The 72,089-nt window shown below is 40.8% G+C and overlaps 1 protein-coding gene across 5 annotated transcripts; it reads right to left on the reverse strand.

Moving 5' to 3' along the window:
* Positions 1–8,346: 8,346 nt before the first annotated feature.
* Positions 8,347–57,260, reverse strand: si:dkey-246g23.2 (solute carrier family 66 member 2). Of its 5 annotated transcripts, none has more exons than XM_052028140.1 (5): positions 57,141–57,260; positions 56,203–56,586; positions 51,003–51,136; positions 26,415–26,652; positions 8,347–13,984 (listed from the first exon to the last, which is right to left on the reverse strand). In XM_052028140.1, the coding sequence occupies exons 2-5, from the start codon at positions 56,397–56,399 to the stop codon at positions 13,810–13,812; spliced, it is 744 nt and encodes a 247-aa protein (XP_051884100.1). In that variant the 5' UTR covers positions 56,400–56,586; positions 57,141–57,260; the 3' UTR covers positions 8,347–13,809. The 5 variants fall into 5 exon arrangements, with proteins under 5 accessions (XP_051884100.1, XP_051884103.1, XP_051884099.1 ...); XM_052028143.1 differs by having other exon boundaries at positions 26,436–26,652; positions 57,022–57,162; XM_052028139.1 differs by having other exon boundaries at positions 57,022–57,162.
* Positions 57,261–72,089: the final 14,829 nt, after the last annotated feature.

A 72,089-nucleotide genomic window follows, 5' to 3' on the forward strand; every position in this document is an offset into this window, starting at 1 on the left:
TTATATTTCTCCTTTACCAAAAATCCTACTGAACAATAGTGCCAATTAATGTTGAATTATGGACAGTTCCTCAAATGAGATTAAAATAACTTGAAGGTAATTCACCTAGGCCAATTAATATTGGTGTAAATACATGTCTTTCATTATTTTGGGCAAAATAATGGTGAAATTGACAATCCATAGCAATGCAAAGTTGCTTGACTTTTCTAAATCAGAAGACACCGACTTAACAGATGCTCCAGACCACGATGTAACAATATGAGGTTTCATTAGCTTCTTTTGAATGTTTTGCTCCAATTGGGTTCTTTTGAAAGCAATATTTAATGCTGATTGCATCTGCTGAGAAAAGAACTCGAATGTAGCAAAATAAACTCCTGAACAAAACTGTATTTCTTAATTTATGATAGCAAACGAACTTTTGGAGCAAACTTTTTGTGGCTCCAGAATTTATGAAAACTCTTAATTCAAAGATAAGTACTTGCTGTTGACAATATGAACCAAATGATAAACCAAAGGGGTTGAAAATAAATTGTACCATTTTATTGTACCTCATGTGTGGCTTTTAATTGAAACAAAATGCTTCAATGATCTGAAACTAAAAATAAAATTAGATCAATTTGCTACTAATTAATTTGACATGCAAAATAGTATCTGTTTTTTTCTCTTTCTTCTTTCTCTGAGGCAATCATGTACGGTCAAGGATGGCTTGCTTCCAATCTGGTTTAGTGGGTTCTGAGCTGGCTGATGTGACCAATGTGTGACCTGCAGTTTCTGTCACAAGTGGGGCAGGAAGTACTTGGTTGGAGAGTTTGGTGCTTTCCTTCTGCTGCTTCTGTGTACTCTTGACAAATGTCTCAAGGGTTCTCAGTGTCATCCTGAATGGTCCTTCTCCCTAAGCCAGGGATTGCCACAAGTTGGGGGTTTTGAGAACATCAGTGAATTGTATCTTCTGTCCACTCTCTTCTGAGACAGAGCTCAGAATATGGTGCCTATTTCAGGGGTCTGGTGTTGGGCATACAAGCCGACAGGGTGGAATTAGGGCCTGGGAGTGGATGCTGACACTGAGTTGCTTATCTTGCCAGTTTTGAGGATTGTGCAGAGACAGCATTAGTGATATCTTTCCAGTGCTTTGAGTGCCTACTCTAGGTAGTACAAGTCTCAGAAGAGTATGGTACGGCAGGAATTACTGCTGCCCAGTAGAGCTTTGTGCTGGGTTTAGGATCTTGATTTCCAAATATCAAGATGGCTAAAGCATGTTCTGATCCACTGAGGCAAGGATGAATTTGATCATCAATATCTTCCTTTATTCAAAGATGTCTCCTAAGGTATAAAGTCAAGAGTAATACAGCATGGATACAGGCCCTTTGGCCCAATGAGTCCATGCCGACCACGGTGCCCACCCAGCTAGTCCCAATTTCCTGCATTCGGCCCATATCCCTCTAAGCCCTGCCGCTCCATGTACCTATCCAAATGCTTCTTAAATGATACTGTTGTACCTGCATCCACCACTCCAGTTGTCTCATATGCAATTTTAAAGCCTGAAATCATCATTCCATATATTACAGTACCATATTTTTACAAAGATAATCTTCAGCCCTAGAATTCCTTAAGGACTCTCCATGCCTCTAACACTGATCTTACTTCATACATCATATTCCTGTCAGCTGTGCATTCCACAAACTCTAAAATTCTTCCCTGATCCTCTCTGCTTCTCCAGCCTTCAATAAGACCTTCCCTGAAATGTCCCTCTCTGACCAGGTTTTAGGTCACATTTTTGTTTCAGGTTTGCAGTTCCTGCAGTTTTTTGATTTTAGTTTACTTCACATAAATTCACAGAAAAGTTTGAGCATGATAAAAGCTAGTGACAAACTATAAAATGATAAATTATTCTGTAATCAGGATTAAAGAAAGTTTGATTTTAAGGTTACCGGAGATTCAGAAATCCATAAACTCTTTAGACCCTCTGTGAGATACAAGGATGGAAAGTGAAAAGAGGATTGTGAAGAAAATGGTTTGGAAGGGGAATTAAGAACTTAGTGTAGATCGTTGTCATGGATCAACTTTCTTTCATTGCTTTATTTGTAATAAGGTGAAAGAGGCCGTCACAAGCCATATATATTCAAGATTAGAGCTTTTGAAGGTAACTCCAACATAAGAAAAAATGGTGACTATCAAAGACAGCCAAATATCAGAAAGGATCAAGTCTCAAAGTTGGAACTGTGTATTCAGTGAATGATCCATAACAACAAAAACTTCCTTTTATATAGTATCTTAAATGCAATAAAATGTTCTGAGGGACTTCACAGGAGTTATCTCAAATGCAATTTGACACAAAGCAATATAAAGACATAGTAAGACCAATGGTAGTTCTGAGGAGAGTTTTAGTTTAAAAGAGTGACATAGAGATGGGAGAGGCTGAAGAGGCAACTCCAGAGCTCAGAATCTCAGCAGCTGAAGGTATAGCCATCAATTATAAACAGGAATGTTCAGAGGCTGGAATTTGAGGTGCACAGAGTTCTTGGCAGATTGCAGGCCTGGAGGGAACAACAAGGGGAACAAGCCATGAGAAGATTTCAAATTAGTGTGAATGTTTTCGAAATTTAGATGAATGTGGAACAGGAGCCATTGTGGATCACTGAGGACAGGTGGGTGATCAGTAACAGGAGTTGTCACAACTTACCATGCAAGGAAGATTCTCTTTGGGAAACAATTTTAGGTAAAGCAGATTTACAATATTCTATCCATCCCCTTCACCTGAAAGGGGAATATAGAGGTCCTGGAAAGGATTTGGATGAAGATGTCAGACTTAAGGATCTGTAGAGCTTTACCTTAATGAAGGGATTGGATTTAACTCAGGTGAATTGGTTGCTCAAGTCAGGGAAGTTAGCAAAGTCCAAGGAATGTAAGTATAAATGACAAAGACCAAGATGAGTCTCCCAGAACCACTTCTTGTGACAGAACCCGCAACACTTGGCTATATGTTAGTGTAAACATTCAAATCCAGCAAAATCCAGAGGGTGTCTAACTTAGCTAAATTTGGAAGGTAAGTGGACCACTGGAAGTTAATTCACATTGAGTTGGAGCTTTGTTGTGCATCTTTCAGGACTGGAAGATGCAGTCCCTAGAGCTCAGTGTGTGCCTAGGTGAAAATGTGCTGAAATTGCACCATGTCAGAATGGAACATGCTGAATGGACCGGCTGATCCACACTTGTCCTTCTTGTATGATCACATACAATCAAACAAAAAACATCCATTTTATGGCCAGCAGCAGACAGTAATTAAAAAAAAACAATCAACACAATCTAAATCGAATCAGTAAAGACTCCAGAGAAAATTGGAAGATATTTCACAGGAGGAAGAGATGGCTTTTACACCATTAAACTCCCAATAGATAGAGCAAATTTATAACTCACATTATCAATGTTTTTACAGTTTTTTTCAAGTTGAAACTTGTACAAATTAGATCAGTGTTTCTTTTAATTTCCTTGTAGGTTTTGTGGTTCACATTCTTCTTTAAACAATGCAAGTCAAATATTTACGTTCCTTGTAAATTTCTGGGATTCCTATAGCTGCTCCAGCAGACATTTTCTTTTGCATTGTAGATCATGTGCCATTATTTAGCTTTACATGGACAAACTGTGTCTCAGCAACAGCACCAGCTATTCTCAAGGTCAGAGGGCCATGTCATTTCAGCCTGTGCATCTGAGGAATGCTTTTCTATTTCCCCATGAGAAAGAAGGAAGTCATTCAATCCATCAAGTTTATGTCACCTCTTAGGACAATCCCATTCCCCCATTTCCTTCCCTGTAAATTATTGTCTCACATATGTCACCAAACCTCCTTTCCCAGAAATTTTCCATGAGCCACCTACACAAGGGATGATTAAGAGCTGGTAATTAACCTAAGAATGAGCATGTCTTTAGGATGTGGGGAGAAATCTGGAACTCTCTGGGAATCCCACGTGGTTATGTGTGTTCAAACTCCACAGAAAAGCTGCATCATTCATCAAAGATGGAATGGGGAGGAGTTGTGTAAGTGTTGACTTTGGTGCACTTCTGAGCAGCATAAAAGCAGAAAATATTAGAAATATTTGACAAGTCTGGCATCATCTATGGAGAAAGTAATAGAGTTAACATTTCAATCCAATGACCTTTCTTGAGAACTGGAGTAAGTTGGTGATAAAACGAGTTTCTAATTGCTGAGAAAGGCACTGGGGACAGTGGGGGAGGAGGGATGGGGTGTAGATGTGGAGAAAACAGAGCGGAAAGAGTGTTATGGGAAGGGGACTGGGAGCAATTGAATGACAGAACATGTGATGGTGGTGTTTACAAGCAGGTAGTAATTGATGACACAATCAATTGGGAATCTGTTTGCCACCTCATGTGAATACAAACTATCCCATGTTCCCAGGCAGGGAATTCTCACGATGTTCAGGTTCATATTCCTCCATCAACCAACACAACTAAAACAGGTATCTGGCCATTCAATCATACTGTAAATTAAGCAGTGTATTTGGCTACATAAAGTGCTTGAACTCAAGGGCAGTAGAAGTACATTACATGTCACGATGCATATAGGAGTGGATTCTCCACTATGAGGAATGCATTTAGAAGAACATGTACTGTATCTGATTTGTTTAAAATCCCTTTTCATGAATTAGCATGCCACATAATTAAAGTTGGACATTGTATTATGCTAAATACAAGGGTTCTGTGTATGGAGCAGTGAGACTCAATGCCTTGCATGTCAAAGGTTTACCAGGAAAAAGGCCCAAAAGCCTACTGATGATGTCAAGAGAGTAGAATCCAGTTGGGTTTATAATGAGCAGCTAATCCAAAATAAAGATTGGTGGGGGGGAGGGGGGGGTGAGGGGGCTGGGGAAATGTGTTTTTCATAAACTAGGATCACCTGTAGTGCTTTGCAGCTAATGCAATGTTTTTGTAGTGTAATCAGTTTAAGTGGAAAGAGCAGTTGTCAATAGTACCTATAAACAGCAATGTAACAATGACAACTAAATCTTCATGTGACTTTGTTTGAGAGCCCACAATCGGCCAGGACAATAAAATAATGTCATGGGTTCCTCTACAACCAGCAATAAGTGACTGGGGACTAGATTTAAAATCCCACCTGACAAAGTGACCCTTCTTACAGTGTAGCATTCTCACTTCACTGGAGTGTCAACTTTGATTTTCTTGTGCCGAAGTCCACTGAACCCGCAGTCTTCTGTCAGAAGTGAGAATGCAACCAACCTTGTGCCATGGTTAGCAACTAAGCAGGTAGTTTAGTTTTATTGAGGCCAGCAGATGATAATTGTGTAAATTTCAATTTTAAACTGATATCACATTTGATGTTATTGGAACCAGATGTGTGAAAGCAAATACAACTAGTGGCTTGCACCGAAAGTTTGAGACTAAAGGCAAATATCACCCCCATTCTTTATTACTGAAGAACAAAATAATTTTGAAATCTTGCTTCTAGCAAACTTTGAAATTTGTACAAAGATCTTTCATCATGAACAGCTGTCTATGTAACATTGTTTACTTCAATTATTTTGAAATAGAAATGCATTATTCATCATCTAATGTGAAATTAGGTTTGCAATCTCAAAGGAAGTCTATAAATGATTTAGAGAGTTTTTATGCATTAGTCCCAAATATTCAAAGATCAATTTGGAAAGTATGAACCATGAATAACAATATTCTACTTGACAGATTGCAATATTATGTATATAACTGTCAATAGATCTTGAAAGTTTCCTATTTAAAAAGTGTTTCATCATCGTCAGTACTTGAATAGCTTGTAAAAATAAACTTGATTCATTAGACATTGACAATTCCAACAATTTGCATTTAAATATCACTTTTAATATACAAAAATAGTTCACAGGAATACAATATTGCAAAATTTGACCTCCAAGGAAATAGTAGAACAGATAACCAAATACCAAGTGAAAAAGATAGGTTGCAAAGATGAGATGTGCAGGGACCTGAAGATACTTTTGTGAATAATCAAGCAAAGGGAAAGTTCCACAAGGAACACCGGGTTCTTGAGGGAATCCAGAAGCGTTGATGTGGGGTGAGAAGTGAAGCCATTGCAGGAAATCCTCTGCCTATGACTGGGTTTGTCAGAGTAGAAATAGATGAATGCACTCTTCCTCTGGTGAAAATGGAGTGGAGGTGCTGGAAGAGGATGTTATGTAACCGTGCCAGAGACAGAGAAGTATACAGAGTTACCTTGCACCATTGTCACAGTCACATAGGGTGTTATTTGTGGTTTTGGTTGAGGCCGGTGATAAGTGGAAGTCTGATGGTTGCAGGCATCAGAATAAGCAGTTGCAAGTTGCAAGAGTTGTGACGACTGAATATGTCACCTCTTACCTCTAGGGGCACTGAAACTATGCAAGAAGGTTAATGATCTTCGTCAAGCATTTTCACTGCATAATGGAAAATTGTCTTTATTACAGTTCTGTGACTCTGTAACTATTCCATCTGGAATTCATCTCACAAGTCCTTCCCCCACCACCCAAGCAGCACATCTCAATTCCGACCACTCATGTTCTAGGGTCCATTGGCCAACTGTCTCTCTTCTAACATTAGCTGTGTGGTGCCGGATGGGAGATTTCTTACAGATATTTCCTACGGCTACTGCTGTCAACAACACTGCAGGAGAAATGGTCCCACAGTACTGGAGCAGCAGACCATTGACAGGTAGGATCTCAGACATGAAAAAAGCAATACTTTTTGAGGACCAGGCTCACGGCTTGAGAGTGCCTTGCATTTTATATGTCCAATGTGAAAGTCAAAGGTAGGAATGTCAGAACACTGGTGACAGCTTTCAGTTACACCCTTTATTATTGCTCATTTCTTTGATATCTCCCATCCCCTGTCAACACCACATGATCTATATATTTAGTCAGTATTTAGCATTTTACTTAAAGCAAATACTGCCTTTATCCAGCTGGTTGGTAACAGAATGGGGTATTTTTGTACAGTTGCTCAAGGAGAGTTTAATTGCAGAAATTCATGCTGGAATCTTTTTGAGCTAGAGCTTCATGTTATTTATTTATTTACTTACTTTTTATTTATTCATTGACAGAATGTGAACGTTGCTGACAAGTCCAGCTTGGTCTGCCTAATTGCCCTTGAACTGAGTGGCTTGCGAAAACATTTCAGAAGGTGGTTAAACATCAACCAATTATACATCCTCCCCAAGTTAAACTGTCAGACTAATAGAATTAGTTAAAAAGATTACATTGTACTGAATAAATCACTCCCCTGGGTACAATCAGGCAATTGTGGTTACACAACCACATACATTAAATGGGAAGGGTGCAGGAATATTTCAGCTTTGCCCTCTTATGAAGCATGGACAATGGAAATCCTGGTGAGTAATACATCAAAGTAATCCAGGAGTGTAGGGCTACAAACATTTTGGATGAGCCGAAGTACTTGCTATAATCTTCCAAAATTCACAAGAGGCAAAAAAAAATTAAAATGAGTGGGTCAGGGTATTATATTTGTTTGTATGTTACTGCACATTAAAGGCTGTAATTCCAAACCTACTTTCCTGTGTTTGTTAACTATGTTGTTCATCTGTCAAGACCTTCATTATTTGCAGTTTGTCTTATGAAAAATGAATCACAGGATTTAATTTACTTGAGTTTTTAAATCAGGTGGTCTGTGTTTCATGTAGCAAGGTCATATTCAGAGTTCTGCAGTGTGTACCAACCACAAAATGCACTGCAGTCATTCGCTCAGGGTACCTCCAACAGCACCTCCCAAATCCACAACTTCTACCATCAGAAAGGACAAGGACTGCGGGTGCAAGGGAACACCATCACCAGCAGGTTCCCCGGCAAGTTGGTTGTCATCTTGATTTGGAAATATATCTGCTGTCCTTCATTATTACTTGGTTTAAATCAAGGGACTCTCTATCCAACAGCACTGTGGGAGTGATTTCGCTAGAAGTATTGCATTGGTTCATGGAGGCAGCTCATCACCACCTTCTCAAGGATACTTAGGGATTAAACACTGATCTTGCAGAAACATCCAGATTCTGGAAAATGAATGAAAGAAAACCATCTTTGCAGGGAATTGCCAGTGGGAATTATGCAGGTTGCATTTTTTGGCACATCAGAATTGGGGAAGAATCTGAGAAAATTTCTCCAATTATAGCCTTTTTGAGCATGAGGAAGGAGTCCTCCAATTTTGTGTCAGGATTACACAGCAGCAAATAGCTTGGCATTTAAAATTATATCACTACATCGTTTGAAATGTAGAGAAAAATAATAAATTCTATTTGGTAATGAAATAAACAAGAAAATATATTTTTATTAAGTGCTTTAATACTGTACTCCTGTACTTTATCATATCAGCAATGAAATACTAAAAGACACATCAAAATGCAACATCTTTAAGCAAATGAACAGAATAACAAGTTTTTTAAAGATACAATACTTAAAAGTAAACAGGATAATTCTTTTAAGTTTTATCTGACCTCTTTTTTATAAAAAGGAAAACATGACTGAAAAATAGTTGACAGCGCAATCCAACATAAAGTTTTGAATACACATTAGGGGTAATTGTGGAATCCCCTCAGTGTGAGTCGATTGTCATGTGGATCAGGAGAGGGATGATACACCAATCGCGCAGCCTATTCATCTAGCAATGTACTGGGAGTGTAGATTCATAAATAACCTTCTGTTTCCTAATGGATACCATTCAATCAACGATAAGATGTAGCCCTGGGACAATATATTGCTTTTTTTTGGTGAGTGTGAGATGCCAGAACAGAATCCAACTGGAGGCAATTGGAAACGTAATGAATTTCTCAGATTTGACACCAGTGATGCTGGTAGCACACAAAACATCAAGCAAGTCCCAGATTTCTCAATGATGAGTACATGTTCTGACAATCCTGGTTCAGCAAGTGATAATTAACTCTGCATCTTAAAATCTCCACATAAGTTCTAAGTAACAAGGGAATTTGGGGGAGAATTTTACAGACAAGAGTTGTACTTCATGCTCTGTACCAGCACAAAGCACGAAGGTTTAGCTGTGCAGCATTTTATGTTATGCGATAAACAGGGACTTGCCTTAAAGTCTTATGCTGTTGCTTGTCAGCATGAATTACAGTTACCATCTTAAATTCATTGAAAGATATCCAGTAATATATGTACGTACCATTAACAATTTTTGAACATTCTCGGGTGAAATATGTTCTTGTTAGCCACTGTAGAATGTATATTGTATTACAAGTGACTTCAAAGAAAATTTGGCCTGGTTTACAGAATCACATTTATCATCAAGCTCCTGAAAATAAAACTCAGCCATGCATAAGTGAAAATATAATTGAATTAAACTTAAGTGCTGTTGCATCACATATAATAAGCAAAGCTGGCCATTCTGTCTGGTGAATTCTGTTTGAAGTAACACACCAAAGCATCAGAAAGTGTTATGTAATGCAGTTACTGTTGGGGTTTAGCTATGCCTAAATATCTTTAAAAAATCACAATAAATTAAGCTATTCCGAGCAGAACAACAGAATACCTCTGCACGTAAAAAGTTCTAAAGTTATTTTGTTCAGAGGATTAATGTCTTTTTTTATCAAAAGGCTTTGGCAATGAAGATTATAGATTAATGTCACGTTGTGGACTGTACATTAATGTTCGGCAAGTCTTCAGCAGCTAGCCCCATATTGCTGTATTGAAGCATGCTGTAGGCTTCAGTGCAGAAACAACGTATAAGACAATTATTGGCACTGACAGGTAAAATCACTGCCAGAATATGACCCACTAAAAAAGCCATGATTAATAATGTAGTAGCAAAGTCACCCAGCTCTGCTGGAGTGCAATACAACTGAACCTGAGAATCACAGTGGCAGTACATTCTGTAACGGTGCAGACTAATGAATCAAACCCTTGAGAAAGCGAGGAAAAACTTCACTACCTATAATTGCACATGCACAAATCATCTGACATTTATTTTCAAAATGCACTAGAAGAATCTGCTTATGTAACAGGCATAATTTTGGAAGACTGTGCTGAATCCTCTTTTCAAAAATGCACCAAAAAGGAAATACTACCTAAAAGCTACAGGAATGTCCAGACTGCAACCCCAACAGTTGCACTGGTACTTCTCCGGTGGTACATTGCAGCAATGACTCAGCCAGAGTTTGTGGGAGGTCAATGTAAGATGCATCATTTACAGTAAGACCCATAACACTGTTGTCTCTTGTCTGAAAACTGCCTGTCCTATATTACCGAAAAGTGATCCCCATTGTTGGGAGAAGATTAGGAAGAAGGTGGGGTGAGTGAGGCAAGAGGTAACAGAAGGAAACCTTCATTAGAAAATGGTGGTAAGTGATCTCCTTTGCCCTTCCCTGGGAATCCTGTGCAGTTTCATCATCTGCAGTAGGGACAATCCTACTTTTTTGTTGCAGCTTCCCCATTTTCAATGGATTAGGACACTTCCAGGGAATTAGCTATCATCAGCACTGACCCTGTAAAATGGCTAGTCCTTTAAGGGGCAGATTGATATCCTACCTCTTAGAAGAGCACATGTAATTTTGTAACAAATGCTGTGCGCAAAGATTTACAAGAATGTTGCCAGGACTCAACGGGCTGAGTTATAGAGAGAGGTGGAGCAGGCTAGGACCTTATTCCTTGGAACGTAGGAGACTAAAGGGTGACCTTATAGTGGTGTATAAAATCATGAGGGGCATTGATAGGGTGAATGCATAACGTCTTTTTCCCAGGGGAAGGGAACCAAAAACTAGGGGGCATAGGTTTAAGGTGAGAGGGAAAAGATTTAAAAGGGGCCTGAGGGGCAACTTCTTCATGCAGAGGGTGGTGTATATATGCAATGGGGTCCTAGAGAAAGTAGTTGAGGCAGGTAAAAGACATCTGGATAAGTATATGGATAGGAATGGTTGAGAGGGATATGGGCCAAACACGGGCACCACAGGTGGGCACCTCGGCCGGCATGGACGAGTTGGGCCAAAGGGCCTGTTTCCATTCTGACTCAATAACTGCTGGCTATTTTCCAAGGTTGTTCACTGGATTTTTGCAATTACTACTGCAGGAGTCTGGCAGTACTGCTGAGAAAGTCCAGCACAGTACATCCTGAGATAAAGGAATCAGTCATTCGTGAAAAGCAGATGAAAACTGTTATATACTTAGACCGATGTTACCAAATGTAATTGTACAGTGAATGGGTAATGTGAAGGTAGAGGTAGATTCCATAATTTTAAAACTACAGTAACATTTTTTATGTGATATTCTGGATAACAAAAAATTGTAACCGCATAGGTCAGATGATAGAACTCCACGGAATGGACTTTGCTCTATTAAATGTGACTAAATTGATAGCAGTCTTTCATTTCATTGTTATTGCTAATAAAAGTTTTGTTCAGATCACAATGGTCCAAGGAGAAAGGGAAAATAATTCTAATTAATGATTCAAAGGTCATCAGGGAGTTTTGAGGCTGGCTCCCTTTTCTTGCCCAACTCACAGATGGTGGGTGGTGGGGGAGATGGGGAGGGGGTAAATTCTATCATACATCTAATTGGGTTTCCTTCATGGAACCTCCTGGTGTTGAGCAACTCACCCACCAGAAGCGGAAAGGAGGATGGTTAAATATAAAAACTGCCATTGAGGGACACAATGTAAACTTTAGGTCAAAACTGCACCCATTTATAAAAGGCACGATGCAAGTTAATCAGTGGCCCTCTGGAGACTACCTGAGGTTGCTCACAAAACAGCCCAGGAAAAGGTTTCATTCTCATGGGGCAGCAGTACTCTTCCTGTATCCAAACATTATGAGAAGTTGTGACCAAATGTAATCAAACAGTCTTGCTTGAGCCCCTTCTCAGAATCAGAAGCCTACCCTGGTCCACTGCTCAGCCTGGGGACTAGTCTGTTCCTTCTCATTCAATAACCAGAAAGATGCAACTTCCTAAGGGGTCTGAAAATGTGGGAGAGCAGCAGGGTCAATCTCTTGTCCCTGGAGGCTGTAGGGTCAGAATTTATAGTGTGCACTATCCCTTTCTCCACTCCCAACTCTACAACCAGCCAAACTACAGAAAGAAAAGTCTATCAACTCAATAATGCTAAAATGTAACAATGAGGAGAACATTCAGCCTTGGAGTGCACTTCCCAGCAAACTGGGATTAATTATGGTACAATGGAGTGTATTTCCATCTCAGTAATGCCTTTTCAACAGAAAAAGTGCATTGTTTTATTTTTAAGGTTAAACTTCTTGTTTGTTCGAATAGTTTTAGTAAAGGAAAACTTCACTTTCCAGTTGCCAAAAACCATCATACAGAAAAAAACTTTTAAAACAATTTTCCACTAATAATATCTGCATCAACTCCCAAATATGTGACCTGTATCACCAAGAACGATAGATACAAAAGGTGCATTGAGAATCCCAGCACAGTTCCTCCCGAACTCATTATCCTATCGTGGAAAACCTGTTCTTTCGTTGTCACGAAGTCAAAATCCAGGAATACTATATCTTACAGCACTATGGAAGTGCCTGCACCATAAAAACTGCAGGGTTTAAGGAGGCAGCTCACCACCACCTTTGAAGACCATTAAGGATTGGTATTAAATGCTATCCTTACCCCTGATGCCTATAAATAAATTTTAAAAAAAGTATCTGTAATAAGCCCGGAAATAACAACACACCTTTAATCTAGAGTCCAAGGTTAACCTTTTCTCTCTTGAGAGAAGCTGAAATTTTAGCCCTGCCTCTTTCTCAATGTGCTTCCTGACATTCTGAGGATACCAGCATTTCCTGTTGTTTTTCAATATCCTCTCACAGGGTTATTTCAATGCACCATCCATGTGGATTACAGTAAATTAGCTTGCACAAAGCTTGGTATATTTGATTTGGAAATTCCCCAGTGTCCAACAGCAAATGATAGAATGGCTGGGGAACACAATCCACACAATTGATATAAAAACAAATGTAATAATGTGGAAAACAAGCAAAGGTGAAAAAAGGAGGCTCATCAACAGGGACGACTTTCAGTGTCCCAATCAACAACATAATATAATGAAATTCAGAATTTGATCCTTTACTAGATCACATTGGAATACATTTCCAATGACCTGGTGTCCAAAACTGCAGCTTTTTCAGATTATGCAATCAGTTTACCCAAAATAGTTTGAAGTATGCCCGTTAAATATTATCTGCATAACATTATAAAGAATATAAAGCCATATCAGCTGTAATTAGATTTTAAACACTTGCCCAGGAAGTATTAAAGGGATGAAACAAGAAGTAATTTTCTGAATGTGTGCTGACACAGTGAAATTTCACACCACAGCACACAGTAAGAAGTGACAGGCGACACTCTGATGGTAACTAAAGACCCTGTCCCAGCCTGGAAACAGCTTTGATGAACTGAGGGTTACATTAAGGCGTAAGGAGACTTGATAACCATTCTCACAATTTAGCAATAATCTGGTCAGCCCTTATTAAATGCATATTGACAAGGATCAGTGCGTTTTCTCATTGCGACTGCCATTTTATGCCTTTCTGAAAACTAAATGATGAGTTATTTAAAGCTAACTCTTCCCTCTTGCCTTCTGGAATATGGTTTGGAGATCTTCAACGCTGTCAGTGTATATTATATCAGGAGGAAATTTTAAAAGGAAATGTGATCTTTGGCTAAGGCACTTTAGCTTACTGGTCATAGCATAGAACATTCTTCCCTAAATAAGGAAGGAAAAAAATCTTCTTCGCATACCCTACACAGTATCACATGTCTCAGGCAGTCATTCATACACTAAGCAGTTTTGTTAGCTGTGTTTTTCATGTTCTCCTTTCCTATAGGTGAACACCTGAAAGAAAATTGCGATGTCAATGCAAATCTGAAGAGTCCCACAAACCCAGAATTGCACTGGGGTCGCATTAATAATGAAGTATGCAGTCTTAAAGACATCGCCCAGGGTCCACATGAGCACCATCTTAACACTGGAAAAAGAAAACAAAAGAAAATTATTATGCTGTACCAACTCAATGAGATTTATCAATAGCAATACTAAAATATCAAAGAGTAACACTTACATTTTATACACTACTTTTAACAGCGAAAGCATCCCAAGACGCACAATAGAAGAGTAAAAGGACAAAAATTGTATACCATTAAAGGAGAAAATATTGCAAGGGGTGACCAAAGGTTTGGGCCAAATTGTGAGTATTAAGGAGCATCTTATTTAAGATGAGGAATGGGAGAAAGTAGACACAGATGGACTTAGGGAGGAAATTTAGAGCGTAGGACCTTGATAGCAAAGTCATGGTCACAGAATCAGCGACCCCAATAATGACTGGGGCATGTTCTGCGAGTTGATGGGCAAGAGGTTTGTTTGAGATAAGTCTGGATTTTTTTTTCCCTACCAGCAGTGTCTCCACCCTGAAGGCGGTCTAATTAATAGATTTGGCTCTAATTTGGTGGGTAGAAGACTGGAGGAGGTTAAATCTGAAGTTATAATCTTGGCTTGGATCCTGCTGATAAACACTACTATTTGCCTGGTTAAATGGAAATAGGTCCAGGCTTTCTGTATCCAAAATGAGCAGGTCTATGTCAGCAAAATCTGGCTGATTTAAGTAGACAACATGTCTCCCAAGTCCAAGTTAGTTAGCTACCTGACTCCTGTCCTTTCTCCATTAAAACCAGAAGTGAGCAGTTTGGAGAAGGATTGTGCCTGGGCTTTGAAATTTTTGGTTGAGCCTGACCAAAACCAACTCCTTTTTTTAAGGTTAGAATGACCTCACAGTAAATTGTATCACAGGAGGCAGAGATTCAACGAGTTATGCCAGAAACAGCTCTTTGAAAGGACTAATTGGTTTCATTCCTGACACTCTCCACATGCTCTTTCATTTTCCTGCACATTCTCTTTATATTTGTTGTTAAAATTGACTACTTAATCTGTTTCCACAACTGTTTCAGGCTGAAGATTCCTTGCTGTGTAAAACAATTTCTCTTCAACTCCCCTTTGGTTCTTTTGCCAATTATCTTAAGCTCCCACTGACTGTACATTCTCACTTCTGATACCAGCATTTCTGTATCTCACCCAAGTACTGACCTGCTTATCTCTATTTTCTCAATCTTTTCAGATCACATAAATATTAGCTCTTATATTCCTCTCCTTATCATCAATGCATGTGCTAAAGCCTCAACGGCGTTTTGCACGGCAGAAGGGGTTGAAACCGACCATGTAATAAAAAAAGCAATAGCAAGATACAGGAAAAGACCGGGCTGGCCAATATGTTATCATCCATTTGCATTTCACCATCCACAACTTTTAGTACAAAGCATTATGATCCAAAATGTGTGATGTAAATCAAACAGCACAACAGCAATAGGCTAAAGCTGGGCTGATACTGCATTTTCACAACCACTGAACATTAAGCTCACACATTAACTCTCCAACATTATTTTTAATGCATCATTTGTTACCATATGTTAGAACATCAACATCTTTTAAAATATTTATTTTGCATTTCTCCAGCTCATTTGCCACGACTCAATTTTCCTGGAATTTCCATGATTCTTCCTCCATTGCTACGGTCTTTACGTGAGAACCCCCACCCCAGTGGACATTCAGTCTTGACCTGCTGAGCATTTCCAGAATTTTCAGTTTTTGCATCAGATTTCCATCATTCGCAGTTTTTTTGCCTCTTGGTTTCTGCATGGTAAATGCAGCTTGAATTTGAAACTCCCAGGCTCCATTTAAACCCAACCAGAAATCAGTGGGAAGAGTAGGAAATCAAATGTGCTGGTTATTGGTGACTAATATCAAATGTAAGGTTGGGAGCTGGGAGCACTTAAGGACTGGAGATGAAACCAGTCTGCAATACTCTGCTTTCCTTGTCAAGCCCACAGTTTTAAAAAATCTTTCAAACCTTGTTTTGATTGTAATCTACATCCCTGCTTAACACATGGGGCCAGATTCTCACTGTGCTCCTTTGCCTGAGAAGATGAGTTAAAATTGGAATTGGATCCTGATGGCATTACAGGCACATGTGGAAAAAAATAGGAACATGTTGATTTTGGGCCAGTTGAGTACATTAAGATGAGCAAAATCTGTCATCTCCAGGGCAGTTTAAAGCTATGAACTAACAGCATAACCAGTTGCAATTTTAACTGCCCACTTGCGTAATGGTGGGAATTGTGTGGGTGAGGCAGGCAATGGAGAGAGATGAGGCTGCCTCGCACCATTAGCAGAGTGCAGTAATAAGATTAACCATGGTTATTTTCAAATGAAATTAGTCATGCAAGTACATGAGTGATGTTAACTATTGGCAACTATGGCATTGGATTCTACTGGTGCAAAAAATGGACCAAAGAATGAATAAACCATTTTAAAATAAAATCAAAACACACGGGAACAACTATAAGGCCACAACCTGTGCTTCTGTCTTTCAAATGTTACATAGAACAGTACAGCGCAGGAACAAGTCTTTCGGTCCACAATGTCCGCATTGAATACGATGCTGAATTAAACTACATCTCTTCTGACTGTACATGATCCATATCCCTCCATTCCCTGCATGTTCACGTGTCTATCTAATAGCCTCTTAAACGCCACCATCATATCTGCTTCCACCACTACCTCTGGCAGCCCGTTCCAGGCACCTGTCACTCTCTGTGTAAGAAAACTTGCACTGCACATCTCCTTTCATCTTTCCCTCTCTCACCTTAAATGCATGAGCTCCAGTACTTGATATTTCTAACCTGGGGAAAAGATTCTGACTGTCTACCCTATCTATGCCTCTCATAACCTTTTAGTACCCTATGTCTCCCCTCAGCCTCCTACACTCCAAAGAAAACAACCCAAGTTTGTCAACCTCTCCCTACGGCTCATACCCTCTAATCCAGGCAGCATCCTGCATCCTTTCCAAGCCTCCTCATCCTTGCTGTAATGGGGCAACCAGAATTGCACACAACACTCCAAGAGTGGCCTAACCAAAGTTTTATATAGCTGCAACATGTCTTCCTTACTCTTATACACAATGCCCCGACCAATGAAGGCAAGCGTACTATATGCCTTGTTTACCACCCTATCTACTTGTGTGGCTACTTTAAGAGAACTATGGATTGGGACCCCAAGATCCCTCTGTACATCAATGCTGTTAAGGGTCCTGCGATAACTGTATAGTTTCGCCTTATATTTGGCTTCCCAAGGTTCAACACCTCACACTTATCCAGATTAAAATCCACCTGCCATTTCTCCACCCAAATCTGTAACTGATCCATATTCTGCAGCATCCTTAGACAGCCACTGTCCACAACTCCACCAATCTTTGTGTCATCTGCAAACTTATTAATCCACCCATCTACGTTTTCATCCAAGTCATTTATATACAGTATATATCACAAACAACAGAAGCCCCAGCAGTGATCCCTGCAGAACACCGCTGATCACAGACCTCCAGTCAGAATAACATCCTTCCACCACTATCCTCTGTCTTCTATGGGCAAGCCACTTCTGGATCCAAACTATTAAGTCAGCATGAATCCCATGAATTGAACAATGAAAACCCAGCTTTGATTGTTGCCTTGAATAGGGCAGGCACGGTAGTGTAGTGGTTAGTATAACGCTACTACAGCGCCAGCGACCCGGGTTCAATTCCGGCTGCTGTCTGTAAGGAGTTTGTAAGTTCTCCCCGTGTCTGCGTGGGTTTCCTCTGGGTGCTCCGGTTTCCTCCCACATTCCAAAGACATATGGGTTAGGAAGTTGTGGGCATGCTATGTTGGCGCCAGAAGCGTGGCAACACTTGCGGGCTGCCCCCAGAACACTCTATGCATAAGATGACTTCACTGTGTGTTTCGATGTACATGCGACTAATAAAGATATCTTGTAACTTATATGTCAGCTATCTAATTCTGTCTCTTTCAATCAGTTCTGTGTATTACTCTTAACATACAATGTTCAAATTCAGTCCTTTAAGCACTTTATGAAATTGTTGGATATGATATTGAACAACTTTTAACAGGAATTGACAAGATAAAGAACCCTTGGTGTATCCTTGTCGCATTTATGAATTACTGCAGGACACAAGGTAGTGAAATGGTGATCAAAGAGTACAATCAAAATTTGGCAATATATTCATATTTTGCTGCTACAAATGCTGCAAAGCACAGTTGCACAAAGCTGGGAAGTAGATGCAAGTCTTTCTGCAAGAGACAAAAGTCGCAACCTTGTTAAATAAGCTAAAAATATTCTAGTTAAAATCGTACAGTACTGATAGTGTTTAATCTTTTCTTGTGATATTACAGGAAAATTGTAAATTAATTCATCAAATGAAATGCAACCATTTGACGTTATTTTGTTGTTTTATTTCAGTCACCAGGAGAGTGCAAATCAAAGGAATTTATTGATATTTCATCTGTGGTGCTTTAAAAATAAATTAATATTACTTTAGGCTTCTTACATTTCTAAGTGGATTATTAGTAAGTACTAAATCACTGAAAATTGGAAAATTTAGAACATATGTAATCAAAGAATGGAAGGCTGATTTGGGGTATTTACTTCCATTTACTGCAAGGGTTGAATTTAAAGAGTTGGAGGGGGTGGGTTTGACATCTTAATTTGGAGGAGTAAGTGGGTTTGGATGCAGCCGAGGTTTAAAATAGAGCAAAAATGTGAGTGCATCTGTGAACTGTGGTCCACAGGGTGAACCAGGAGCAGGGATGGACAGAGCGAAGGGGCAACTAAGCAAGGAGTGAGCAACAGCAATCAGCTGCAGGGTGAAGCAGGGAGATTAGAAGTGGAGTGGGCAATGTGAACAGGGTGCAGACATGGCAGGATGAAGTACAAATCAATGTGGGTGAGTGGGATTAGTGTAGAGAGGTGCAAGGGTGGCATTGACATGGTGGGCCAAAGGACCTGTTTCTGTGCTGTAGTATGCTATTGGAAAGCTGCCTATAACCCACGTCTTCTGTCTTTAACATAATTCCATTAAACTGTCCGCACACAACCTGTCCAAGACAGGCAGACTGCCAACTGACACACACTATTCACTCAACTGGAGTGACATTTCAACACACTTTAAAATTTAACATCGTGTTTACAGGTTTTCTAAAGTCACGAATGAAAGCAAGGTAGAAATGTAGTTGCAGTTGTAAATCTCTAAGCCTATAAAAACATGTTAAAAACAGGGTGATCTAGCACAAAGGTCTGCGCCAAAATGCTAAATCATTAAGTTTCAGAGTGTAAATATGGCCTAACAGCTTTGAACACCACAGTGTTAAGCAAAGATTTTGAGTCTCATCATTTCCTGTGAGGAACAGGGCTCGAGTACAAAACTGTCCATATTTGGAAATGATTGCCTATTGCATTCATTGTGACTACACAAGTAGTTGCTTTTGGACAGAGATAATGTAGCAGTACTACCAAAAATGGTGTAAAGATAAAAATGTAAGAGATAGAAGCAAGAGTAAGCAACAGCTCCCTGAGTCTGCTTCACCATTCAATAAGGTCATGGTTGAGCTGATCTTGGCCTCCAACCTTCTACCTGGTGCCCCACAACTCTTGATTTCCCCTAAAATATAAAATCAATAATTCTGTCTCTGCAGCTGTCTGGGATAACGAATTCCAAACATTTAAGGGAAAGAATTCCATCTCATTTGTGTCTTCAATGGGTAAAGTCATTATTCTGATGCTCTGCCCCCTCACACTGGACTCCCCCCTGAGGAGAAACATCTTCTCAGCATCAAGTAAGTTTGTTTTAGTCATGCAAATGGAATATCATTCTGCTTCCAAACCCTTTCAGCATTTTATGACCTATGAATGCTAGATTCCCACACAGGAGAAAACAATATACGCAATTCCTCAGCAGAAATGGATATGAAGATCTCTCCCATCCAAAAAAATTCTCATGCTACATCTGCCATCAACATCTAACAAAATCTAGACTGAGTTAAAATACCGAGAATAAAATATTAATGGGGTGGAGGAGACAATACTGTAAAGATGTTAGGCAGGGCACAAGAAACATTTCATAATCTTTTTGGTCACTATTGCTTCATTATCATCCAAAGAAGCAGAAAAAGTTTGAACTGTTGCCGGGAAGTTGGATTTCACCCTTATGAGGGGCACTAAATGTATTCTGGGGCATAGAGTTTACTCTAAATTGGAGATTACAAGAAAAAATCCTAAGATTTGGGACATCCTCACTTTAAGTTGTTAACTAATCCTGGTAACAATAACAATGAAATAACTGGATTGTTGTAAAAGCTCGTTGGGTTCACTCATGTCCTGCAGGGGAGGAATCTACTGTCCATACCTGGCCTAAATGTGACTCCAGACCCACCAATGTGGTTCACCCCTAACTACCTACTCAGTAGAGGGGAAAGCAGGAATGGGCGATAAATACCAGCATTACCACTGGCATTCACAACCCATGAATGAATAAAGACTTTCATAATAAGACAATTTAAGAAATACATGTGACCCCCATGTTACAGAGGGGTTGTGTTCCTAGCAAACCATTTGTATCGCAATTTTCCATAACATGAAACACTATTTCCCACTGAATCCCAAGTTGTAAGTGGAGGTGCATTTCTATGGGATGTTTATCTCTCAACAGTATTGATAGTACCACAGTTGCTGGTTCATGGCAGTGGGCCACTTAAGAGATTGCCTTGTCAGTTTCCAAAGCAAATTTCTTAAATGGTCAGTAGTCATGTTTGGAGACACAAGTAACTGCAGATGCTGTAATCTGGAGCAAAGAACAAACTGAAGGCTGGAAGGTGATAGGTAGAGACAGGTATAGAGAGAGGGGAAAAAAGGTCAGATGGAGCCAAGTGGGAGGAGGGGAAAATGGAGATAGGTGGCAGTCTCTTGTGTCTCCACATCACCTTCCAGCCTTCATTGGTATTGGTATTGGTTTATTATTGTCACTTGTACCGAGGTACAGTGAAAAGCTTGTCTTACAAACTGATTGTACAGGTCAATTCATTACATAGTGCAGTTACATTGAGTTAGTACAGAGTGCATTGATGTAGTACAGGTAAAAACAATAACAGTACAGAGTAAAGTGTCACAGCTACAGAGAAAGTGCAGTGCAATAAGGTGCAAGGTCACAACAAGGTAGATCGTGAGGTCATAGTCCATCTCATTGTATGAGAGAACTGTTCAATAGTCTTATCACAGTGGGGTAGAAGCTTCAATTTGAATGGAGACATACACTTTTAAATATTGATTATAAGTAAGATAATGATATAACTCACAACAAATAACAGTGGTCGTTTAGGTTTACAACTTGCACTTAAACTTGCTGGCCTTGTTTCAAACATCCTAAGGGTAAATAATATGGAAGACTCTTGAAAATAAATCCACTGGAGAGCAAAATTAATGTATCGTGGTAAAAAAAAAATCCACGTTATCTGCACGTGCATCAAGAAATATGAGCTGAAAAAAACAAAGATAGACAAAAGTTTCTTTTTCACTTTGTGTTTTTTAATTTAATTTTCTTCCCCACAGTGAGCAAATTTTATTCCGTATCTTGGATTTTTGGGTAGTGATTTGTGAATTCCATGACGGTGAATTTCCATAACACGGACAGCTGTAATGCGAGGGGTTGCCTGTATTAAGCATTGATTTTAAGTAATAATTTGGGAAGGTTTGAAGAAAAATTTGATTCTGCAAATAAAGCAATTGGCTATCACTTGAAAAGTTACAACAACTCCTCAACTCTTTTGGCTTGCTTTCATCTGAATGTTCTGCCTTCACTCATGGTGCAGTATTCTGCCGTTAGATATGGCGTGCCAAACTCAACAATGTAAGACTTCCAACATTGAAATGGCATATGAAGCAACTATAAGGCAGACTTCTCAAATTATTTACTAGACTGATGGCTCCGCGGCTATAGTCTGAATCTCTTGTGGTTTGCTCAAAGTTCCACATCAATCTGCTGGCACTTCTCACCTTAAATGATGGTAAGATTTGAGTTTCATGGGTGAACATGGGACTCCTAAATTTATCCACCAGCCATTTCCTGGCTGGGCTCTGAAGCAAAATCTTGTTGAGATGCCCCAGAACATATGCTCCACTCGGCTTAGGAGCACCTAGACAACAGCAAAACATACGTCAGGCTGCTGTTTCTCGATTACAGCTCGGCATTCAACACCATCACCTTCTCAGTACTAATCAGTAAGCTGCAAAACCTGGGCCTCTGTACCTTTCTCTGCAACTGGATCATCGACTTCCTTATTGGGAGACCACAGTCAGCGCGAATCGGTAGTAACATCTCCTCCTCACTGACAATCTACACAGGTGCACAGATGCATGCTTAGCCCACAGCGCTACTCTCTCTACATGCATAACTGTATGGCTAGGCACAGCTCAATCGCCATCGATAAATTCGCCGATGACACCACTATTGTTGGCAGAATCCCAGATGGTGATGAGGAGGTGTGCAGGAGTGGGAAAGATCAGCTGGTTGAGTGGTTACAACAGCAACCTCCAACTCAGCAAGTCAGCAAGACCAAGGAACTGACTGTGGACTTCAGGAAGGCGGAGTTGGGAGAACACACACCAGTCTTCATTGAGGGGTCAGTGGTGGAAAGGGTGAGTAGCTTCAATTTCCTGGGCATCGACATCTCGGAGGATCTATCTTGGGCCCAACTCATTGATGCAATCACGAAGAAGGCACAGCAGCCGCTCTACTTGATTTGAGGACTTGGTTTTTTTTCTGAGGAGATTTGGTGTGTCACCAAAGACTCTTGCAAATTTCTATACATGTATGGTGGAGAGCATTCTGATTGGTTGCATCACTGCCTGGTATGGAGGCTCCAATGCGCAAGATCGCAAGAGGCTGCAGAGGGTCGTAGACTTAGCCAGCTCCATCAAGGGCACAACCCTCCCATCCAGTGAGGACATCTTCAAGAGGTGGTGCCTCAAGAAGGCGGCATCCATCATTAAGGGCCCTCACCACCCGGGACATGGCTCTTCATGTCACTACAATCGGGGAGAAGGTACAGAAGCGTGAAGATCCACACTCAACGTTTCAGGAACAGCTTCTTCCCCTCCGCCATCAGATTTCTGAACGGTCCATGAACCCATGAACACTACCTCGTTACTCCTCTTTTGCACTATTTATTTATTTTTGTAACTAATAGTAATTTTTATGTCTTGCACTGTACTGCTGCCGCAAAAAAAACAAATTTCACGGCATAGGTCTGTGCTAATATACCTGATTCTGATGCTGGGGATTCTGCTCTGTGATCCTGCCCCAAGTGTTATCTGGCCCAGGGATCCCCAAACCCATTCATTCAAATAGGGAAATGCAAGAAGAAAGGGGAAAATAAGCTAAGTTACATCTTTTTAATTATGTGTGCTTAATTTAATCTTCTGAATTACTTATGCATAACTTTCATTCATTATTAAATGTTTCGCAGTGGTATTGAAAAGCTTTAGCAACTTGGAGAGCCAGCAAAGCTGGGGATGGGGTTTCCACAGCTATCAAGAGGTTTCGTGAGCAGGGCTTGATGTTGACCACCCACATCACCTCTGCCATCACTCTGGGGCCGGGCCCTCAGCTCCAGGTGGGCAGATTTGGTTGACAGAAGGTCAGCAAGCAGATGCCGTAAATTCAGAGCCTGTGTGTTAAGACTGCCAGACTGGACAGCTGGGTCTAGAAGCTGCTCCACACCAATTTTTGGTGCTAATATAACATTGTGGGTCACCCCACGGCTTGTGTGAAAGCCGCATAAAGAGCCAGAAGCTCATAGATCAGCACTGTCAGGTTACAATGTGTAACCTACAGTATCACTTACTGGCCCCTATCTCACCATTGCCCCTCTCCTCTTTATATAGGATATCTTCCCTCCCCACACGCAGTCCTGATGCAGGGTTTTGACCTGAAATGTCGACTATTCCTTTCCCTCCACATTTGCTGCTCGACCCATAGAGTTCCTCCAGCAGGTTGTTTGTTGCTCCATATCTCAGCTTCTGCAGTCTCTTGTGTCTACAATGTGTAATGCCGCACTGAAACTGACATTGTGGGTTTCACTGTGGCATTTCCTACTGGTACGCTTCAAGTTCTTGCAGTTGTCAGCAAGTCGCCCAGCAGGTGCGAGCTTGGCAGACAACTCTCATAAGAACATCGCACAATTCAAAGAACACCTTTACAGTTACTCCCAAAAGTCAAAGAGAACTTGACAGGCTGGTGAAGAATTGTTCCTGTGGGAGGCATTTTGCTTATGGAGGGAGGTAAAGAAATCCCTCTAGGGCTACAGCCAAATGCCTCCAGGGAAAAGGTTGACACAAAGGAAGTCTGCTTAACTGCAAGTAACAATGGCAACTTTAGACCAATAGATAATTTTGCCATAAAACTATAGTAGTGAAGAGAGTAAAACTTAGAACAGAATAGCTAGATCCCATAAAATCTAATGATCTTAAATGTCTGGCAATTCAAGAGTCCAGAATCAAAAGATTAGCCTTTAGATCTTTTATTCATTCTACCCAAGAGAGGTTCAAATATTTCATCATTAACCCAATACAAGGCTTGTAAAAACCTTAACATTGCCAAATATAACAAGAAGAGCAACAGACAGCCAATTCACAACAAAAAAAACCCCAAAATATTGGCATACATGTTTTGCTCCCACAGAAATGCTTGACCTGCAGAAATCTTCCAGCGTTCTTTTTTTATATTCCAGGTTCCAGCATCTGCAGTCTCTTTTGTCTTCAGCCAACTCACAACACCAGGTTTACCAGCTGGCAGTGCAAATTATTCAACAACTCCCCAATCCTGCCATTATTTTTATGGTAATTCCTCCTGACTCTTGACATTGCATTGGTATATCCTAATATGCAGAAAAGCTTACAGTATCTACAATCCTATTACCAAAATTTTCAATTATCTTCCTTTATTTTTATAGTGTGCAAAATTATATAGGGCTCCCAAACATCTACTGTTCTATGCATTTGATTTTTTTTTGATGAAATGTACTACTGCATAATCCAGATTTGGTAATCACCCATTATTATCTGCCAGTTTTGAATAATAATGGTCTTGCTTTTGTTTTTAATTCATGACAGTGCATCTTCCTTTCCATCAGTGGTGAGCAATATCTCACACCCACACTTACCTGGAGCAAGTTCTCAACACTGCCTCCAGAATGACTAGGCCTTGCACAGCATGGAGCCTGGCCAATCAGGAGATGGCAAATCCTGCCCCAGAAATGTTCTGATGGCAGGTTAAGCCACAACCTTATTTCTGTCAGAAGTGCCAAAGAGCTTGAATTCACAAACATTCAACATGCACCAGTCTTCATTGAGGGGCAGTGGTGGAAAGGGTGAGCAGCTTCAAGTTCCTGGGCTTCAACATCTCAGAGGATCTATCCTGGGCCCAACACATTGATGCAATCAAGAAGAAGGCACGCCAGCGGCTCTACTTCGTTAGGAATTTGAGGAGATTTGGTATGTCACCAAAGACTCTTGTAAATTTCTATACATGTACGGTGGAGAGCATTCTGACTGGTTGCATCACCGCCTGGTATGGATGCTCTGATGTGCAGGATCGAAAGAAGCTGCAGAAGGTTCTAGACTCAGCCAGCTCCATCAAGGGCACAACCCTCCCCGCCATTGAGAACAATTTCAAGAGGCGGTGCCTCAAAAAGGCAGCATCCGTCATTAAGGACCCTCACCACCCAGGACATGCCTCTTCATATTACTACCATTGGGGAGGAGGTACAGGAGCCTTAAGATGTTTCAGGAACAGGTTCTTACCCTCTGCCATCATATTTCTGAACGGTCCATGAACTCATGATCACTACCTCGTTACTCCTCTTTTGCACTATTTATTCATTTTTGTAAGTTATAGAATTTTAATGTCTTTATGTCTTGCACTGTACTGCTGCCACAAAACAGCAAATTTCACAACATATGTCTGTGATAATAAACCTGATTCTGATATATTACAATACTCCTGAAAAATTGTAATAACTAACAAGCTTAAAAGCACTGGAAAACACTTAAGTTTTAATTTAAGACTTAATACATCTAAATTAACTCAAGAAATTTAAGAAAAAAAAGTAAATTATGTGAAATTTACTTTTATTTCTGGCAGCTGTTTTTCTTCATTGAAATGGATGAACCTGCACCAGGCTTAACCCTGGTGTAGAATTAGCCCCTGGATTTCCCAGTATAGTGAAGTTGGAATTCTGCTGCTGGATTCCATGAGGAGCCCAACATCGGAGCACCGTAGCAGGAATTCTCAGTAAGATTAGGTCTGCCTTGTTGTCATGAGCGGGCCTCAGAAGTGATCTGCACTGGCCCTTACAATAAAAGGTTATGCACCACTGTTTTTGGACAATGTTACCTCTATGCTGCATTTTAAAATAAGGTACAACTCTCACTTGTAGCAACGTTCTAAATATTCAAGTATTTACATGTGAGAACATTTTCCGCACCTCATCCCTGCTGTTGACTTGTTCCTGAAGTTCCGGAAAAGCTGAGGTACCCCCAACATGGCTTCAATGAGGACAGCCGAGAAACCAAGAGTTTCCACGAAGAGTTGGGAGTCAATCAGGAGGTACGTCACAAAGATGCACACCGCAGTGAAGGATAAACAAAACTGGATGTAATCAAGAAAGCGGCTCCAGGCCCAAAAATATCTGGGATCAAAATCTATGCAGAGAAAACAAAACAAGGTTTTAATTAGGCACAGCCCTGCTGAATCTCAGTTACACTTTGTCACCATTGTAATGAACATCACAAGGTAATATTTGATGTTTGAAAGAAAGGAAATAGTTCATATAAGTTATACTAAAAATATCACAGTATCAGGAGACGAAATGCATGGACATACAACATTAAAACAAAGTTCAAACTTCCCTCTTGTGTCTTGACCTATTAGCTCTAAGCATTTATACATATCTGTGTGTAACAGGCATGGAAATGGGCCACTGGCTCCAACCAGTCTGTATTGTTTACCCTCCGCAATGAGCAAATGGTCCACATCACATTTACCTCCCTGTCCCAATATTCTCCAACTTTTCTTCTTCCTGTGCAATTTCATCTTGAATGTTGACACTGTTCTTGCCTCAATCACTAGCCCTGAATGTGAATTCCAGAGTCTTTGAACTTTGTTTGAAATTGTTTACCCCCTCAGAAGAATTTCAAAAATGTGTATTATTTTCTTACAAAAACTAACCAAAGTAACTCCTGAGCAACTATTGATCCTGCAAAAAAAAGTTTCCACTTACGTGAGTAACATTTACAGAGAACTTTTGCATTGAAAGTGACTGTAGAACTGAGAAGACAATTGTTCAATGCTGAATACCACAGCAAGCAAAAGAACAGAGAAAGGATACATGACAGGAAAGACTAAGGTATAGAAGATTACATCAGGGAATTACATTCAAGCTAAATTAGATCTTATACATCGTGGACAACAACAGAAACTTTAAAGAACCAGCCAAGGGCAGAAACCAATTTTGTGCTGTTTGCAGTAGCCTGCACAAGATTAAGAAACAGAGTCTGTTTGAAAATTCAATAATAGCCACAATGACTTCAAATACAGAAGATGCGATTCAATTCTGGATAACACGCATAAATCACCTTTGCTTTATTAAGGAAACAAGTAGTACTTATAATCACATCCCTATGGGTTTTTTAAATAAAAGTAACAAAACAAGAAGGCAAACAGTGCCAACACAGCATTTTATAGTACAGTACAGCCAAGCTGCCAAATTATACAAAGGCAAATTTTCTTTGCCTTGCACTGTTGGTTCATGAACAGAGCTCACATAATGAAGCTGCACACCTAAGCCTGTTATTTCCTAGCCATTAAAATTAATGAGTGGAATTTTACATTTGCCCTGCAGTGCAATTGGAAAATTAGCCTTATTGTTCCTTTCATTTTAAAGGTTCTGCCTTTGATCTGCTTCAGTAGTCAGTCAACTATGAAGCAATCACAGCCAATTCAACGGGGAATTCACTTTAATACAGTCATTCAGTGTTATATCCGTGAAGTTCAAAAAGAATCTCAAAACGTTTACGTATTCCTTTACTATCTTAATATTTCAAACTGAAAGCCAGTTAATATTAAAAGAAAGATATTAGAGATTATAATCAAAGGTGTAGGGTGTAAAATTGGATAAAAGAAAACAGGCACAGGAATTTTGATGCATAACTAACCCACAAGTGTAGATGGGAATGTAAGTAAATGCCAAGTGCATCTTGCCTGTGGGTTACCACAATACCTGTATGTAGACTCTGCAAGGAACCAGCACTATGAGTGGATAGCACTACTTAGAGCTGGTCTAAACCAGTCACAGGAGAGGCACTTTGTGGCTACTGAAAGTGCTGAGATCACTGGGATGGTGTCCGGTGACACCATCAGTAACGGCCGATCATGGAAATGAACAGGCACCAAGAATGGGGACATCAGTGAAGTCTGGCTGAAGAGAGGGAAAGGTCGACAAAACCTGCAACTTGGGGAATTGAATGGGGGAGGGAGCGGGGGAAACAGGAATGTTCCAGACCCAGTTCAGAAAGCAATAGCAAGAGGCAGTAGAGGACTTCAACACCGGGCATCCCACCTTCAAATGCCATGTCCCATCATGTACCACAGCCCCGGACACTGCTCGATTATGTCTTCAATGTCAATAATATCAAACAATCAGATTCAAATGTTTCCTCTCACCCTCAGCACTGATGCAAGCCTCAAATCAGTATCTTTCAGCTTGCACACATATGGCCAACTGTGGATGTCACATCACCCAATTTCCAACCAGAATGGGAGAAGAGCATTCTAACTTTCCCTTTCCTACTTCCTTACCCTCCTGCCCCACCCCAAGGAGGAGATGGTGCTGAACTTTATAGGAAAAGTTATTGGTGTGTTCATAGGACCAGAGAAGTTGAAGCAACTGAAAAAGAGGTTCCTTGCACTTTAATCCTCCCCTTCTCAACCAATCTCTCCTTCATCTCGCAGTCTGAGAAGCTACGACTAACGTAAATATGCTCTTCCTACCTTGTCTTCTCCCCTCACCACAACCCAACCCTTATCTACTTCTCTATTTGATGCTGCAAAATTTCAAGTTGCCTAGGCAGTGGAGATAAGGCACTCCATCTCTCAACTTCACACTGACAGCCACCAGCTCAGACACAAACACGGTGCACAGTTTAGGACACATCACGAAAGTGGAAACAGCAAAAGGTGAGAGGTCTAACCATATCTGCAGTGGGCTTTCATGGAGCAGATCTGTTAGGAACAACTCTTCACGAGTCCTGTGATGTTTCCCACTGATAGTCCCTTTGCACACTGGTGTCCAGAACCACAATGACAGCAGGCCTGCCTCTTTTGCAGCATTCTGACATTGGATGGATGCTGGTGTTGTAAAGAAAGCTGAGACATCAGCCAACAGATCCAGTAGTACCAGCTGGTTCCAGAGGTGTACCACTATAGTCTGAGACGCATTCCATATCAGAAACAATGGGTTTCATGCTCTGTACTAAACCCTTAACCAACCAAATGTCTACTTTGGCATCAAACACGGGGAGTCAAATTCCAATGTACAATCACCTTCCAATGTAAACACCCAGCAGTTTCCTTCTGAAGTTCCTTCCATTGTTCAGCAGTTCTGACAAAGGTTTTTAACCTGAAACTTTAGCTGTTTCTCTTCCCATAGATGCAGCCTGACCTGCTGAGTATTTCTATAAGTTTCTGTTTTTATTTCCGTTTCCTTCTCAAGCCCATCCCTAATCATCAAATGAGTCATTCGCAGAAGAGCTAGGGTGCAATCCTGTCCTCTGGCAAGCCAGGAGTTGCTCCATCATTTCACCTTCCCAGTTTCTTTTACTCAGCCCTGAACTGATCTTCCCACAACAAACGAGCCACCTCATGCCCACAGCCAGCTCAAAAACCTTGCCCATCTCCACTCCATTACTACCATCTGCTGCTAAATCTTTTGTCATTCTTTGTTCCTTTTAGTTCAACACACTCATTGTGAGGCCTCCATTTGCCCATCCACTATAAACTTAAGCCCAAATAAAACTCTGCCACCTGTATCTTAACTTCTACCCATGCTGATTTACCCCAATTTTCACCAACGTACCCAGACTGCCAGTTTAAGCACTGCTTTTGTTTTAATATTCTCTTCCTTGCTTTCAAGTCTGTCCATGAGTTAATCTATCCCATCTCCCCTCTAGCCCCACAATCCTGAGAGTTCTTTGCACTCTTTCATTTCCGGCATCTTATGCATTCCTGATTTTAACTGCTTCATCAAAGGATGCCAACACCTTAAGGTCTGGAATTACGGCCCCCAACATTTTGACTCTTTGTCCATTTTTAAGATACTTTTTGAATCCTTCATTTTTAACTGAGCTCATCTGCCCTAATGATCTCATTATGAAGCATGGTGCCAACTGTGAATTGAAAATACTCCTCTAATGCGTTTTAGAATATTGTTGTTGGTATCATTGCCATTAATTGAGGACACCGTGATCATTAGGCTCATTCTAGGTCGAGTATGAAAGGACATATTTTAAGTAGCACAGTAATGAGGGTGTGCTGCATTACTGAATGTACTGTCCTTAGATGAAATGTTAATCAACTGATGTATTTGTCTGTTTTAATAATTTAAATATTGATCGGACCATTGTAAAAAGAACAGTGAGTTTTTTTGGTTTGTGTTCCTCTCTCAAACAATACTAGCAAAAATAAATTACATGATCTCTCTGCTTTTGTGAAATCTTATTTGCAAAACAACAGGGTTACAATGCAGTTTAAAGTACCTGAATCACATCTGAGGCATTTTGAGACCTCTTTTTGTTTATGCTTATTGCAAGCTTCGCTTCTGAGACTGCCTTTCCATCTAAACTGACATGAACAGACCTTTTAACTCAGGCAGAAAGCAGATGGGAAATGACTGGTACATGCAGAAAAACTAGAACAATTTTGGCCACACAGGGAACAAAATTGTTGAACTCCAAGACCTGATATGGACATTTCCAGTTGCCTGCCTGACAGAAACTCATGGAATGGGGAAACTGCCTTCTGGAAGACAGCTGAATGCCAGGTTACGAGAAAGAGCCAGAAGGCACCAGGGAAACAGTCCTCTAGAACTTGGATAATTTGTGGGAAGATTATTTTGGAAGGATCTTGTGTTCACTGTGGTAAGGAACCATGGGTGCATTTCCTGATTCAGTATGTAGCTTCCTACACCCACAAGGCCAACAAATGAACACTTAAAGTCACATGGCCCTGTTATTAGTGCTGTCCAATTCATGTGAAACAGCTTGAGTTGTAGCAGCATCTTACAGCTGTTTACCAACTAGATGAATTCAACAATGACATTGGCATGTGGTAACAGCAACAGCACAAGAGATTGGAACATATGGCACAGTTTAAACAAACAAATCTTGTCACAGTCTGTCGTCAAGAGTACGTGGTTACTTTGGGCAAAAATTAAAAAGGAAAGCTAGGTTCATGATATGAATTACCCATGGTCTTTGGCAGAGATTGTTTCCCTTTATCTTTCCTTTCAAAAGTGGGGATGTTTAAGAGCCAATCTTAATGAATTTGCATATGCAAGCCCCAGTGATAAATTTATTGTGTTGAATAGATTTCTTCCCTTCATAGTTTACAACACTCTCAGAAACAGAGAGAAGAATTTTCTTGCTTCACAACTGAACATCTGCAAACACAGGGCATTTTCTACAAGTGAAATGTGGCATTAGTTTACAACCCTCTTCTGTAAATGGCAATTGACACTAGGTCTATTGTTAATTTTATATCTAAGAGTGGCAGATATTTACTAAGTAAAATTGTAAAGGGATAAGTGACAAGGGCAGATACATGGGGTTAGGTTACAGGTTAACCATTATCTTGCAGAATGTAACATCGATGTGCAGGACTTAATGGCATAATCCCCTCCCCATGTTCGTTAAAGGCCCACCTCGATCCTTGAAAAGTTTATATAATTCTGCTTTTGCTTTTTCAGTTCAGTGGTTTTGAAGCTATTGATTTTTGCCTAAAACAATACTCCGCAGTGTCTCTTCCCCAATGGAACTTGATTTTTTTTGTATAAACCGCTGGAGCTTCTTGTTAATTAGTTGGAAATTCTGATCAACTGTCAGAAGCACTATTCATTCAGTAACGTTTATGGAAATTTTTATGTAGCAGATTGAACCATCTTGTATCAGCTTGAAATATAATATTCAAGAAGTGTTTTGGTTAAGATCAGTGATTCAGACTGACTCTCTGAAGGCTATAGAACTGCCACAGAATATGATTGCTTTGTTTCAGAAGTTGCCGGATGGTACAGGAGAAGAATGAAAACAAGAGCATTTCAAATATTACTGTAAAATGTAACTACCTCTGGTGATGTGTTGGTTGTCCAGTAAAATTCCAATCTTCACACTTGGGATGTAAGAGTTTGTTTTAGCCTGACTTATTCAAGGTCAAACAGACCAGACCAAAACAACCACACATTTTACATCCTGGCTGATTTTATTTTTTGTCAAGTTCAATACGAAGTAAAATTGGTTGGGCTATAAGTAGAATGGTCGTTTGTTTTTGTACCGGTTTCCTGCCAGGTATGTCGGGTTAAACATAAAACAGATCCCAAGGAGGTCAATGTCTTCTGAATGCATTTGCTCAAGGTTTGTTATTGAACTTCAACTTTAACAAGAATCTTTGAGGTCTCTCCTAAAACAGGTGGAAAACATTGTATGGTTTCTCCTCTCATGCTAAGCATGGAGCCTATTTTATCCATTTATCAAATTTGGTGCTGGAAGTTAGTGGAGGATTTTTAATAACTATTAAACTGCAAGCGGTTGGGTAGTTAGATTTGGCAGAAAAATTAATCACAACTACTGTAAGTCTGTCAGCAAGCTCCGTCTCATCAACTCCAATTGGCAGGTTGAAATGCCCCTGAGGCTACAAAGTCAAGAGTGAAGGTGACCCGGTCCCCTGTGCACTGCCCAGGTAGCATCTTTTGCAGCCCCAATATTCAACCAAGCTTCTACTTCTGTGGACTCTCAAGTGGCTGACAAGTCCTCTGCATGATCCTCAGGCCACTGTTTAACCGTACAGCTGGGTGAATTGTTTGGCATGTTGTGTGCTCCTTTCATGTTTATGACAGGTCTCCATGTGCTCCCATCCAAATGTTCAATGCACTTCCAGATGTTGTTTCTCCATTTTAAATGGTCAGAGGCTGGGGATTCCATTGAGGCCATTAGAATGTTATGCGTTTTCTCAAGGAGACATTGAGAATATTCTTGAACTGTTTTCCTGGAAATCTCTTCCCATGGAACAATAGCACATTTGATTTGAGAGTCTACTGTTGGGCACATGGACAGTGTAAGCAACCGACTGCTTGAGTGTGATCAGAGACTTAATGCTGTTGGCTTGGGAGAGGATACTGATGTTGATTCACCTATCCTGTCAATGCATCTGGAGGATTTTGAGGTGTAGGCATTGATGGTAATCCTCCAGTGCTTTCAAGTGCTTCCTATTGATTTCCCACAACACCAAAGCATTCAAGAGGGTGGGGAATCATGCTGCTTGAGAGATCATGAACTTGGTAATGGGTTTGACATCTTATTCTCTGAAGGCTACACTGCTACACAGGAGTTGCTGGTGAATTCTGTCATCAGTGTCTGCTTGTGCTAGGAGGTGGCACCCAAGATATAGAAAGTGATCCATGTTTTCCAGGGTCTCATTGATTGTCAGTGAGTAGTGTTGTACAGGAAGTACAGATTGGGAGATGACTTTTGTCAGTGCAAGGCTAATCCTCTTGTATGCTTCAATAAAAGGAGTCAACAAGTTCAGCCTCCAAATTTGCAAATCACACAAAAGCATGATGTCACTTCAGTTAAATTGCACCACGACTTATTTCTGGGTGAAATCATGCCAAGTAACAAATTTACCTGGGCGTTTCTGTGTGTGATTCACTGTAATATGGCAGCCATTTGCCAAGTGTCAGTCTTGCACTTAAATTACATCACAGGTCATGTACAGCACACTTCCTTCATTGCCAAGCATTAATTGGAGCATTTGGGTATGACCCATGACCATTGCTGATTACTCTCAAATAGGAGTTCAAGCACATCGTGCAGGGACTAACAAGACATTAATTAAAGGGTCAACACTATGACACGGATGTCTTGCAGCATCTGTCAGCCACAGCTTTCAATGGTCAGGATAATGGAATCCACAACAGTGGTGGCCCTTTCAGTGTTGGGAGTCCTTCTGTACAAATGATATCTGAGCAGCAAACGGTAATCACTGGCTTCCTCGTTAGTTTACACCTTCTGGTGGAGTGGGGTCAGCCACACTATGGGAGTCAATCAGGACAGACCATCACATACTTCCTCACCTCCATGGCAGCCTTTCCTACAGCACTCCACAGAGCCGCCACACTAATGCTGTTTCAGCTCACAATACTGTGAGCCAGTGCTTCATTTAACAAAGTTCCAGCCAACTTAATGAGTTTCTGCTTAGAATCCAACAAGGCAAGGCTGCTAAATGCACCACATGCTTGGCGCACCAAAAGAGGGTGTAACACAATGTCTCGGCATAAATTGAAAACCAGAGGAAAAGACAGATCACAGATGGTGAATCTCTGGAATTCTCTTCTCTGTAGGGTTGTGGAGACTCGACTACAGGTGCTAGTTAAGGAGGAGGCAGGCACAATTTTGGAGGAATGGAGAATTGAAGGCCACAAGGAACTGGAATAGTGGAGGAATTGAGTGAGTCCTGGGGCAGATCAGCCATGATCATACTGAATAGCGGGACAGGCTTGGGGGTAGGAAGGGAGGGGGCTGCAGGTAGCCTTTTCCTGCTCTTATTTTCTTCTATTGATGTGACATCTCTAGTTATACATCCACATGTTTTAATTAATATCTACGCTTCTCTGTTCAACTGCCACTCGCAATGATATAACTGTAGGTACAATAGTAAACAGATCCACATCTACAATGTTAATAGGATGTGGCAGAGAATTATGGTGTCCCATAAGGAACAGTTTTGGATGATTACTTTCCAAGTATTTCTTGAAAGAACTGACCAGAAGCCTAGTTTTGTGCTTAATTATATTACAAACTAACTACTTTCAACTATTTCTATATCTGCACTTTGTGTCAACTTATTCAAATTTTCTTGAATTAACCGGTGCATCCAACTGCTCTCAACACTTTTTTCCCGATCAGCTGAGATAATGTGTAACAACTTGCCATGTTGACAGACCAGGTTATCTAGATAGCAATTCTATTTGTTGGGATGATGGAATTAATTATTTACTACTGTAGAACTATCCTTCTAAATAAAAATGGTTAACCCAAGAAAACTTTCAGATAAAAAATACAGAAGCATACACAGCTTAATAAACAAAAAGCTTGAATTGTGTTTCTGTTTACCTGGTGAAGGACAGTCTAAACTGATAAACTGGGGCCTCCTGGATTTATTGAAGACAAAATGTTTCACAGATAACAACCCAGGCCTACTTGACAAGATAACTATGAAGACACATGATACATTGTGAAAAGCAGGGCCTGGATAGCCAATCAGGTAGCTAATCACACATAGACAGCAGTGGACAGTGAGGATGAAACATGGGAGGTAAGGTCAATAAGGGCTGCAGTCAGAGGAGTCAATCTAGTCAGTTGACTTGAGAAAGTACACATGGACCAATCTGACTTTTTAGGCAAAGTGTGCACACAGCAACTATCAGCTAAGCTGGGGATGTGCAAGTTGATAAAAGCTTAAAAGATTCAAAAGTAGAATTGCACATGTAATTTAGAAGTAATTTATAACAATAGATGGATCTGTAGATGGTATAACAAAATCTTAATAGAGCTTGTCTGCCATAAATTGCAAACTTGAGTTTTGGGACCAAAAAACTGGGAACAATTCAGGTCCTACTTTACTAAAGGGCTACTCACACTCCTGAGGTTCAGTAATGGTTGGCAGGTAACTTCCACCATCTCCATTCAAATCTAAATGACCTGAATTAGCAAAATATGCAACATCTTCATTTTATAACAAAAAGTGATTTGTGTGCAATGCAATTTGTAAATCATAATACCAATGCTTTGTTTGAAAAGTAAACCTAGGCAAACAATATGCAGAAATGCAGGTTAGGCGGACCCATACCCAATATCCCATTCCAGTAATTTCTGACACCAGGGCATTTGCTGAGTTGAGGCTAAATGCTCTTCTGAAGGAGGGAAGAGATCAAAATATTTCAGAGGAGACTCTTCTGGCTGTTTTTGCTGGTCTTTTGGTGGCCAGACAAATGTAGAGCTGACACTGATGAGGGAGCAAGACATCTGTACAATGTTGATGGATAATCTGGGGAGAAAATAGAACTAATAAGGGGAAAGAACAGCCCTGCTGTCTTGTCTTCAAAGGAAGGTATAGGGTCTGAAAATAAATAAACTTGTATCAGTAGATTTATAGCCCCAGTAAGAAATAGTACCGGTCATTATTGTACAGATCTGCCAGAAAAGACAGGGAGTGTGTCATCCATTAAGAACAAAGTACAATAGATGCTAGCACTGAAAATTGAAGCAAACACAATGGTGGAAACATAGCAGTGTAAGCAGCATTAATCCACTATGCTAATGAAGAATCTGTACCTGAGATGTTCATAAATCTGTCCTCTTTTCAGAGGCTGACAGGCCTATTGTGTGCTTCCACCATTCCTATTTCTGTTTTTTGATTTAATTTGTTGTGCTTGCTTTGCATAATAGACACCTAAAGCTCATTAGTACACTAATGTGCCTCACAGTCCATTTATGCTATGGATTTGTTTGCTGCCTTTGTGTTTAGACTGTAGAAACTGTTTTCCTGGAGAAACTGAATGTTAAACAGTGTGTTCTTGTATTAATTCTGATGAAATATCATCCACCTGAAAATCTTAACCCCGTTTTTGCCTCCACTAATGCTGCCTGACTTGCTGAGCATTTCCAATATTTTGATTTTACTTCTGATTTCTGGCATCTGCACAGTGTTGCTTCTGGATCAGGCCGAGCCAATCTGCTGCAGTGTCTATGGGACATCAGCAAATAGCCCCAATACTCCGCACTTTATACTTTACTGACATTTACTCTAAAAAAGGGTATCAATAAAGATACACAAAAACTTATCTACACAAATTAAGATTGTAATAAAAGGAAAATTCTGTGCTGTTTATTTTGTAATCACTGGCATTCTAAAACAAATAAGCTTTGTGTCTTTATCTTGGCCACAAAGATAAGTACCCTTTGATAACCAAGTTGTTAACCAAGCCTATGTTGGCAATGGAATTTTAAGGCAGCACACACTTTTTTTCTAACAGAAATCACAACTGTAATTAATACTGAATGTTTTATTTTACCCAGAAAAGGAAAGCTGTGGAATGTACTATTAAATATATAGAACGGCTCCAGGTGATTTTTTTTTGCTTTAAAAATGTGAATTGCTGGTGTATTTCAATAACGACAACTCACACAGCATTATTAACATTGGCAAAGCATCACAAGGTGCTTCACAGGAATTCCCAACAATATTTAACAGCAAGCAGAATAATGGGATTTTAGGCAGATGACTTAAAGCCTGGTAAAAGGATGAGGCTCTGATAAGTATCTTAAAGGACAAGAGATGGACAGGAAAAGAGATTTTCCCTGGGTGCTCTGGTTTCCTCAGGGTTGGTATGTTAAATGGCTACTGTAAATTGTCCTTACTGTGAAGTGAGTGGTAGAATCTGGAGGGAGTTGATGGCAATGTGGTGAGAATCAGCCACTGGGAAAGTTAGAGCAGAGTGGTATGGCTCTGTGAGCTGGCATGGACTTGATGGACCAAAATTACTTCTTCCTACGTCACAAGGAAATATGGTAATTTGGGAAGAAATTCCAGACCCTGTGCCCTTGGCAGCAAAACGCTACTGCTAATGGTGGCGTAATTTAATACAGAATGAGTGATACAAGAACCAGTTATCTCAGAAAAATGTTGGGATTTATGGGGGATTGTGGGGTGCAACCAAGAAGACAATTTTAAAATTGTGATATTATTTAACTGAGAGCCAACGCAAGTTATCTATCACAAGTGTTGTGGGTGATTGGGACCTGCTATGCCTTAGGCAGCAAGATTTTTGGATGAGTTCAAGTTTTCGAAAAAATCACCTCACTATTCTACGTTTTTCATATGGTTGAAGGCCAGATTTATTCAAAGCAAGTTTTGAGCTAAATTCCTTTCGACTATAATAGCTGCCATCTGTTGCATATTACACCACTGGACTTCATCATAGACCACAATAAAATGGTTAGGTCTGATCACAAGGTCTGTTTTCACAGTGTGAAGCACCTTGAGATTCTCATTACTGCAACACATACAAGAGGCAATGGAGTTGCAGGGAGCATTGATTTAGTTCTGCAATATAGATGCCATCACCTATCTTAGATGAGGATACGGACCACGGGGAATAAAATGCAAATTCCTCTCGCACAAGATCACATCAGGCGCAAACTGTGTGTGCGCTTTATTTCCATAAATATAGTTCTAGCCACAAATAGCAAGTGCTTGGCTGTCAGACATTTTGGTCTACAAAGTCAATTGCTTTCTGCTGTTTCATTAAGGGTTTTGCATATAAAGATCGATTTTTTTCAGGAGCGGAATGCATTTACAATGATTTCCAGATCAAATCAGACAGCTCTGGAAACTTGGCCAGACAACTTAGAGCATTGCCAGTTCATGTGGTTCTGAAGTGCTTTTTTCATTGGATATTCTCAACACCAGAAACTTGTCTCATGCTGGTCTCCATTCATTTAGTTACTTATCCACACTTCTTCAGATTCCTTCGTCACCTCCCCCAACCCCGTAGCTGGTCTGACCTTCATTCCCTCCCCACTCCCAACTTACAACAACCCCTTCCCCTACCACTGACCAATTTCCTGATCTCCTAACCCTGATGCATGATTTTTTTCAGTCTTCAGGCCCTGAGCCTTGACCCCAGTCCAAGACCTGTCTTGACGCCCTCATTCCCCAAAACTGTGTCCCAGTCATCCACCACACCTCCCCAACCGACTGCCTGGCTTTTCTATCTGGTCCCGAACCTACCCGCTACTTTTCCTTTCATGCTCTGCAAAAGACATCAATTGTTATCAAGCAGGCAGCAGGAATATTGTATTAAGACTGATTAGCCATGATGGAGCTGGCTCAAAGGGCTAAATGAATTACTCCTGCTCCTATTTTTCTTTGCCTGTAGCACAGTGGATGAAGGAAAAGGCGCAAGATTCATTCAGTCACATCCAATGCCTTGGAGCTTTGAAGCTACTGAATCTTCAAGCAGCACGCTGTGACCAAAGCAGTTGATGGAGGCTGAGCCAGGTTATAATTGTTCATCCTTCCTCTTCAGATGCTGATTGTTGGTACTTCAGGGAAGTTGGTAATAGAATGGGACTCCTTAAAAAATGACATATCAAAATATTCATTTGACTCAATTTCATTGTATATATGGGGTGAAAAGAACAATTTCTCACATGCCCAAAAAGTTGCCCAAATTTCTTAAGGAGACCTGAAAGATTAAGCATGTGACTTTCTGCTGCTATCCACTCTCTGGAATTTGGAACATTTTGGGGAGCCAGAAGGGGCAGAGAGTTCTGTTCAGCTCCAGAAAAATATTTCAGTCCAATACTGGCCACTGTGTGGTGGTCTCTCCCATGTTCCAACCCCCATCCTTGTGCCCCCAGCAATGCACTTTTATTATCAGCTTGGCAGTCCATATGGGTCCTGAATTTTATTCCACTATTGATCTTACTAAAAAAGGAGGTGGCTTTACAATGACTTTTCAAGTATGCCTCTGCGTTGAACAGTGTTAGGTGTTTTAATATTAAACTGATGGTGCAGCAGGTAGTGCTGTTGCCTCAAATCGTCAGGTAGTTGGGTTCAACCCCAGATGTTGTCTGTGAGGAGTCTGCATGTTCTTCCTGCAGCTGCGTGGGTTTCCTCCATTTGCCTCCCACATCTCAAAGATGTGCTGGTAGGTTAATTAGCCCCTTGTGTAAGCGGGTGGCAAAAGAATCAAAGGGAGTTCCTGGGCATGTGAGACAAAACAAGCTGCAGGGACACTGGGGAGTAAGGTGAAAAGGAACTGGATTGATAGGTTTGCTCTGCTCAAGAGTCGGCATGGGCAATGGGCCAAATGGCCTCTTTCAATGTCATAGTGAGCAAGGTAAAATATTATGGGATAGAAATTTGTATTCTGTCACATGTGCTAAACACACAATACAGGCACTGAATTCTGCTTGAAGTTCAGTTTTACTGACTTCAAAGGACAAGCTTAATGTGCATACACTTCCACATCCTAAATTAAGCACGCTCTGCAGAGGCTGAATTTATACCCCTATGTATTCTATGGTTTGGGTGCAATGGCAATGTCAACTGGATGACAACCCATAAGATGCAAATGTTAAATAAACATTTGGATGAAAAGTCACCAGCATAGAATGTTAACTCTGCTTCTCTCTCCATAGATGCTGCCTGACTTGCTGAATGTTTCCCACATTAATTTTAGATACAGTATTTTATTATTTCATTGCCTTGATTATACTGCAAGTCATTTAGAAATAGTGCAGAACAGATGCAATTGATTATATAGATTACATAACTAACCAGATTATTTGCAACCTATGCAACAAAAAAATTTGTTGGGCTAAGTCGATATTTAATTCTTATTTCATATCTGCAGTACGATGTGGTCAATTTAAACACTATGGTATTTAACAGTCATCAATCTTCCCTACTATAGCTTTTATCTCTCCAGCCTGCTAATCTGCCGAAATAGTTATACATGATGAAAGCAAGGAAAAAACATTGTTACATTTTCCGTGGTACTATGGCATTTGAAAAAAAGGGAAAACTACAAATTCCTCCTATGTACCTACATAGAACTAGCACTTATACAATTGTCTTAACATAGCAAAAAAAATCCCAAGGAGCTTAACAAAAATGATTTCAATACGATCATTTGTGACTCTGCTCCATAGAAAAAAAATCTAGACAAATGGTCTACCATGTCCACACCAAGCAGTGGGCACCCATTCGTATTTATCCCATCTTAAATGCTGTCAGCCATTCTGCTTCCACCACTCTCTCAAACAGTATTTTCCAGGAACTGACCACTCTCTAGGTGAAAAGGGTCCTCCTCAGATCCCCTCTAAACCTTTTACCCCTTCCCCTAAAGCTATGTCCTCCAGTTTTATCTACCCTTGATATGGGGAATTGTTTCCTGCCGACTCTCCTATCTATACCCCTCATAATTTTAATTTGTTCAATTATATAGGTTTAATGAAGCACCTTAAAATTGACCTAGAAAGATGTTCAGAGGGTGAATTTCAGAGATAGGTGTCTTTGCACCTGGAGTCACGATCAGAACTAGTGGAGACATTAAAATCGACATGTTCAAGGAATCAGGGATCAAGGAAGCAGAAAGGGTCTTTGCCTTCCTTTAGAAGAACAAGAGGTATTCATCGAACATACAAATGGGGCTTGCCAGAGAGATACAAACTTAATATGTCTCCTGGCTGAGGTGAATACAACCAGGGGTCATATCGCAAAATAAGAGGTTGGTTATTAAGGACAGAGATGAGGAGAAATTTCTTTACCCAAAGGGTAATTAATCTTTGGAACTTTTCACCTAAAAGGAGTGTGGAGTCTCTGTCACTGAGTAGATTTGAGATATAGTTTGATAGAAATTAAGGAAATCCAGGGATGTGGAGTTAGTGCAAGAAAGCGTCACTCACATGAGAGATGACATGATCTCATTGAATGGCGGACCAGTTCATAAGCAACCAAATGGCCTACTCCTGCTTTTACTCATGATGTTCTGATGTTAACAGAATTAAATGAGTGCACAGATCTGAAAAAGAAACTGATAAAAATTAACACAAATGTTTTCTATCAAATTTTGTCTCATTAAGCCTCTCCGAATTGCTTTCTGATAAAGGTGCAATATAAATGCAAATCATTGTTGTTGCTCCTGTTAATTTTCTTGTGACTCGCATCTTGGCCATTTGAGAGGCTCTTTAGCCCCTAAAACATCTGAGGAATATTGCCCTAATATCTCCTTATAGTTGTCAGGCCCAGCTTGTTCATTGATCAAAATATTAACAGATTCATGTCAATTTAAAAAATGCCCAGATATGCTACATAAACTCACTTCAACTGTTGTTGCCCTCTTTACAAATAAGACATCTAAAAAAATCTCTTTTGACCACAGCACAAGAAATATTAGCAAGGGTTGCTGAAGAAAAGCAGTTTTGTAACCCTTTCAAAGAAGATTTTTAAGCAAATTTCAATCAAAAAGTTGTATAAATCTCAAGGCCTTGATTTAAATATCCATGTTGATAGCTCCTTTATCCTAATTGCTTATTTTTCTTCACTAACCATTAAGTTATTCCAAGCAGATGTGAGCTGAGAAAGATGTGTGTTTTGGCATTGATTTAGCATATAATATTTGTGCAGCATTGGGTGTGCAGTTATACTACTTACTGGCCATATTTTTTTGATGTGTCGTACATTAAATTCCTCTGACCCACATTAAGGGTCTCCACCCGTGCAGGTGTGCTGCTCCTGCCGTGAAGGCACGGGTATAGGCAGTGAATTGTGGCTTACTGTCAACTTTTACCCCAGACAGCATAGATTTCAAGTACGAGCTTAAAGGAGCAAAAGACAAACAGCTGGAGGGACTCAACAAGCTGAGCAGCATCTGTGGGGGAGAGGAATTGTTAACGTTTCTAGTCCTGATGCAGGATCTTGACCCAAAAAGTTGACAACTCCTCTCCCTCCACAGATGCTGCTTTGCCTGCTGAGTTTCTCCAGCAGGTTGTTTTTCACTCTAGATTCCAGCATCAGAATCAGAATTATTATCACTGTCTTATAGGCCGTGAAATTTGTTGTTTTGCGGCAGCAGTACAGTGCAAAGACATAAAAAACTATAACTTACAAAATAAATAAATAGTGCAAAAAAAAAGGGAACAATGGGGTAGTGTTCATGGGGATGAAAATGGGAATGTGGGGCTGGAGGGGGAGACAGTATGGGATAGGGAATGAAAATAATAGGAGGACCAGAGGTAGACTGGAAGGTTCAGAACGAGAGAGAGGAACAGAAGATAAAAGTTACCTGAAACTGGAACATTCAATGTTTATACCATTGGGTTGTAGACTACCCAGGCAGAGTATGTTCCACAGCATTGGGTTGCAGAATATGTTCCACAGCATTGGGTTGTAGACTACCCAGGCAGAGTATGTTCCACAGCATTGGGGTGTAGACTACCCGGGCAGAGTATGTTCCACAGCATTGGGTTGCAGAATATGTTCCACAGCATTGAGTTGCAGACTACTCAGGCAGAATATGTTCCATGGCATCGGGCTGTAGACTACCCGGGCAGAATATGTTCCAATAACATTGAGTTGTAGACTACTTGCTCTGGATTCCACCTTCTGCAGTCTGTTGTGTCTCCAAGAAAATGGTGGAATTGTTAAATGAATACATCTGCCTCTATTTACTCATTTCATGGATTTGAGTTGGCTGATACATTTGCTTTTGTATTTTTGAAGCCATCTGAGGCCAAGATTCTAGGGCTGTGCCAAAGCCAAGCACATGATAGTATAAGAATGATAAGCAATATGGGACTGTTGGAGTAATGGGAGTATGTGATGCAGTCTCCACTTGCCTCTGGCAATTAGGGCCTGTCATTGTATCCTCTTTACTCTCCTCCTCTTCCTCACTGCCCAGGAAGTAGTAAATGATCATCTCACATGACAACAAAATTGTGGAGTATGCAGCCAAACCAAACATGGATCGTACTGCATCAATCCACATGAATGCTCCAGGCAGTGGAAGAATTACTTTAGCAGTTCTAACAATTGTTTCCTGATCTTAAATGTTAACTCTGTTTCTCGCTCCACAGTTGCTGCCTGATCTGCTGAATACTTCCAGCATTTTCTGTTTCAATTTCATTGCTTGAGCTTGTCAATTGTTCCCCCAAGGTTTCAAGAAACAGCGTGCCTCTCTTTGTGGATGAGTTCCACGGTTTTTGCCGGCATCATGACAAATGGCACGAGTGATGTCAGAAACAATGGACCCTTATCATCAGGTGGCCAGCCTGCATCCTGTTAGCTTGGAATAGTGCCCATAAAAGCATCATGGCGACTACAGGAGTACCAGCCACAGGACTGTCTGTGGTCACAGGCCATCTGCACAGGCAGGAAATAGTTGATCTGGTGGTAGGCAATGGGGCTCCACTTTTCTTCAGAAATCCTCTCTTAATCCTGCTTCATTCTGTCACAGGAAAGGATACTTAGGAGTTTCAGGCTACAGACTGCCTCCCTGGTACAGTGTACTGCAAAGTGCAATGTATTATGGAAACTATAGGGACCTTAACAGTCACAGACAATGCTGCCCATGTGCTGATACTGTTACATCAAGAGGCGCAAATTGGCGACAGACTTTTTTGTGGAACAAAGACAATGGAGACATTACCCCTTGGTAACGTTAATGCAGGGGAACTGATTGCAAAATGCTCAATGTGGGTGTGACTTTCTAAGCAGCACCCTCCTCTTCATTCTTTTGCCACCTGCTCTTGGTCTTTGCTGACTTCCTTACATGATTTCCATCCTTGGAGGCAGCGAATTATCTACGATGCAGCATACTGCAACTCTAGTAAAATCTTATTCTTTGCAAACAAACTGAATTTTTCAGAGTATTCAAAAGAAAACAAAAAGACCAACACCCTGAAATAAGAAACTACCCACCAGCCTAGCAGTTATGTCTGATCCTCTTAAATTAATAAGGATGTCCTTCTGCTAGTTAGAGACACAGGCAAGACATATCAAAATTCTCTTGTAGATCAATGAATATAATTGATTGTGACTGCAGCATACTTTTTCATCATTTCAAAGTGGATAAATATTGACTAATCATTCCATTAAAAACTTCCTTTGAACTACAATAGTATTGAAGTCCTCTGTCTAATTAACTTTTAACCCAATCCTCTACAATTGTGTAGGTCACACAATGAAGTAAAGTCAACTTTCCTGTGCACTGAGACTCAGTCTGGCTTGGCATGTTGCTGGGGAATGGGATTGTTCCGTTAGGAGCTGACAAGAATCCAACAGGCCAAATGCTTTCCTTCATTGTCCAAATAAGGAGGTAAGAACTGGAGTGGGAGATGCTAGCGTTTATTCTGGGAAAGCCTGTAGCATGGTCACAAGTATCTTCTTAGGCAATCCCTCTAGATCAAGAAGGACTTACTTCCACTCCAATTCTGAGGAGTGGAAGATGTCTGAGTGTGAATTCCTTCAACACAGGGTGGCCTTTGCAAACTGGCTGCCACATGGACTTGACAAAGAAAGTCAGTCCAATGCCGAGGAGGTCCAAGAGGATTGGAGATCAAGCTCTGCTGCACAGATTTAGCATACACATATACATTATATATGGATACACATGTACACACACACCCACATACACAAATGCTGCCATGGCTTGTTTTGATAGTTTTGCATTAGTAACTAGTTTTTGAAATTTATTTGCATGGAATTTGACTTGCAATGTAGTCTTGTCTGGCATCCCTTGCCAGCTGCCTGTGAACTCATTCAAAACTCTACTGCAAATGTCTTAACTTTGACAAAATACCATTGGCTTTATTTGCTAATTAGACATTTTGTTAAAAAAACTTCTGTCCAAAACAGGTGTAAGGATGCCCAATTTCTTTTCGTTCCTTAGTTTTCAGTAACAGGGTAAAACATGTACCTCATTTGTTCCAGAGTTTTTGATCTTTGCAGTTACTCTGTAAATGTAAACACCTTCAGTTCCAACAGAAAACATTTTCTCTGCAGTTATCATCTTTCCTAACAAGTGTGGTGTGATAGTTATGTTTGTTTTTGGCATCCCAAGCCTTTCCTTCCTCTTTCAACTGTGGGCTTTTAAAACTGCTTTGAGTTTTAGTCATTTCCTTTTGACTTGCTTTGTCTCCTAAACTATTTTAATGCAGAGTTCTGATTGTTAAATGATCTTACACCAATGTTTATACCAAATGTCAATTTGCTGATTAACTACCCCTGCTTTAAGGAAGCAAACTGTCTCCAGTTACAACTAAGAACTGCTTCCATATACATAGTGCCTTTAAAACTTTAAAAAAAAGCTTTATTTATACAACACAGTAACAGGCCCTTCCGGCCCAACAAGCCTTCTCCGCCCAATTACACCCAGCAAACCTAGCGAAACATTCCAACATGCTTCCCAGGAGCATTCAGATGAAAGTTGAATCCATGGCACATAAGGAGAGCAACTAACAAAAAGCTCAGTCTATGAGGTAGTTTAAAGGAGGAAATAAATTGAGCAGGGAGGTTTAGGGAAGGAATTCCAGCACTAAGGACCTTGGCCACTGTAGGTACAATGACTATTTGTGGTGTGATTAAAATCAGGGATGCAGGAGGCTGTGTTTCAGATGAGTGCAGATATCCTGAAGTGTTTTGGAGTTGGATGAAATTAAGGGAGGGACAACGTCACGGAGAGATTTGAAAATCAGGCACTGTAGGTCTGCAGACACTTGTGTCACAACTATATTTTGTTTGTGTATGGCAGACCAATGTTTTTTTGTCAGCTGTGTTGTCAGGCAGCACTCCTTATTTCACTTCCCATGAGCAAACCATTCATTTATGTTGACAGGTTCAATCAGGGTTTTCAGTCATGGCGCTTGCTGTTCAACTGAGCAAATAATTCTCAACTCACTGTGATTAACTTCATGGGAGATCTACTGCTCATAATTGCAAGAACCTACTTTGCCAGTGTTGGTCCATTAAGAGTCCTCCTGCCTCCAGTAATTCTCAAGCCTGTCCTTTTCATAGTCTACTTGCCACTAGCTGATGAGATCTTCCAAAGCCACAGAGCTCAGTGTGCTGCATACCAGTGACAACCAGTTCTACCATATTCACACCTCTCACACCCAATGTGCTCAGCGTTTTTTTTTCTCTGCCCTTCAGTCTTATTATAACAGGAACTTCCTCCAGATATTTATTACAATCCACTAGAGATGAGCTAACCAACAGACAGCCTATGTGCGTAAAGCTGAAGCACTAGATGACTGGTCTTAAAGACATAATTTCGCCAGTTAACTGTGATTAGGAATGTCATTCAGCCTATCTTAACTCATTCATCCAATTAGACTGTATGGTCCTTCAACTTCAGCACCCAATTGTTAAATGGTTCCAACATTACTTATTTTTCCTTTAATCATCTCTACATTAAAAGTCACCTGCCATTGGTCTGTCCCTTCACTTAGGTTCCACAATTCCTTCTAAAGCATCTGAGCTATCCCCTCTGACATCACTGATCCTCTTCCTCTTGGTTTGGTATCATCAACAACTCTGACCACTTCACAATGAGATTTTGATATGGACTATGAAATGACAATAGCTGAATATGAACAGCCACATGCATTTTCTAATATAGCTTATATCTGCTTTATGTAAAGGTAGAAATGGTCATTTATTTAATGGTACAGTTCAAAATTGCACATCATAATACATGAGGCAATTGACTGATTAAAAGGGATGCCTGCTTGTTCTGGAAACCAGAAATAGCGTACAATATTCAGAGTGTTTGTGATTGAGAAAGGATACACCTCTAAATGTGAGAGGCAGATAAGCCAGTGCACTACATTCTCTAACCTTGAATACAATGTTTGCATTTTATTGATGACTGATTGATAATTAAAATGATAAATGATATTTACATTATATTTCTGAAGCTCATGGATAATGAAATTACAATGACTTCTTTGGAACTGAATTATTAGGGTGATGCTATTAAATTTTAATTATTTTGTTTTAAGATTAATTAACATTTTTGATTTCATTTTGCCCTTGTTAACATTTGTACTGAAGTACATCCCTCTACTGAGGTACTGACACCAAACTATATTCAAACTAATTTGTTTAGAATTTTTCTAAACAAACAGAATTTTTCTTCCAGTCACACACAAAAAGTAGTTTTTCCTTCATAGTCATATTGAAAATAAAATAATATTTGCATTTTACCTTTTACATGAGGCTAAACTCAAATGTGAAATGTTTTTAGACAAAATGGCAATTTTCATAAAGTAGATGCTTCCATAAACACTTTCTTATGTTTAATTGGAGTTGATATGAATGAATGGAATAGAAAAAGTATTCCTTATTCATCAAAGGGGAGAAAAATCATGCAATCAAAGGTGAAGCTCCATCACTGTGTGCAGCCACCGGTTTGTAAGTGCCAAAATGAATACAAGGCAATACAATATGTTTAAAAACAACTCCCTCCTGGAGTGTATATAACACTGATATTTGTTGTCCATTCGTAATTGCTATCAAAGCCCTTTCTGGGACACTTAAATGTGTATCGACTAAACTAACAGGAGTGACATGTTACTTTATCAAAAGGACAATAGTGAGCAAATGTTTTATTCTCAGAATACACCAGCAGCTTTTCTGGCAGCATCCTAGGGGAACATTTCTATTGTATACAATCCCACATAGTTTACCGCGTTAGCATCAGGAACACCACACAACCAGATGCTCATTATAAATTCTTATTTCATGCAGGGTTGTAGGGAAACTTACTAGCATGAATTTCATATTTAATGAAATCTGATGTAGTTGCCTGCAAAATGATCAGAATGGCACATGCAATAAAAGTTTGGGGGAAATAGCATGACATTGTAGAATTGTTATGACATAGGCGGCTATTCAGTCCATCTGGTCACAACAGCTCCCTTTAAAACAATCCATTTAGTCCCACTGCCCTATTCTTTCTCCCCACTCCCCTATTCTTTCCCCAAAGCCTTGTAAATCATTTTCTGTCAAGTACCTATCCAATTTCCTTTTCAAAGCCCTGGGTGAATGTTTCCATCACCTTACATACACTGACTTCCAGATCATTACCACTGTCTGCATAAAAGATTTCTTTTCATTTACATGCTCCTTTTCTCTTTTACCCTTCACTTTAAACCTGTGTTCCCTGATCCATGAACGACCCATTAATAGGAACAGCTTCTCTCATCTGTCCAATCACTGGAGCTTAACCCATAAAAATAGATAACAGCATGGATTAGCATACTCGCCTTTCATTCTGCATGAACATTGCTGAAGGGATAGCTTTAGTTTTCAATCCCTCTCCACTTAAAGTGGTTCTAACTCATAACAGATGTCTATTTGAAAGTGCTTTTGGAACAATTTTGATGGCATTCAAACAGATGTCCTCTCCATCATAAAGGATACTTAGTTTCATCTCCACTGCAATGCCTAGCTCCATTCCTGCCTCAGTCTATCATCTGCTGAACCCTTCATCCATGCCTATGACACCTCCCAACTAGACTATTCCAAAACGGTCTTGCCTCGACTCTAACCTTGCATAAACTTGGGCTCATTCAATACTCTGCAGTTTCACCCATTTTTAATAATGAGATCTTTATTAGTCACATGTACATCGAAACACACAGTGAAATGCATCTTTTGCGTAGAGTGTTCTAGGGGCAGCCCGCAAGTGTCGCCACACTTCAGGCGCCAACATAGCATGCCCGCAACTTCCTAACCCGTACGTCTCTAGAATGTGGGAGGAAATCAGAGCACCCGGAGGAAACCTGTGCAGACACGGGGAGAACATACAAACTCCTTACAGACAGCTGCCGGAATTAAACCTGGGTCGCTTTTGATGTAAAGCATTATGCTAACCACTACACTACCATGCCTGCCCACTTCTACACTTGGTCTAGCCTGTCAACACCTCAAATTTAGAGTTATCTTCCATATGCTCAAACCCTTCCATGGCCTCATCCTCCATGTGTCTGTAATCTCCTTCAACTCTATACAAGAATAAGGCTCATGGGATTACAGGCTACAGAAAAGATTGAGATTTGATTAACAAATGGAAAATATAAATAAACGAGTATTTTTCAAGGTGACTATCTCATTATTGCAACATATTATCAGTGTTTGGGCCTTAATTATTTACAATTCATCGCAAAGCTTGATGGAAATGAAACAATGGGGTGGATGTAAAGAGATTGCAAATGATATAGATTAGTTAAGGGTTTGGGCAATAAAGTGATATATGAAATAATGTGAGGAAGTGTGAAATTGCCCAGTGATAGGAACAATGAAAAAATAGCATATTTTTTAAGTTGAGAAATTCGTGAATATTGGTTTTGAATGAAATGTAATGTCTTTGTAACTGACTCACAGAAAATTAACACATACTGTACATAAGCAAGAAAATAAGAAATAAAACTGTATTTTAATCTTTTTGCAAGATGCTTGGAGTATAAGAGTAAGGAGGACTTGCTGAAATTGTACAGGAATTTGGTGAAACTATTCCTAGAAGTTTGCGCATGTTGGTTTTCTTGTGCAAGGAACGATAGGTAAACTGGATTACTCCTGAAATGGGATGGGTGTCCTATGAGGTGAAAAAGAGTGAAATAGCACTTTATTCATAAATATTTGGCATTCTCAATCCTAAGGGGCTGTAGATGCTGAGGCGGTGAGTATTTTACTTGCAGATTTTAAGTCATCAGAGGACTCAAGAGAATTGGTCATAGAGCAGGAAAATGGAGTTCAACAATGATCTTTTAGAATGACAGAGCAAACTTGAAGAGCTACGTGGCTTACTCCTCCTTATATTTCTTAAGTTCTTAACTCACCAAGCTCTCTATATAGCTCCAATTCTGGCCTTTCATAGGTTTCTGATTTCTGTCAGACCATTCTTAGTTACTGTGCCTTTGTCTGCCTAAGTTCTATGTTCTGCAATTCCTTCCAAAAAGCCTCTACTGTAATTTCCTCATGATATTCCACAAAATCCATCACTTTGTCCTATAATTGATTTATAAAACAAACTGATTTTATACTGTTTCAACAAGTTCATGAAAAAGTGTAACAGCTTCTCTTCATTGGAGACTAAAATGACAGCCATTTATTACATAATTATGAGAGATATTATTATCAACATGAGAGTACAGACCGGTGAAAAGGTGTCTACTGGTGTTCATCCTGGAAGACTGCTGTACATCACAGCACAAGTGCAACAAGGCCAGCATGGTGATTATCAAGACAATGCTTTGCCATACGAGGGTCACTTCAAAATGCCTTCCAAACCTGCAGTAACAAATGTGATATGATCAGTAATTTTCAGCTATTAGAAAATGTTTTACCAAAATATAAATGCAAAAATGATCTCTATTGGCCTATTTAATTTATCCAGTGACAAGCTGACAATAAAAATATATACCTTGGGCTTAATCTCTCTCTCTTTCTCACAGTTCCTCAGGGTTAAGGATAATTTGCTTCCACTCCAGTTCAGGTGGCTGATATGGCCAATGTGAGATTTACAAACTCTGCCAGACGTGGATCAAGAGGTGCTAATTGTGTGGATTCAAGGGGATTCTTTGCAAATTTCAATGCTTTGCTGAATTAGCCAACCTAAACCACAATGTTATGGTGCAAGGGCAGACTAAAGACTCATTGATGTGAAAATCAAATGTCTAGCAGGTTCCTGGTTGATTGCTATTCAATAATTTAATAAAATTGCTTCCTACCAAAGACAATAGGCCTTGGTCGATGTACTTCCTGTGGCTGGAGAGCTACTATAAGTTACTGTTAAAGCATATCTATTTCAGTCACTTTAACAAATACCAGAGGTTACTCAGCAACATGTAAACCACATTCTACCAAGGAGACAAAACTTTCCAGAGAGGAGAATGATAAAGATAAATGATAAAATGATAATGATAAAGAAAGTAAAAATTGTCTTTAAAACATTGCTAATATAGATGCCCCCTTTTCTTAAATAAAGCACTGCAGCAAGTTGTAAAGCTCATTTTTTTCTCTTTTTCTGTCATGTTAAACAATAACAACATACTACTATCCCATTACAGTTAAGTTTTATGTAATAGAAACATTGCTATTACAAGGAAAAAAGGTGATTAGAGAAATGAAAAGTCGCTTCACATAACTAATTACGCTGTTTCTTCACAATACAAAGAAGTCCCTCTGTTAAGCCCCCTCCAAGAACATACTGTGAAAAAGATTGTAAACTGGCTTCTGGCTTTATATGTAGAATGGATAAGTGTTTAATACTTCAATTTTTTCAAATACTCTTGTTTTCAAAAAATGATTGAATAGTTTAATAATAGTTTGAATAGGATTAGATACCACTGTACTTATTTGGTTGTGTGTGTGACTAAAGCCAGCAGTAAGGCTGATTGAACAGGTCTCCCATTGTAATTTTGAGATTAGTAGCTGCAGTACTAACCCCAGACTATGATAATCCATTTATACTAGAGAGTTCTACATATGCATTAAGATCCATACCAGAAGTTGAATATTAATAATTAGAAGTTGTAGACAGCAATAACCACATTATCCACATATTTCAATGAACCAAGGATAGACTTAAAAGGTCATCGAGTCACACAGCATTGAGACAGAACCTTTGGCCCAGTGAGTCCAACCGATCATCAAGCACCCATTCATACTAATCCTACATTAATTCCATTTTATCCTCCTCATATTTCCATCAACTTCCCCCAGCTTCACCACTCACCTACACACTAGGGGTAATTTGGAGTAGTCAATGATCCCCACATGTCTCTGAGGTGTGGAAGGAAACCGGAACACCCACAGGAAACTCATGCAATTAGAGATAGAACATGCAGGCTCCACACAGACAGCACCAGAGGTCAGAATTGAACCCAAAGAAAGCCAAAAGGCACTGTATTGTTATTAATTTAAGAACACAAGAGCATAAGAAATAGGAGAACAAGAGGGCCATCCAGTCATTCACCATCTCAGTGCCATGTTCCAGCACTGGGGAGACACAGTGGTGTTAGCTAGTTGAGCTGCTGCCTCACAACTCTAGCAACCTAATCTCTTTTGCTGTCTGTGTGCAGTTTTCACATTCTCCCTGTGACCAAGTGTGTTTTCTCTTGGTGCTCCCGTGTCTTTCCATATCCCAAGGATGTGTAGTTTAGTAGGTTAATTGGCCAATGTAAATTGCCCCTAGTGTGTAGGTGACTGGGAGTTGACGGAAATATGGGGAGAATTAAATCAGTTTAGTGTAGCATTAATGTGAATGGATGCTTGCTGGTAGGAGTGAACTTGGCAGGTCAAAGGATCTCTTTTCATGTTGAATGACTTTATAAATCTTGATTCCCCTGAAATGCAGGCATCTATTGATCCCTGTTTGAATGAACACAACGAATTAGCTTCCACAGTCCTCGGAGCTACAAAATTTCAAAAGGTCATCACCTTAATCTGAAACGGCCTATCCCTTTTTCTTGAACTGTGTTCATGCATCTAGACTCTTCAGTTATGGGGACACATCCTCAATCTATCTAGCCTGTATCTGTGTGGGTTTCCTCCGGGTGCTCCGGTTTCCTCCCACATTCCAAAGACGTACAGGTTAGGAGCTGTGGGCATGCTATGTTGACGTAGGAAAAGTGGCGACACTTGCGGGCTGCCCCCAGCACATTCTCAGTAACACAAAAAGATGCATTTCATTGTGTGTTTTGATGTACATGTGACTAATAAAAATCTTATCTACATCTAGCCTGACAAACACTTGAAGGATTTTGTACTTTTTGATGAGATTGTCTCTCATTCTTCTAAACTGTGGAAAATACAGTCCCAGTCCACTTAATCTTTCTTCTTATGGCAAACCCGCCATCCCTGGAACTAATCTGTGAATCTTGTTGCATTCCGTCTAAGGCAAGTACATCCTTTTGAGAGAAAGAGACTAAAATTTTGGTAATATTCCAGGTGCAATCTCACCAAAGTCCTAAATAACTGCAATATGCCTTCTTCATTCCTTTAATCAAGCCCTCTCATTATAAAGGTTAACATACTATTAGTCCTCCTCATTGCTTTCTGCACCTGCATGTTGGCCTTCAGTGACATGTACATGTATATCCAACTGCCTGTGAATATCAACACAGCATCCATCATTAAAGATCCTCACCATCTGGGACATGCCCTCTATGCGTTACTACCATCAGGGAGGAGGTACAGGAGCCTGAAGACCCACATTCAACGTTTTAGGAACAGCTTCTTCCCCTCCGCCATCAAATTTCTGAACAGTTCATGAACCCATGATCACTACCTCGTTATTCCTCTTTTGCACTATTTATTTATTTTTGTAACTTATAGTAATTTTTAGGTCTTGCACTGTACTACTGCCGCAAAACGTCAAATTTCACAACATATGTCAGTGATAATAAACCTGATTCTGATACCCAGTCTCCACCATTTAACTCTTCACCAGAGTGGAATGACCTCACATTTTTCTACATTCTATTTAGCCCCAAATTTAGCTCCTTAGCCATTTCTTTTTATATAAATTGTGAAAAGTTGGGGCCCAAACACTGATTCCTGTGGTACCCCACCAGTTACTGCTGAACAAACTGAGAAGGATGCATTTATTCACACACGTTGTGTTGCCCAATAAATCTGAACTAGTAATTGAATTTAAATCCAGCAGTGGCCAACTCTTGAGATTGTTAGTCCTCGTCTCCAAATGACTAACCCAATAATTTAATCACTACTCCATCACAGTATTGTTTGACCTTTTACTAGAGTTAAATGCCAGTATAACAGTGATAATGCATTCTGCAGGGAATCTAATACTTCGGGGCATTTACAATGCACTTTTAGTATGATGCATTAAAATATGCATTATAAATGCATATTTTAAAATATGCATTATAAATTCTACCTGTAAGTATATCCAATTTTGATGCCAACTAAGTTTTCAAAAAGTAAGAGCTTTAGATGAACAAAAGGAACAGAAGGTAGTATAAGTCGTGAGGAAAATAAGCAGGAACCCAACATCTTCAGCCTTGAAGTGAAACAAATGCGACAAGACCCTATTGCATACAAGGTATCAAATTGTGCAGCAAAATATATCCAGGAACATGGCTAAGGTAATCCCATGAAGTAAACATGTGCAAGTGGATCAATGTCAGAATATTTTTCAGCAAGGGTAAGTGACACATGAAATTATGTTTTAGAAAGGGTAAGCAGAATCAAAGCTGGGCATTATGTAAAATGGTGTGCATAAAACAATAACGTTTTGTCTTAAAGCAAAAAGCAGTGGGAGTACTCAAAGGTCAGGCAGCAATTTTAGAGAAAAAGGGGGAGCTGAGAGCGAGAGGAATCAAGTGAAGGGGAGGCTGAGAGAGGCAGTAATGTAAGGGGAGACAGTAGTAGGGAGGAGGACAAACAGGGAAAGGTTCAGTTTAGAAGTCTAGGAAGAGGATGTGGGCAGGATCCTGTGTGTGTGTGTGTGTGTGTGTGTGTGTGTATACTGTTTGCTAAGTCTGTGCACCCAAATCCAGTGTCCAATTGTCTTGGACCTCTAACTGTGGACCAAGACATCATTTTATCAAGCTCCTTTGGTAATGAAGGCAACAGCCACCCACATTAAAAATAATTATGCACAATAATTCATTCCTCAGAAATGGAAGCAAATCATCCTCGACTCTCAAAGAGAGCGTCACCAGTGATTCCATAGCGATCCAGCCCATCTCCCTCCAGAGATACTGCCTCATCTGCTGAGTATTTCCAGCACATTATTTTTGTTCAGATTTCCAGCATCTGCAATGTTTTTATTTTGGATTAGGGTTTGGTTTTGTTCTGACACAGGGAAGGAGTTCACATCTGGGGTAGAGACACAAGAGACTGCAGATGCTGGAATCTAGAGCTAAAAAACAAACTGCTGGAGGAACTCAGCAGGTCAGGTAGCATCCAGATGAAGGGTCTCGACCTGAAACACTAACTGTCCATTACCCTCTAAGACACTGCCTAACTTGCTGAGTTCCTCCAGCAGTTTGTTTTTTCTTGACATCTGGGATCAATCAGCCATGATCATATTGATTGGCAGGGCAGGCTTGAGGGGCCAGGTGGCCTATTCCTGCTCCTATTTTCTTGTGCTCTTCTTGTGTTAAATGGTCCAAAAGACTTTCCTGATCTGAAATTATTTTGTGATCACTCCTGCTTATCCTTTATGATGCAAAGACTCACCAAGCATTCCATACAAGTTGCCAGCAATGCATTTGAAGAACTCCAGTGGGATCAGGGTGGCGACGGGAAAGTAAAGCGTGTCCTGTACAGTGCAGGGAAACGGGAGCATTTAGGAATAAGTGGAGTCGAGTTAAGCGGGCACTCACCAGAAGAAGAGGCGAAGGATATTCGCCACCAGCAGCACCAGGCACACATGAGTGGAGAAGCCCTCCGTATTGCCACTTTTTTGGATCTCGCGGTATTGTGGGACGTAGGGAGCTGCCCCCCCGAACACCATGAAGAAGGTCGCGACCCAGGACAGGAAAGACCAGGCGAAGTAACTCTGGGGCTCAGCATCAGCCATTGGCACACTCACAGAAACTTATTGCTAAATGCAGTCAATGCCAAACTGCTGGAATTTAGTGTTTGTTACACACGGAGCAGGACACAAGGATTGGGCATCATGATCGGGCAGGGGACTCTCATAAAGGCACGGGTGCTTTCTGAAACTCCTTTCAGCCCTCTGTATCAGGAAGTTTCGGTGCTGCTTCCTGGTGATTAAAAAAAACAGGAATTAAATCATATCTGCAACGTAATTTCTTCAAGTGTTTTTTTTCTGCATTTTATTTCGCAGTGGAATTAGTTTAAAATGAGATACCTTCTCCCCCCCCCCCCCCCATCCGAACATTGTCTGGTTCATTAATAGGGAGCTGCGATGGTTTTTGTCTCGCAGTTAAACATTAGGAGGGATTTGCAAAGTCCGACGTTACGTCTGGTCGCCAGGCGAATGGGCAGCCTGCAGAAGGCTCCACCTTACCTTAAACCCCGATCGGAACCCCCTTAACAACATAAGCTGAATACTGGCATGTGTACCAAGCTAACCTTACCCTGCTGGGACGTATCCCGGAAACTATTTCAGCCTTAAACCGTGCATAGAACGCACTTCCTGCGGAATGGTAACACAATATTGCTGGCAGCACACATACCCATCTCCTCGGGGTCACTGTTACTGCAAACCCTTCATATCTGCTGCCAGTCTCGGTGACAACTCAATATGCGGAAATTCACGACAGACTGTCATTGGGCGTTTTCACGTTGTCCTCACCTTAATGTACATAAATGTTCTCAGTATGTTTTAGGTCGAGATACCCACTGTCAAGCACGATTCTGGGCATACTGGCGTCACATTGTTTATATTTGCAGAGAACATATAACACAGGAGCAGCCCAGTTGGCCCACCCAGCGCATGTTTGCGTTGATGCTCCCCAGCAACAGCGTCCTCCTATTTGAATTACCAGCGTAACCAGTCCCTTTCTGCTTACTCTGCTTATTGAGTTATTCATCTCAGCCACTCCCTGCGCACATACCATATTTTCAAAACTCTCACACACACAAAATTCATGAAGTTTCTTACTCATATTTCTTGATGATATCGAAAGACATTTGGCCCATCGAGTCTATGCTGGCTCTCAGAACAATCCCATTCCCCTCTTATTTCCCTGTTGTCTACTCACACATGCCTACTAACACCTCTCTGATTCTACCGGCCGCCTTTACACCAGGGATAGAAATATAGAAAAACTACAGCACAATTCAGGCCCTTCAGCCCACAAAGCTGTGCCGAACATGTCCCTACCATAGAAATTATTAGGCTTACCCATAGCCCTCTATTTTACACAGCTCCATGTACCTATCTAACAGTCTCTTTAAAGACCCTATCGTATCCACCTCCACCACTGTTTCCGGCAGCCCATTCCATGCACTCACCACTCGCTGAGTAAAAAACTTACCCCTGACATCTCCTCTATATCTACTCCCCAGCACCTTAAACCTATGTCCTCTTGTGGCCACCATTTCAGCCCTGGGGAAAAGCCTCTGACTATCTACCCGATCAATGCCTCTCATCATCTTATACACCTCTATCAGGTCCCCCCTCATCCTCTGTCTCTCCAAGGAGAAAAGGCCAAGTTCCCTCAGCCTGCTTCCATAAGGCATGCTCTGCATTCCAGGCAGCATCCTTGTAAATCTCCTCTGTACCCTCTCTATGGCTTCCACATCTTTCCTGTAGTGAGGCGACCAGAACTGAGCACAATACTCCAAGTGGGGTCTGACCAGGGACCTATATAGCTGCAACAATACCTCTCGGCTCCTAAATTCAATTCCCCGATTGATGAAGGACAATACACCGTATGCCTTCTTAACCACAGAGTCAACCTGCACAGCCGCTTTGAGCGTCCTATGGACTCGGACCCCAAGATCCCTCTGATCCTCCACACTGCCAAGAGTCCTACCATTAATACTATATTCCGCCAACATATTTGACCTACCAAAATGAACCACATCACACTTATCTGGGTTGAACTGCATCTGCCACTTCTCAGCCCAACTTTGCATCCTATCTATGTCCCTCTGTAACCTCTGACAGCCCCCCAACCTTCGTGTCATCTGCAAACTTACTAACCCACCCCTCCACTTCCTCATCCAGGTCATTTATAAAAGTCACAAAGAGTAGGGTCCTAATACAGACCCTGAGGTACATCACTGGTCACCGACCTCCACTCAGAATATGACCCTTCAACAACCACTCTTTGCCTTCTGTGGACCAGCCAGTTCTGGATCCACACTGCAATGTTCCCTTGGATCCCCTGTCTCCTCACCTTCTCCATAAGCCTTGCATGGGGTACCTTATCAAACGCCTTGCTGAAATCCATATACACTACATCTACTGCTCTCCCTTCATCGATGTGCTTAGTCACATCCTCAAAAAATTCAATCAGGCTTGTAAGGCAGACCTGCCTTGACAAAGCATGCTGACTATTCCTAATCATAATTATACTCTCCAAATGTTCATAAATCCTGCCTCTCAGGATCTTCTCCATCAGCTTACCAACCACTGAGGTAAGACTCACTGGTCTATAATTCCCTGGGCGATCCCTACTCCCCTTCTTGAATAAGGGAACAACATCCGCAACCCTCCAATCTTCCGGAACCTCTCCCGTCTCCATCGACGACGCAAAGATCATTGTCAGAGGCTCCGCAATCTCCTCCCTCACCTCCCACAGCAACCTGGGGTACATCCCATCCCGGTCCCGGCGACTTATCTAACTTGATGCTTTCCAAAAGTTTCAGCACCACCTCTTTTCTAATATCTACATGCTCAAGCCTTTCAGGCTGCTGCATGTCCCCACTACAATCCCCTAGATCCTTTCCCATAGTGAATACTGATGTAAAGTATTCATTAAGTACCTCCGCTTTTTCTTCCGGATCCATACACACTTTCCCACTGCTGCACTTGATAGGCCCTATTCTTTCGCATCTCATCTTCTTCCTCTTCACATACTTGTAGAACACCTTGGGATTTTCCTTAATGCTGCCCACCAAGGCCTTCTCATGTCCCCTTCTGGTTTTCCTAAACTCTTTCTTAAGTTCCTTCCTTTTAGCCTTGTAGTCTTCCAGATCTCTAACATTACCTAGCTCTCTGTACCTTTGGTATGCTTTTTTCTTTTTGACTAGATTTATTATAGCCTTCGTACACTACGGTTCCTGTATCCTCTCGTGACTGCCGTCTCATCAGAACATGTCTATGTGGAACTCCACACAAATACCCCTTGAATATTTGCCACATATCTTCCGTACTTTTCTGCTCCCAATTTAATCTTCCAATTTCCTGCCTGAGAGCCTCATAATTTCCTTTATTCCAAGTAAACGCCTTTCTAGTCTGTCTGTTCCTATCTCTCTCCAGTGCTAACGTAAAGGAGATAGAATTATGATCACTATCACCAAAATGTTCACCCACTGGGAGATCTGACACCGGACCAGGTTCATTCCCAATATCAAATCAAGCACAAGCCTCTCCTCTTGTAGGTCTATCTACATACTGTGTCAAGAACCCTTCCTGAACACACCTAACAAACTCCACCCATCTAAACCCCTCACTGTCTGGAGATGCCAGTCGATGTTGGGAAATTAAAATCCCCCAGCACAACAACTCTGTTATTCTCACACCTTTCTAGGATCTGCTTCCCTATCTGCTCCTCAATAACCCTGTCACTATTGTGTGGCCGATAAAAAACACCCAGCACTGTTATCGACTCCTTCCTATTCCTAACCTCCACCACAGCGACTCTGTAGACAATCCCTCCACAACGTCCACCTTTTCTGGGGGGGGAGGGTGGGGGAGGGGTGGGGAATGCAAACTCCACACACAAACATGGAGCACCGGAGGTCAGAATCGAACCTGTGACACTGGACCGCTGCCTGACCTGCACCACCACCAGCCACATGAGAAGTGGCATCACTTACTTGATTTCTTGATTTGTTGAATGATTGGCAATGCATTCAACAACAACAACTTCCATTCACATTACTAAAATATCCAAAAGGGCTTCACAGGAATATTACGCAATGTAAAAGAAAATGACACAGAAGGGAGAGATTGGTCAGGGGTAAGAAAAAAATCCTCCTTATTAGGAGGATAGAGAAGGGATTCCCAGTTTAGGCTCTTGGCAGCTGAAGGTATGGCTATGAGGAGAAGAGGGAATAAATTTGGCAATAAGTAAAATTCATGAATTAGAGAAGCCCAAGTTTCTCAGTTATAGGACTGGAGAAGGTAGGGAGAGACCAGCTTATGAAGGGATTATAAATAAGGAAAAACATTAAAAACAAGTTGTAGATTAACTAGGAGCCTGTTGCTTTGGGGCCATTCTATAAACACTTTCATAATTTTACGAAATTTTAATAGCCAACATTTCATCATTTTTTCATAAGAGTCTGAGTCTTTTCATCCTGTCCTAATGGGTTTAACTTCATATTCCAGATACCATCTGTTTATTGGTTCTTTCCAGTACCTATTTGCCTTTTTATGCTATGTTGACTTGAACGTATACCACTTGACCACAAAATGGTAGGATTCCAGATACAGTTTGAGGTGATCACCTGTGGTCCAAAACCAAATCTTCATCTTAAATAAGGGCATTTCCAATGGGATGAAGGTAGTTGCCTGAAGTGCTTGGGTAATAGGCTAAGGGATGGGTCAATAGATGAGCATAAATGATGTTTAAATAGCTAATTCATAACGCTCAGCAGAAATTAATCCCTGGTAGAACAAGGGATTCCATGAGCCGCAGGATGACCATCATGCCATACCAGTCACACCCTGCCTCCCAAGCTTTGTTGACAGGAGCAGGTGGGCAAGGGTGGGTAGGGTAGTGCCACCAGTGGCAGATGGCAGGTGCTGAGAACCCCTGTCCAGAGAGTGGGGAGTAGGGATCAAAGAATGGTTGTTGCATAAAAGACAGAGTCAGAATAAACAGGTCTTTTTCAGGGCAGAAAAATGTAACCAGTGGAGAGCCCCAAAGTTCAGTTCATGGTCCTCAATTATAATAATGATGTGGAGGAGAGGGCAAAACGTAAGGCATCCAAGTTTTCTGATGACATGAAAATAGGTGAAAGGGCATATTGCAATGAGGATAATTGGATTCGGCAACAGGGTATTGACAGTTGAGAAAGTGAGGCAAAATCTTGGCAAAAGGAGTTCAGTGTGGGAACATGTGAGGTCATGCACTTTGGAGAGAGGAAATCTAAAGATAGACAATTATCTAAATGCAGAAAGACTGCAGATGAGCCAAGTACAGAGGGTCTCGGTGTCTTGTGCACACAGTTGCATAAAGTTAGCAGGCAAATGCAGCAAGAGGTTAGGAAAGCAGGTGGTATTTGGGCCTTTGTTGAAATGAGGTTGGAGTTTAGAAATAGGGAAGTATTGTTAGAATTCTACAGGGTTGTCATGAGAAAAGGTTCTTTGGGGTCTCAAAGGTAGAGGACTCTGGACACAGTCTTTGGAGTTTTAAAAATGATTTAATCACAAAAGACAAACAGGAACAGAATGAATGGGAACGGATGCATACTCGCACACATGCACACGGGTGATCTCAAAACGTGGGGGAAATCGCAACGGTGGTGAGTTGCACATACACACACACACACACGATGAACTAGTTACAAATGATCAGGGAAAACACAATATGATGATTGAACACCCTGACTCTGAACAAGCATCAGCTCTACGCTACCGGGAATCTACTCAGGACGTTCCTCACCCTGTGGAAGTGCACTTTCTTACCAATGGTCCCTTTGGCATGGTTCGACTCCTGCAGCAATCAAAAAGAGAGAGAACCACACACATGTGGTATTCTTTATAGTGCTGGAGAGCTGGGGTGGAGCCAGTTCAGGTAATTCAAAAGGTCCATAGGTCATGGCCAGGTACAAAAGGTGTGTACAGGAACCAATGGTCAAGAATGTGTACTAATGGGTGGGTGGAGACAGACCTTGATTGACAGTGGTGTCGCTTTCGACCAGTGCTCAATGGTGTCACATGACAGCCATGACCTTTCACACTACAAGGGTATTAGTGAGGCTACACCTGGAATAGTGTGCACAGTTTGGTTCCCTTTTTAAAAAGAATATACTGGCATTGGAGGCAGTCCAAAATAAATTTACTCGGCAAATTTCTGAAATGAGAGGCTTGTCCTATCTTGAGTGGCCGGAGAAATTATACCTATATTCTTTGGAGTTTAGAGGTATGAGCGGTGATGATATTGAAATTTATAAGATCCTGAAGTGGCAGGAGAGGGTAGGGATATTTCCACTGGTGGGAGGATCTCAGATGAAGAAACACAGTTACAAGGGGGTGGTCATTTAAAATTAATCAAGGTGCATGGAAACTCATTTTCACAGAGGATGGTGAATCTCTGGAATTCTCTAGCTTGGAGGGTTATGGAGACTAGATTATTGGGGTATTGAAAGAAGAAGTAAATAATTTTTTGAAAGATTGAGAAATTGATAGCTATGACAAACTAGCATGAAGAAGAGATGAGGCTTGGGGCAGATCGGCTCTGACCATATTGAATGGCGGGGTAGGCTTGAGGAGCTGAGAGGCCTATCCCTGCTCCTACTTTCTTATGGTCTTAAGTCATGTCCTTTGCCATTCCAAAATTAACTCATTCCCAAATAAACTGGTTACCAGCCAGGCAAGTTGTTCACCAGCAGGTACTGAAACTTATACATCAAAACTGACTTCAAGAAACAACTAATTTCTGGTGTTGCTTCTATTGGCTTCTCAGCAGCATTGGATGTTGCTTTGGAAGATCACTGACATAATGGAAGATAATCAGCTGGACTATATGATCCAAAATATTTGTGGAGAACTACAGCTTTAATATGGAACATGAAGGAAACTACAGCTGCTGGCATTTGTAATGCAATAACCTACCCCAAAGAAGTGTAGTGGCATTCCTGCCCTTTAATTTTTACATGAGTCACCAACCACATCTATCCAAGTATTTGAAGCTTCAGCTACTTTGATGACCCAGTGAATGAGGAATTTGGCTAAGCCTGAGCGCACTCTGACAGCAGCTCCAGCCTGGTTGACTGTCCACCATGCTGCTCATCTACAATGCAAACCCAAACAAATCACAGGTCACCTTTTTCCAGTTGTGTTATTGTGATGTCAACAAACAGCTACAAATAACCGAGAATGACATCTGTTGTGACTGTGACTAAGCCACCGGAGACCGATGCGGGTAGAAGTAAAAGGTCTTTATTTTAGCAATAATAGGTTGGGAGATGGACATCAAAAGAAGATGGTTCAAATCAGGCTTCCCTACTTTCTAATTTCACCCCTTTAAAAATAAACCCAAATAGTTAGTTAAGTTTTTTTAAGTGGCCTTATTAACTTCTGTCACCAGCTCCATCAAGTAAACAACTGATCCAATCATTCCACTGTAGTCACATAACTTCTGAATTCAACTCCTTGTCCTGACAATATTCCCACTGGCTCTCTACTGCTAGTTTCCTGGCAATGGGAGGAAATAACTAAAGGTGGTCAGACTAAAATAAGTAGTGGGTAATGATTGGAAGTAATTCTGAAGCACAGTATAAATCAGCAGTTAAAGAGGTGGAAGTTAATCAGGGACAATCAGTTTAAACTTGGTATTGGCCTGAGAAATGACTGAATCTTTTGAGCAGGTAACAAATTCAGCAGCAAATAAAATAGCAAACACTCAACTAAGTTTCTGATAACTGCAAAAGTAACAGGGCAGTAATGGCAGAGGATTTCAATTACTGAAGAATTAACCATGACAGTAACAAGTTACAGGTATAAAAGGTGCAGAATTTTAGAAATGCATTCAGAGAACTTTTTTTTAATCAGTGCTTGGTAAATCCAGCAAGACTGGGGCAATAATAGGCAAGTGGGAAAGGTGGTAGTGTGAGTGCATTTTGCAAAATAGTTACTGTAGTTTACTAAAATTTAGCATAGTTATAGATAAATTCAATGATAGACCATGGCTAAGAGGATAGAGGGTGGAGTGGTGAAATTGAAAAGAAAATTAGGAATGGGAGAAGGATGCATGATAACATATTGGCAAATAAAATCAAGGTAAATCCTGTATGTTTACACTTGCGGGCTGCCCCCAGAACAATCTACGCAAAAGATGTATTTCACTGTGTGTTTCAATGTACATGTGACTAATAAAGAAATCTTATCTTATAATATCTGAAGGAAAGAGGATAACAAAGAAGAAAACACGGCTTATTAACAATAAAAACAGTAGCCTAAGTATGGAGTACAAAACCTGTGTAGTCATAAGTTAACAACTTCATGGAAGAGAGAGAATTTACAGACATTACAATAAAGGAAGAAATATTGTATTGGAGATGCAAAATATCGAGGCCGAAGACATATTCAGGGATTTTTTTGCATCTTTAAAGTGGATAAGTTGCTAAATCTGAATAAAATGTATCAGAAGCTCTCAGAAGAAGCAAGGGAGGAAATAACTAAAGCTAGTCAGACTAAAGTAAGTAGTGGGTAAAGATTGGAAAATAATTTGAAGCACACTATTAATCAGCATTTAGACAGACATTAATCAGGGGCAATCAGCTTGAACGGTCTGAGAAATGATTGAATTTTTTGAGGAGGTAACAAGAATTTCTGATTAGGGTTAGAACATTTGATGTACTCTGCATGAATTTTAGTATGGGGTGATTGACAATGATTGGATCCACATGGCAGGTCCATTGGGAAAAATGTAAACCCATGGGATCCAAGGCAAAGTGGTAGGTTGGATTAAAGACTGGGTCAGTGGAACAAAGCAAACAGCAGGGATCAAAGGAAGTGTTAGTGACTTGAGGGCTGATTGTGGTGGGGTTCTGAAGACTCAGTCCTAAATATATGTTAGGATTTGGACATAAATATAGTAGACATGATAATGAAGTTTGCTGATGATAAGAAAATTATGTTGTTGGAGAGGAAGACAGTTCTAGGCTTCACAAGATATCACTGGGGTGGTTAGGCAGGCACAGAAGTGGCAATTGGAATTCAATCCAGAGAAATGTATGTTAATGTTTCTGTGAAGAACAAAGAAAGGTGCAGGACTCCATGATAGGATGCCAAGAACTTCAGAGGAACCAAGGACCCTGCAGTGCATGTCCATAGATCCCCAAAGGCAATGGAACAGATGCATAAAGTGGATAGGAAATCATATAAGAAATTTGGCTTCACTGGCAGATCAGGAAGGTCATGATAGAAGTATAGAAAACTCTAGTTGCAACACAGATGGAGTATTTTGTATATTTCTCCTTACCACACTCCAGAAAGAACTTGCACCAGAAATGGTGCAGAGGAGACTTGCAAGGATGTTGCCTGAGCTGAGGAATTAAATATCTGATCAGAAACTCTCCAGGCTGGGATTGTTTTCTTTGGGATAAAGGAGGCTAAGAGGAGATCTATTTAAAGTGTACAAAGTTATGAGAGAGCTAGGCTAGAAGGGTCTACTCCTCTTGGCTGACGTCAGCATATGGAGGACATAGATTAACGCTAATTGGTAAACGGATCAGAGGGGAATCGAGGAAGAAAACTTTTCACCTAAAGAGTACCAGGGATCTGGAACTCAAACCTGAAAGTGTGGTTGAAATAGAAACCTTCATTGCACTTAAAGTGTGCCCAGTGAACACTTGAAAAGTAACGTGAGTCCTGAACCAAAAGCTGGCAAGTGCAACTAATCTGAACTGTTCCATTTCTTGCAAGCATTGACTTGACAGAGCTGTATGGTCCTCCCACTGTGCTGTAAATTGCAGTGATTCTGTTATCTATTTTCTGCTTGCTTTTTCCCCCTCAGAACTGCATTTTCCACTCTTTCTGACCATATCAGCAATTCAACTGGTTTTAGAAATCACAAAGCTACGAAATCGCATATTTCTCTGGTTACATGGCAATTAGCAACAAGTTGAAGCATGCTCCACTCACAAGATGGGGAGGACGCCTGCTAAATAACAAATTAACAAACCTTTTTGTATAGGCGGAAAGATGAATGGATATAGATTGACAGATCACTAGTTGTAGATCTGTAAATTAACAATAAAGTGTTCACTATTTAAATCAAGGGTATATGTCTGTGATCCTTTCCGAGCTTCAATATTTTCTATATCTTATCAGATAAAAGGCTGTAAATTTCAGTCTATGAACACTGTCACGAAAACAATTGGACAGAATCGTGCCCATGCAGAATTACAGTGGTGAAAAGCTCAGTGAAAACAGTACTTGAAGCCCATTCAGTAAACTCCTCCCCCACTCATCTATTTATAAATGTGTAGAATTGCTACATAAGTCTCCAGAATCGCGTGCATTCATTTCCTGTGCTACACTCAGGTTTCTTTTCAGTTGTTTATCTGTTTTGTTTTTAAATAGAACCGAATGTTTGAAGCCAAGCTTTCTGTAATTAGCAAATAAACACAATTGTTTGGGATAATTCATACTTCCTTTTTGAACATGAATATCCTCAGAAAATAGCAGCCTAAGATTCAGTGTCACATTCCAGCTGCAGCTCTGGCCGCACTCTTTCCATTTACTGTAGCTTCCTTCAGCCGTAAAACCCATGAGATCTCCGCAACCTCCAGTTCTGGACCCTTGTGGAGTCTTGTTCATATTAGGTTACATTGTCTTCGCCCCCAGAGGCCATGCCTGGAAGCACCTTAGGCCCTACCATTGCAATACCCTCCTCAACCCCATTCTCCACACTACACCTCCTCCTTTAAGACACAGTTAGAAATCTACTTCTTTGACCCTCACCTGACCAATATCTCCTGATGTGACTGGTGTCGAATTTTGTTTTGGAACATCACCTGTGAAAAGCCGCTGAACATTTAGTTAGTCTTGTGGTGTAAGTACAAGCTGCTGTTGTTTGGAGAACCTTTGATCATGGAATCAGAATGCTTTGGGTGAAAAAAAACCCAACAGCTGTGCTTAAAATAGCAGAAATCCAGACGTTCGGAATTCTTCTTTGGGTTTGTAAGTCGTGGTACTTTCTAATCGCGCATATCTGCTCTCAGTAATTTGTGCCTTGCAAGCGGATTCCTCCAATCCTCATAAACAGCAAATTGTTATCCAAAAGCACGTGATGTTTCAATATTCTGCAAATAAAACGTTTGGCAAGATTTTCAGAAGCTTCCCATACAGCCTATCAAAATGCACATGTAGCAGAGTCCTCGAATGTATACTTAAGCAAAAATTATGCGCTGTGGGAAATTAATCATTGTACCTTCCTGCCTCAAAATTGTTTCTGCACAGAAACCTTTATACTCTTCACAAATGGGTAAACTTTAACGGGTTATGAATTTCATCATCACCTTTTTGCGAGCAGATCGGATATGATTTACTGCTCGCCTATTAAATGCTATGCAAAATGTTAAACAGGTTGCGTGGTCTTGGATAAGGCCATGCAAGCTGATAGCATTGGTTTTGCTGATGCAGTGGTATATTGTCTTAGTGACAGTTCATTAGTACAAAAGATGGCTTAGGGACTAGCTAATTATTGCGGACTGGCATCCAGCATATATTGCCTTATAGCCATTTACTGCAGAAAAATAATTTTCTCGAGTTATTTCATATCTTTTCAATTTAATACTTATATTTAAGCTTCCCGATGTTAGCGTTCAGAGGAACTTGAATAACCCCACTTTTTGCATTCTAATTATCCAGTTGAAGTGGTATCAAAGTACATTTTTTTAAGTTTTGCCAGAAGTAAACTTATGCACAGTTAAACCGAAAATATCCGTCCCTGAATAGTTGTAGTGAAATTGAACTGAACTCTTGTTTTAATTATTGTGAAACGATTTTGTTTGTTGCTGCTTTAAGTGGGCGATGTTCATAGAAGGGAAAGATAAACATTAGTTATGTCATGTTCAGGATCAGTGGCCCTGAAATGGCACTCTAAAGAGCGACACAGGCTTTATTCTCCTTGGTTGTTTTCAGTTCAGAATCAGAATCAGATTTATTATCACTGACATATGACATGAAATTTGTCGTTTTGTGGCAGCAAGTGCAGTGCAAAGACATAGAAATCTATATATTACAAAAATAGTTAAATAACACATTCCTAATTGTGTATAATCCAGACAGAATACAGTAAAATCCAGACCCACTCTAAAATAATCTTAGCCAAATTAATTATTGATACTCATACTTAATATAATTTCAAGAATGAAGTGTAGGAATAACATTAAAATAACAATTAATGTGCAGCATTTTAGGTCATACTTTAATAACACTATTTAAAGATTTTTTTGCAATGTTCGTGCAGAATGGTTGCCTTTAATAAAGCTACAGTAGCTTTAACTTAATACCAATTCCTCCAAGCAACAGAAATTGGAGCAATACAGGCAGTAAATAGATTTCTAGCCTATCACATATAAAATAATGCTGGCGATATTCAGCAGGTCAGGCAGCATCTACAAAGAGAGAAATGTTTCAGGTCAATGATCTAGGAGCTTAACTGTTCCTTAACGGCTATTTTATTGAACTGAAGTATTAAATCTGTTAATCAACAAATAAAAATTAAAAATCACTGGCTATACAATATTGTCTAGGCTTTACAACATTAGCAAGGCATTACGCAAATGACGGAACTTAACTGTTCCTTAATGGGTACATTATTACACCCTATCACCGAAATTCTCATTGTCTACTCATTGCACTCTCCTCTCTTCTCTGCTACCTTGATTAATTTGTTTTCTCTCTTTCTCAGCTTTGATGAAAGGTTAACTGTTTCTCTTTCCATGGATGCTGCCTGACCTGCTGAGTTTTCCCAGAATTGTCTGTTTTTACATTCAATCCATTCCTCTTCCCAGGTATTGGCTGGCCTGCTGAGTATGTACAATATCTGCTGTTTTAAATTCAGATTTCTAGAATTTGAATATTTACTTTAGTATTATTGTTTTATTCTTAATCCTTTCTCTCTGATTGGAATTGCTTTGGACCAACAAAAGGAGGAAAAATAATGGATATCAATAAAGACACTCTATGGTGTGATGTGCTGTACAGTCCGAAGACCTTGTTCATATTTATTTTAACTTTAAAATTATGATTACTGCACATTACTGCTGCTCTGTTATTGAAGACAGATATTGGGACATCTTTGAATATTGTTGGACAAGGAGATCAGGTGGAAAAGTGGATGAGGTATGGGGTTAGCCAAAATCTGGTGCAGGCACGGTGATGTAGTGGTTAGTGTGACACTATTACAGCGTCAGCAACCCAGGTTCAATTCCGACCACTGTCTGTAAGGAGCTTGTACGTTCTCCCCGTGTCCTGTGTGGGTTTCCTCCGGGTGCTCCGGTTTCCTCCCACATTCCAAAGACGTATGGGTTAGGAAGTTGTGGGCATGTTATGTTGGTGCCAGAAGCATGGCGACTCTTGCGGGTTGCCCCCAGAACACTCTATGCAAAAGATGCATTTCACTGTGTGTTTTGATGTACGTGTGACTAATAAGATATCTTGTCTTATCTTATTAAATGGCAGAGCCATTTTGAGAATTCATATCTTTTTGTCCTTACTAGCTATTAAGTTGGAAATATCTGCTCACAATCCCCATACCTTATTTTTTAATGCTATTTCTTTTCAGATATTAGTAAAATATTATTTGTAATGCAATTTTAGTACTTGCAGTAAAGAATACCATATATTCCTGAATTACTTTAACTTTGTTCTGATCAGGATCGGATTTATTATCACTGATTTATTTGATGTGAAGTTTGTTGTTTTGCAACAGCAGTACAATGCAAAGATGTAAAATCGTTATAAATTACAAAAATAAATAAATAGTGCAAAAAAAGGAATAACGAGGTAGTGTTCATGGGTTCATGTACTGTTCAGAAATCTGATGGCGGAGGGGAAGAAGCTGTTTCTGAATCACTGAGTGTGGGTCTTCAGGCTCCTGTACCTCCTTCCTGACGGTAGTAATGAGAAGAGGTGAGGGTCCTTAGTGATGGATGCCGCCTTCTTGAGACACTGCCTCTTGAAGATGTCCTTGATGGTGGGGAGGGTTGTGTCATGATGGAGCTGGATGAGTCTACTCCATCACGGGCACAACCCTCCCCTCTGCTGCCTCTTGTGATCCTGTGCATTGGAGTCTCCATACCAGGCTGTGATGCAACCAGTCAGAATGCTCTCCACCATAAGAATCTTTGGTGACATACCGAATTTCCTCAGACTCTTAACAAATATTCTAGTAAGAATACTCACTCTGATTGCTGCTGTTTCCCATTCCTCTCCTTCACACCCTGTCACTTCTGCTTTCTTACCTTCCAAATTACCACTTTGGTTAGATCCATACTTCAATGTCTTGACTTCTTTTGTCCAATTATTCCTTACTTGATCTCAATGCTCCACTGGATTTGAGCTCCCTCTGTGCAAAACCATGATAGCCTGCCCTGTAATTTTATTTTAAAAAATGTGTTCTGAAAATGATGGGGGCTTCTGTGGTTTAAAAGTAATTAATATATATCCCCAAAGATTAATCCTTTCAGTACAGAACATTGTCCATTGGAAGCTGCGATCATCATTACCCATTAACCAGGACCACCAGCTTGGAACTACAATTCCCAGGAGGCTGCTGAAGGCTCGCGAATTTTTAGCGAGAGTTTGGCAGTGACGTAGAGGAAGGGCCCTGTCGCCGAGGAGGGTTGTTGTGGTAACCGGGCTGCGGGTGTGGGCTGTGTGTCTGAGGGCGAAAAGTGCTCGGTATGTCGGAGACCGACCCAAAGACGGTGCAGGATCTGACCGCTGTGGTGAGTGAGAGGGCTGGGTGCGGGGGCCGCGGCCGGGGGAGGCGGGCGGTTGGGCTGAGGCTCGGCGGCGAGCGCAGGCCGCTTCCCAGCCCCTGCCGCTGCCCCTGCCCCTGCCCCTTGCTCTCTCCCCTTCTGCCCCTTGCTCCCCCCTTCTGCCCCTTGCTCTCCCCCTTCTGCCCCTTGCTTCCCCCCCTTCTGCCCCTTGCTTCCCCCCCGCTTCTGCCCCTTGCTTCCCCCCCGCTTCTGCCCCTTGCTTCCCCCCCGCTTCTGCCCCTTGCTTCCCCCCGCTTCTGCCCCTTGCTTCCCCCCCGCTTCTGCCCCTTGCTTCCCCCCCGCTTCTGCCCCTTGCTTCCCCCCCGCTTCTGCCCCTTGCTTCCCCCCCGCTTCTGCCCTTGCTTCCCCCCCGCTTCTGCCCTTGCTTCCCCCCCGCTTCTGCCCCTTGCTTCCCCCCCGCTTCTGCCCCTTGCTTCCCCCCCGCTTCTGCCCCTTGCTTCCCCCCCGCTTCTGCCCCTTGCTTCCCCCCCGCTTCTGCCCCTTGCTTCCCCCCCGCTTCTGCCCCTTGCTTCCCCCCCGCTTCTGCCCTTGCTTCCCCCCCGCTTCTGCCCCTTGGCTACAGCTTCACTCAGACATGTCCTTGGGACCAAGGAACTGAGGCAAACACAGCACCTGGCCACGTAAAGTGTGCAAAATAATTGGTATGATCAAGTATTTCTGAAAGGGTTTTAGGAAAACTCCCATTCAATGTACAATAATTCAGGGCTGGCTTCTGTATCCATACAGATTTTTATACACAATTTACACTCCACGAGGTGGATTTTTTAAGGCAGTGGGCTAATTTGCAAAGCCGTTCTTAATTTTTGGCTACAAAAAATTGTATCTAAGTTTGCTGGCTGTAATGCTGTTTATCTTTCTGGAAGATGTATTCCCCGTAGTTGAG

The sequence above is a fragment of the Pristis pectinata genome, chromosome 13, assembly GCF_009764475.1.
Source record: "Pristis pectinata isolate sPriPec2 chromosome 13, sPriPec2.1.pri, whole genome shotgun sequence".
In the NCBI taxonomy this organism is placed as follows: Eukaryota; Metazoa; Chordata; class Chondrichthyes; order Rhinopristiformes; family Pristidae; genus Pristis; species Pristis pectinata.

Excerpts from the sequence above, each read along its gene's own strand:
- si:dkey-246g23.2 (XM_052028140.1), bottom strand. The coding sequence starts at position 56,399 with ATGGCTGATGCTGAGCCCCAGAGTTACTTCGCCTGGTCTTTCCTGTCC. Across the intron at positions 51,137-56,202 it reads ATCCTTCGCCTCTTCTTCTG|GTTTGGAAGGCATTTTGAAG; the intron begins GTGAGTGCCCGC and ends TTGTTACTGCAG. Across the intron at positions 26,653-51,002 it reads CAGTAGACACCTTTTCACCG|ATTTTGATCCCAGATATTTT; the intron begins GTCTGTACTCTC and ends TTCTCTGCATAG.